The 71,822-nt window shown below is 38.8% G+C and overlaps 4 protein-coding genes and 1 non-coding gene across 11 annotated transcripts in view; 1 reads left to right on the top strand and 4 right to left on the bottom strand.

Annotated features, from left to right (window-relative positions):
• The first annotated feature begins 20,490 nt into the window (after nucleotides 1–20,490).
• Nucleotides 20,491–37,842, top strand: LOC104230420 (E3 ubiquitin-protein ligase RHF2A-like). 7 transcript variants are annotated; one of them, XM_070162571.1, is made up of 11 exons: nucleotides 20,507–20,609; nucleotides 20,744–20,776; nucleotides 20,943–20,968; nucleotides 21,695–21,826; nucleotides 21,915–21,961; nucleotides 31,457–31,519; nucleotides 31,605–31,713; nucleotides 31,840–32,225; nucleotides 32,359–32,466; nucleotides 32,573–32,918; nucleotides 37,543–37,842. In XM_070162571.1, exons 4-10 carry the CDS (start codon nucleotides 21,695–21,697, stop codon nucleotides 32,880–32,882), a joined length of 1,155 nt encoding a protein of 384 aa, XP_070018672.1. In that variant the 5' UTR covers nucleotides 20,507–20,609; nucleotides 20,744–20,776; nucleotides 20,943–20,968; the 3' UTR covers nucleotides 32,883–32,918; nucleotides 37,543–37,842. The 7 variants fall into 7 exon arrangements, with proteins under 7 accessions (XP_070018673.1, XP_009781529.1, XP_070018672.1 ...); XM_009783227.2 differs by lacking the exon at nucleotides 20,943–20,968 and having other exon boundaries at nucleotides 20,495–20,609; nucleotides 32,362–32,466; XM_009783221.2 differs by lacking the exon at nucleotides 20,943–20,968.
• A 798-nt stretch (nucleotides 37,843–38,640) lies between these two features.
• Nucleotides 38,641–42,782, bottom strand: LOC104230419 (DNA-directed RNA polymerase II subunit 4). Its single transcript, XM_009783220.2, has 6 exons — nucleotides 42,603–42,782; nucleotides 41,611–41,719; nucleotides 40,887–40,964; nucleotides 40,043–40,076; nucleotides 39,880–39,948; nucleotides 38,641–39,040 (listed from the first exon to the last, which is right to left on the bottom strand). The coding sequence occupies exons 1-6, from the start codon at nucleotides 42,649–42,651 to the stop codon at nucleotides 38,963–38,965; spliced, it is 417 nt and encodes a 138-aa protein (XP_009781522.1). The 5' UTR covers nucleotides 42,652–42,782; the 3' UTR covers nucleotides 38,641–38,962.
• Nucleotides 42,783–54,812: 12,030 nt separating this feature from the next.
• Nucleotides 54,813–54,892, bottom strand: TRNAL-UAG (transfer RNA leucine (anticodon UAG)). Its single transcript has one exon. It is a non-coding gene; the product is annotated as a tRNA-Leu (tRNA).
• A 1,213-nt stretch (nucleotides 54,893–56,105) lies between these two features.
• Nucleotides 56,106–66,142, bottom strand: LOC104217317 (succinate dehydrogenase subunit 6, mitochondrial-like). The gene is made up of 3 exons (XM_009767532.2): nucleotides 65,791–66,142; nucleotides 58,574–58,676; nucleotides 56,106–56,594 (listed from the first exon to the last, which is right to left on the bottom strand). Exons 1-3 carry the CDS (start codon nucleotides 65,971–65,973, stop codon nucleotides 56,440–56,442), a joined length of 441 nt encoding a protein of 146 aa, XP_009765834.1. The 5' UTR covers nucleotides 65,974–66,142; the 3' UTR covers nucleotides 56,106–56,439.
• Nucleotides 66,143–67,378: 1,236 nt separating this feature from the next.
• The window catches only part of LOC104217316 (protein STRICTOSIDINE SYNTHASE-LIKE 3), a 6,693-nt gene continuing 2,249 nt past the window's right edge, over nucleotides 67,379–71,822 (bottom strand). The window contains exons 2-4 of the mRNA XM_009767531.2: nucleotides 69,635–69,910; nucleotides 68,913–69,080; nucleotides 67,379–68,018 (exon numbers count right to left, since the gene is read on the bottom strand). Coding sequence (XP_009765833.1) covers nucleotides 67,616–68,018; nucleotides 68,913–69,080; nucleotides 69,635–69,910 — 847 coding nt within the window. The 3' untranslated portion in view covers nucleotides 67,379–67,615. The remainder of the gene's footprint in view (nucleotides 68,019–68,912; nucleotides 69,081–69,634; nucleotides 69,911–71,822) is intronic.

The raw sequence follows: 71,822 nt of genomic DNA, 5'->3' as shown, positions 1-71,822 counted from the left end.
TTCGCTGTGTGTCTTAGGAACTTCCCCTTTTTCTCTAGCCTCGACCTTTTTCTTCTTTGAGTCGGGCCTCGACGAGCCCCGAGGGAGGTGACTCGATCGCAACTCCACGTCCTCGGGGTCTCGAGGTATTCTTCCGAAGTGGCTTGATAGCGAGAAATTAGGTCATCTGATTTCGCCACATACAAAAACTATTTTGAATTCTGAGGATGAATTTGAATACTTACAATGTATTTTATAAGTTTGAATTTGGAATTTGAATCTGGTTCAAATCTGGTTTGCGAGAGGCGATATGAGGAGAGACGGGGGTGATCTGGAATTTGAATCTGGTATGCGTGATGCATCTTTTATATGTTTTGGAAGGAGTATAATGGTCATATTATTACGGATTTTTTGTTAGTTGGTTACGAAATCAATACTTTTTAAAAATAGGATATAGGTTAAAAGGTGGCATAAATATAGGGTATGGCTACAAATCGCCCAGCAGTCGAATCCTTAAAAAAAAGATATTTTTATACGGTTGATCGTCTCCTAAGAATTATTTTTAAAAATGGCATCATTCTTTGTTTATTCCATAAATAGCAATTCTTTTTACAGATTAAGCACATAATTAATGAGTAAACATAATACACAAATCATGGGATTGGTTCTTATTCTCATTTATTTTTTCATACTCTTTCTCCTCTTATCCAAATTTCATTTAGCATTCAAATCTCTCTCTGCTCTTATTAGAGGTGAAAATGGACGAACTCATCCTAGTGGTCTTTTGATAAATTAATACCACTGTGCATACAATATATACAATGTATAATAGTATTAATTTATAAGAAATGCATTTACAACATACATGAGTTGTATATTTTTTAAATATATAACATACATATATATAATAAAATATATACAAGATATGTCACATACACGTACACACACACACATATATATATGTGCCGACTTGGTCAACCTATCCATAATGACCCATACTGCATCAAATTTTTTCGAAGTCTGTGGGACCCCAACAACAAAATCCATGGTAATTGTCGCGCCCTCTTTTCTTTCCTCCGCGGAGAAAAGTCTGGGTTTCGACATTCATGGAGGTAATAACTCATTTCCTTTTGGGATTTGGGTATTTGAAGAGTCGTCACCTAACGGATTATGGTGCGTTAGGGCACCTAGAGTGATTAACTCTTAGACTAGTTTGCATTACTAGAGATTAGGATAAGGGCTCGAAATAACCTCGAGGGGAAGGTGTTAGGCACCCCTCTCGGTCCACAATGGTGGGTCCCGACCGAACTTATGTTCACGAATTAGTCCATTAACAAATAAATAGTTGAATCAAATAATTTTCAAGTAAAGCACGTTGGAGTTGTATAACTCAAATAATAAGACAAAGGTTTTGAACAAGTTGTGTACATATAAAACAAAATTTTAAACAGAAGGGATTTGGGAAAGGAGGGGTCCTAAGTTGTTTATCCTACAGGATCACCCCACACAATGTCCTTTAAACACTCCTCAATGAGACGCTACACGTGACATTAGCACGTAGTCATCATATCCCATATCTACTTTTCCCAACCCGTGGTCGTAGCCTAAAGCGTGCTAATAAACTTAACGATGTTTATGCGTGCACTACTTGTCCCTTCCTTGTGGCCTTTCCTCTAAAATTCGCCTTCAAACCAAATGAATCTGACCAAATATAGTTCAAACAATTCAAAATAAGCTTTACAAACAACCCACGAGTGAAAAACATTCAATCTTAGACCAAAACCCAATTACTCACTCACCTTTGAGCCTGATTATTTGATTAGTTTTGAAATCCAACCTCAATTTAAGGTCTAAATCTTAATTTCTCAAAATCCACAATTTCTACCTATATCCCTAATTTCTACCATGAAAAAACATAGATTAAAGGTTAGAGTGTTGATGGAAATAAAAGAAAACGAGTTAAAATCTACTAACCTATGAAGTTAGGATGAAATTTCTCGTTAAAATCGCCTCTAGCCCAAGCTCAAACTTGAAAATGGTGAAAAGTGAAAAAAATCCTGACTTTTGAAAATTTTAAATCACTGGAGTCAGGTCTTCATCGCATTCGCGAAGGAACTGACGTGATAGTAAAGCACTGCAGCCCAATTGGCCTTCGTGTTCACAAGATGTTCTTCGTGTTCGTGATGGAACTTCCTCCCTGGCCTTCGCGTTCGAGACCCTTGGTTCATGTTTGCGTAGAACACCCAACAAACCCCCTCCCAGACCCACTACCCATCACGTTCGCGTGGTCTTGGTTGCGTTCGCGAAGGGTGATCCCACCAGTGCTTCGTGTTGGCAACCTCACCCTCGTATTCACGTAGAAGGAATCCTACCCCAGCCCAAGTTACCCTTTGCGATCGCGGGTGTGGCTTCGGGATCACGAAGAACAACTCACCAGACACCATAAATCACTAAAAACCAGCAATCTCCCAAATCTGAAATGGTTCGTAGATTATCCGAAACTCACCCGAGCCCTTCGGGCTCCAAACCAAACATGCAAACAAGTGTAATAACATCATCGAACTTGCTCGGGCAATCAAAATACCAAAATAACACCTAAAACTATGAATCGGACATCAAAATGTATGAAATTTTCAAAGAAACTTAAGAACTTTCAAATTTACAATCGGACGTCCGAATCACGTCAAATCAACTCCGTTTTACACCAATTTTCAAGACAAATCATAAATAGTGAAATGAATCTATAACAAGTTCCGGAATCGAAATCCAAACCCGGTAGCAAAAAAGTCAACCTACGATCAAACTTAGGAATTCTTTAAACCTTCAAATTACTAGTTTCAAACAAATCACGTTAAATCATGTTAGGGACTTTCGAATTTCATTCCGGGCACACGCCCAAGTTCCAAATTACGATACAGACCCACTGAGACTGTTAAACTATTGATCCACATCTGTTTATTCAAAAATATTGACCGTAGTCAACTCAAATTATTTTTAAGGCTAAAATTCACATTTTCTTCAATTTTCACATAAAATTCTTTTTTGAAAAAAAGACACAGACTGTGCACACAAATCGAGGAACACTAAATGGAGCTACTCAAGATCTCAAAACTCATAAATAAAGACTAAAACACAAAATGAACTATCGGGTCATCACACACAAACCTCCTTTCATGTATCGCCTCATAATACTAACTTCTTTTGCGATTTATGATATTATGCTTACCTCACCTATTTTAAACCCCTTACTAATATATACTTTGTTTAATTAATTTTATAAACATATTTCTATTAAAAGATTTTATTCATAATCACATTTCACAATAATTCTTTCTCGATCAACGTGGTAGGGTAGTAGAAGTGTCTATATATAGTTTGTATACGGCTAAAATCGGAGAGTCTGATTTTGTGGTCATTATGACATTTCGCAACCCGTCTTCAGAAGCCTCGAGGCGCAGCTCGAGGTTTGACCCCGAGAGTTCCCTATGCTCGACCTCGGGGCAGTGCAAATCGGTAGCTATCTTAGACAAGCGGGAAATTCCCAAAAGGCATGTGGTTAAAGCTGACTAAGTCTACAAGAATAGTACATGTCCGCACCGTGACATTAAATAGTTATACCAGCTGCATATCTTTGTAAAAAAAATGCATATGTACTATGTTGGGATTCTCCCTCCTATATAAAGGGGACCCTTGTCATTTTGTAAAGGGACATGATATTCAATACAAGAACAAGAACATTCTCAGCTCTCTAACTTAAACATTCTTCATTGCCTTTCCTTTGATTTATTACTTACATTTATTGTATTTCATTGATTGTTCTTCATTTATTACTCATCATTGATCATAAAGAGCCGTTATTAAGGCCTTTGGACCTGTTATTCCTTCATCGATCATCTCGAGTCAAGCTCATTAGCTCAACCTCGAGGCCTAGCTGAGGCCAGTCCGAGACCCCGGTTTCCAACTGTTCGGTTTGCATAACATACTATCCTTCTTACTCTTACTCTACTTTCCTAGCTCACACTTAGCATCTACTACTTAACAACTAGCATTAAAATAAATCACATATTTTTAGAACTACAAAATTAAATTCAATTGTAATTATCATTTTCAAGATAAATAGTTTGGCGCCCACCGTGGGGCTAAAAATAATAGTGATTGTTTTCGTGATGGTTTATTGAAAACACAAGTTATTCTTCACACTTTTTCTTTCGCAAGAATCTTTGATTTCAGGTCAAAATGTCTAACTCAGTGAATGCACATGAAAATAATGGTCCTGAGGACCATTGAGAGAATGGTATAGCTATTCCAGGGGTCAGTGTACTACTGCGAAACCCTGAGGATGCACCAGAGCCAATCCCCGTGGATATGGTCTCACGCAATGCCCAACACGTCGATATAAGCTCCCACACTAACGGGAGTATACACCAAGAAAACCAACAATAAGCTCAGAGAACCCCAGCTCGGGAGGGACGAGAGGTTATCCTTCACGTCATTTTTGAGATGTTGCAGGCACAACAGCTGATGATTGCTCAACTGCAAAGTCACCAAAAAACTCCAAACACAGCAGCACCAGAAACGGCTCCTCGAGCCGAACAGGTACCGAAAAGATCGAGCAACAACGGGTCAGCAGCCGACCCCGCTATTATAAAGATGCTCAAGGACCTCACAAAGAGGATTGAATCGGGCAAAAAGAAGATAGAAGCTAATGACAAAAAGGTGGAGACCTACAATTCAAGGGTCGATCAGATCCGGGTGCACCCCCGATTCTGAAGGGTGTAGATTCAAAGAAATTCGTATAAAAACCATTCCCATCGAGTGCTGCTCCAAAGCCCATCCCGAAGAAATTCAGAATGCCCGATCTCCCGAAGTACAACGGAACCTCGGACCCCAACGAGCACATCACTGCTTACACTTGTTCTGTAAAGGGAAATGACCTGAAGGACGACGAGATTGAACATGTCCTGTTAAAAAAATTTGGAGAAACACTTTCAAAAGGGGCCATGATGTGGTATCACAACCTATCCCCAAATTCGATAGACTCATTTGCCATGCTGATAGATTCTTTTATAAAGGCACATGCCGGTTCCATCAAGGTTGCTACAAGGAAATTCGATGTCTTCAAAATCAAACAAAGAGAAAATGAGATGCTGCGGGAGTTTGTATCTCGCTTTCAAATGGAGTGAATAGAATTACCACCAGTCTCTGATAATTGTGCAGTGCAGGCCTTCACCCAAGGTTTGAACGGGCGAAGCTCGATAGCTTTGAAGAAGCTAAAGCAGAACTTGGTTGAATATCCCGTCGTGACTTGGGTGGATGTTCACAGCCAGTATCAATCAAATATTAGGGTCGAGGAAGGCCAAGTAGGAGCCCCTTCGGGCTTAGTATATCCTAGTAGGCTCCTGGAAAAGGAACCAAGGCCAAGCAAGGAAAGGTACCAACCGTACACTAAAGATCAAAGAAACACCCATAGGCATAACATACCTCGAAACGACTGAAGGACAGATCAAGGTCAGAATCCTTGGGGACCAATGGAGGCACCCCGATTATGTGAGTACAACTTCAACATTGATGTTTCGGACGTCGTATCAGCCATAGGTAAAATCAAAGACACCAGATGGCCAAAACCAATACTATCAGATCCGTCGCAAAGTAACCCTAACTTGGTGTGCGAATTTCATAGCACACACGGCCATAGGACCAAAGATTGCAGGCAGCTCCAAGAAGAAGTAGCCCGACTAATCAACAAAGGGCACCTCCGAGAGTTCCTCAGCGATCGAGCCAAAAATCAATTTCAGGAAAGAGAGGCGAACATGAAAAATGAAACAGAAGAGCCACAACATGTCATCCACATGGTCGTTAGAGGAATCAACATCCCACAGGAACCCATTGTCAAATGAAAAAAAATATCCATCACTAGGGAAAAGTGAACTTGAGGATACATACCCGAGGACACTCTCACATTTAGCGAAGAAGACATCGAGGCCCTGTCTCAGCCTCATAACGACGCATTAGTAATTTCTTTTCTTGTGAATACATTTCAAATTAAACGTGTGCTGGTGGATCTAGGTAGCTCGGCCAACATTATCAGGTCGAAGGTGGTGCTGCAGCTCGGACTGCTCGACCAGATCATGCCCGCCTCTCGAGTCCTCAACAGATTTAACATGGCGAGCGAGACAATGAAAGGGGAGATCACCCTCCCGGTCAACATGGCCGGCACAACCCAAAATGTCAAATTTCATGTCATCAAAGGAGACATGAGGTACAATGCCTTGATCGGAAGGCCATGGATACACTGCATGAGAGCAGTACTATCAACCCTTCATCAAATAATGAAATTTCCAACAAAGGACGGAATAAAAACGGAATATGGGGAGCAACACGTAGCAAGAGAGATGTTCGCGGTGCACGATGTGGCACCGACATCGACACCTTCAACATAGAAAGAGCCAAAGGATAAGCAAACAACGAAGTAGCAATCACAAGCTACATTCTCGGCTACACCCAAATGAATGAGTAAAGGATCATACCGCGTCCTCGGAGCAAGCAGTTGAAGCATATCGAGGCTCGAAGTGACATCACTACTAAGGTATAACCGTCTCCCTTTTTTATTTACATCTTACACTAACCTGTGTGCAGGTGTCCGGCTAGAAAAATTGTAGCACCTTCCAGCTTGAAGACCTTAGGTTTAAAGCATGCGTTGCACTCTTTTCCTTCGATCGGATTTTATCCCAAGAAGGGTTTTACCGGCAAGGTTTTTAATGAGGCAAAATCTATATGCTACCTAAGGAGAACTTAACAAGTATTCAAGGCTTCTCTTGAATCAACCTCGACTACTGGGGGCCATCCCCCCGGGAGATCACCTCCCCGAAGAAGTCAAGATGAAGCCAAAGAGGGTCTCGATAGAAAAATAATGTATCTGGCCAAATGGTCAAATAAACCGTGTCCGCGTAGAATAATCAAACCCTAAATGACGAAAACATGTATACTTATACCAAATAATCAAAGGAGTATCTTTTACCATCAAAACGCTTCACGCTTTAAAGAAGTTTGTTATTTTTTACAAGAAACGGCCCCAGGGCCAGAAATTTCTCGAACACCTGGAAACTCATATCAAAGACTCGAAGCCGTAAGACCTCTAGGCCTGAAACTTTAAGCTCATAAGCCCTCAATGAGGCAACATCAAGTTTATAAAGAACGACTCCAGAGCCTGAAACTTTCGATGTCTCGGGGATTGTCACCGACTGTCACCTCATTGAGCTATCAAAAACTCGAGGCCATAAGACCCCAAGCGGGCAACCTCGAGCCCGAAAGCCCTCTATGTGGCAATAATAGAAAATGTAAGACCTTCATAAGGCAACCTCGAGCTCATAAGACCTCCATAGGGCAATACCAAATCTGTAAGACCTCAAGCAAGGCATGAATTATACTTGTGCCAAGTAATCTATCTGTAAGACTTCAAGTAAGGCATGTTCAAATTTATAAGACCTTACAAAAGGCATAATCCCGATCTTAAAGTCAAGGCTATATATTTGAACTTGTAAGACCCCTAAAAAGGCATACCCTCGATATAGACACCGAGGCTACCTCACTTGGGGACTAAAAGGCTACAGTCAAACACAATGACTACGGTCATAAGGCTCCAGCCAAACTAACGTGACTCGGGGACGCCCGACCATTGCTATAAAATCACAGGCCTTCAATTACTTCGAAAAGAATCGGTTAATCAGGCTACCCTCGACATAAGCAAAAGAGCTTTGATCATGTTAGCTCTAAACAATAAAAATACTTCGAGACATTCAGCCATCGAACGAAACCTCCCGAAGTGATCATTTATCGTTACATAACGGCTCACAATCGAGGTTCTTATCGAACCATCGAAGAGTCGGACGAACTCAAAAACTTCAAAAAGTCTTTAACGAAGGAAAAATAAAGCCTATGTTAGAGGTCGTACCAACCCAACGCGTAAGAGCCTAAGCGTCATCCTATATTAGAGGTCGTACCGACTCAATACGTAAGAACCTAAGCGCCGTCCTATATTAGAGGTCGTACTAACCCAATGCGAAAGAGCCTAAGGGCCGGCTCAAATACCCTCAGGGCCAATTTTTAAACCTAAAGGTCGATGAACTCAAGTCAAAACTTTACTCGAGAACTAAGCCCCAAACGATCAACTTTCAACCGTTATAAATCGCTCGGCAGTAGCAAGAACCTAAGGGTCTAATCTGAGGTCCAAAATTTTGGACCAATCGTCAACAAACGTCCAAATTCAAAATATGTGAAAGACATACACAAGCAAAGGAAAATTCATGAAAGGGGAAAATCGAAATGCTTCTTTTTATATGTATATGTGAAATAATACAAAGCTTCATTTACAATGTTCTCTGAGAGCATTGTACGCATAATAAAAAAGGAAAATCCTAGTCTACTTTCCCCTCGGGGACTACGGTTCCATCGGCCTCTTCCTCATTATATTCGGCATCGGATAGGAGGAACTTGGCATCGTATTCATCCGCCTTGGCCTGCTCTATCTCTTCCAAGAGATCGAGGCCCCTAGCGTGGATCTCCTCGAGGGTCTCCTTCCGGGGTCTGCACCGAGCATATTCATTGCTTTTGCTCTCCCGATCGAAAACCCATGTCAACTTAGCTCGAGCGTTGGTAGCGTCTTTTAAATAGACGACCATTTTCTTATCAACCTTAGCTCGAATCTCTTCAGCTTCAGCCCGGGCATCCACGACCTCAGTCTTCATCTTCAAAAGGTTAGACTCGAGCCTTACAATCCTACTCGTCTGAACCGAGCATTTTTCACGGTAATTCCGGAGTTGCACCTCGAGGGCAGAAGCCTTGGCCAAAGCATTCTTCTTGGCCGTAACTTAGGCATCTATCTGAGCCCTTGGCTCATTACACTCATACTTGGCCTGACCAACTTTGCCCCAGAAGCATTACAGGTCCTCCGTCTTGCTCTGCAGCTAAAGTATCAAAATATTAATCTCAGAGGGTAGAAGGAGAAACATGCATCCCCCCCGAAACAAAGGTTACTTGTCTCTCGAGGCGGACTTTGTAGTTCAGGCTTCGATTTATCTCGTACCGAAGGTGTGTCAACTCCTTTGCCCTTTTATCACAAAGAAGCCTGAGGGATTTCTCCTCGTCCAAGGCTTTCTGTAACCTGGCTTCACAGCAAAGCAGCTCAGACTTGAGCTTATCAAAGGCCTATGAAAAAGAAGCTCAGTGAGAAAATGAAAATGCAAAACCAAAAAACTGACAAAGCCAACCAAAACTCACCACAGAACAGAGCCACTGAGCCTCCTCAAAAGTTGAGCGTACATCTACTGGCCTGGTCTCATAGGCCCCTGTCAAACTGCCCTCGGTGGGGATATGATTGCTCTAGACCCCGCTTGATTTAGGCGGCCCCTAACCTCGAACATCCCTCAAAGTACCTTCGACGGGAGAAGAAGACGGTGGCAAAAAATCTTTATCCCTTGAAGTACCTTCGATGGGAAAAGAAGAAGGCGACAAAGAAGGAACTATTTTTCCGCAGGCTCAGCTGATACGTCTCCTTTGAGCCTCCGGGCAGGGCTTGACTGGCTATGAGCACCCTCGTCCTTCGAGGATTCCTTCCATTTGTTATTATTCCTCAGCCCCAAAGTCGACGATCCTTCCTCCTCTCCAAGGGGGAATGGTCTTATCTCATAAAAATCTCCAATGCTTGCGGTGATGGAGTTAACACATAAGAGAAAGTACCTTTCAAAGAAAATAAACCACAAAGTACGTACCGTGGTGTTTTGCCTCCCATCTACCCTTCGACAGGTCTCGCTACTTACGCTCATCGTAGGTCGAGCAAGCTACTAGTTTCTGAGTCTAATCTGCCAAATCAGGGACCTCGTGTGGTAGCCACGGGATTGCTGCAGAAAGGGAAAGAAAACACCTTTACGAAGTCTACCTCAACTATGAACAAAAATGACAAAATCACAAGTGTACCGCTTACATGTGAAGTTCATTTCTCAGGGAATGGCAAGAACTCTACGGGGATAATGTCAACAGTCCGCACTCGGATAAATCGGCTCATCCATCATTGCTCCTCGTCTTCTTCATTACTGGCAACAAAAGGCCGGGCTGATCGACGTCGTAGAGTGATCAGGCATCGGTAAAGCAAGGGTCGGTACAATCTAATAAGATGGCTGACGGTAAACTCGAGCCCAGCTTTATCTGCAAAGAACCTTATCATCAACACTATCCTCCAAAATGACGGGTGAACCTATGCCAGGGTAACCCGATATCTTCTACAAAACTCGAGCACGACTCTATCGAGAGGGCCCAATGTAAAGGGGTACGTGTACACGTTCAAAAAACCCTCTACATGAGACATGATGCTCTCTTCCGGGGAAGGTACCTGCAGCACCACTTTTTCTTCCCATCCGCAGTCTCTCCTAACTGCCTCGAGGTGTTCTTCTCCTATGGATGAGATGAACCTCGATGCATGCTCCCAATGGCCCTGAACATTGGTAGGTCTCTCTAACATAAAGTCCCTCCTCGAGACAAAGCATCTCGAGGATAGCTCACCGGACGTCGGTGGTGTACTACTAACCGAACGTGAAGCAGAGGCGGAACTTTCCTCTTCTTGGTGAACGGATTTGGGCAAAGCAACCATAACTATGGTGAAACAAGAGAAGGGAAATGAAAACTTAGGCGAAAGCTTTGAATTAAAATGGTGAAAGAACTGACGCAAGGTAGGAGGGCTCTGTAAAAAGGGTAGTTGTGCAAAATAGTGGAATCCACAAATAAGAAGAAAGCAAACACATATATAGAGCAAGCGGTGACTGTTCGCCAATTTTGAAGGCCAATTAATTCTGACCATGCCATTACCACTGTTGGGGAAGTGTGCCGGTGGGACTACCCCAGTCGCCTCACGGTCATGTCATACGAACGACGCTATCATACAACGTTCGAGGGATCAAGATTCCTGTATCGATCTAGCCTCGAGATGGTGCCCGATCTTGAGGATCCCTGTTATTATAACTATGGGCTCTAAGGCTCCATCAATATCAATCTAGCCTCGAGATGGTGCCTGATCTCGAGGATCCTTGTTACTATAACTATGGGCTCTAAGGAGCCATCAATATCAATCTAGCCTCGAGATGGTGCCCGATCTCGAGGATATGTGTTACTACAAAAATGGGCTCTAAAAGACCTATCAATTTAGCCTCGAGATGGTGCCCGATCTCGAGGATCTCTGTCACTACGAGTATAGGCTCCAAGAGAGCCATCGAGATCCACATATCGATCTAACCTCGGTATGGTGCCCAATCTCGAGGGTCTCTATTATCCCAAGTATGGGCTCTAAAGAGTTGACATCAAAATTCAAGAGATCAGCTTTGCATAAATACTAAAAGATAAAATTTAAAGACTTGAAACAAAAGTGTCTTTTTGCATTCTCAAAAATACATTTGCAGAATGTGTCTTTACAAGCTCCCCCGAGGAGCCCATATGCAAATAGAAAGAAAAACATAAGCAAAGATGACGACACGAGTCTATTCCTTACCCTCACTACTGTCTGAATCACTTCCGGAACCCTCATCCGAAGTAGTTGAAGGTGCTGATACTTCCTCCAAGGCTCTGGCTTTCTCAATCTCAGCAGGGAGATCAACACCTTCGGCGCTTGCTTCCTCGAAGGCCTGCCTCCTATCTTGCAAACGAGCATGAGCAACGGCCCAAGCCAGCTTCTGCTCGGCCTTCTCGAATATCTCTCTAGCGCGTTCATTTGCGGTGGCGGTATCTCTCTTATATGAAGACGCATTTTCTTCAGCCTCAGACTTGGCCATAGAAAATGCAGTGGCCTCCTTCTGAGCATTTCGAAGAAGATCTTGGGTCGAGGCCAACTCTCCCCGCAAAAGGTCTGTCTCCGAGGTCAAGGCCTTATTCTGCCTCTTCAGCTCGAGGATCTCCGTTTCCTTGGTTGCAACCTCTTCCTGAAGTCGCCCCACTAGGGCATCCTTTTGCCCAATCTGCAAAGGCGAATCAAAATAGTGAGCATCAAGTTATAAGGATATAAAAAAATGAACTCATGAATGTCGTGTTACCTGCTCGGCAAAGCTAGTCCGTTCCTGGTGCACTCCCTTCAGACTCGCCTGAAGTTCACTCAACTCCTCTTCCTTTCGGGCAGAGGAAGCCTTTAGCTCCTTTAGCTCTGAGGTGAGCTTCTCGAGCTCCTCCTCACGGCATGAAAGCTCATCTTGAAGCTTAGAAAAGGCTTGGTCATACAATTTCTTGACCTACAGCAAAACAGAGAAGTTAGAAAGGAAAGTGTAAAAATTTGAGACACAAATGATATGTCAAGAGTATCACCTTCTTTTGAAGCCTCTCAGCCTCTTCGAGGGCAATAGGGGTGTCGAGATCTGTGTACTCATCGACACCGACGAAGTAGTCCTTGAATGTATCGTCCTCTCCCTTAGGGGTCCCCACATCGGCAACACCCTTATTTTGGGCATCCCTTAGTTCCCCTGGAGAAAATGAAGGGCCCAATTCGAAGCAGCCCACGACATCAAATTCTATAGGTGTTTCTTCTCAACCCCAAAAAATTTCAGATACAGGCACTCCAAAATCGCTAGCCGAAGATTCACCGGCAGGGACTGTACCATGTCCAACCCAAGGCTCAGGGACTACACCCAAACTCTCCTCGAGGGTCTCTTCAGCACGAGTTTGGTCCACATCGCTCACCCCCGACTCGGCGGCCTTTCGACCAATAGCTTTTGGAGCATCAACACTTCATCTTACCCTTTGTACCAAAGGGTGGTCGCCATCATCATCATCATCTTCACGAAGACTTGCCGCAGCGGTCGACCCCTTACTAATATATACTTTGTTTAATTAATTTTATAAACATATTTCTATTAAAAGATTTTATTCATAATCACATTTCACAATAATTCTTTCTCGATCAACGTGGTAGGGTAGTAGAAGTGTCTATATATAGTTTGTATACGGCTGAAATCGGAGAATCCTATTTTGTGGTCATTATGACATTTCACAGCCCGTCTTTAGAAGCTTCGAGGCACAGCTCAAGGTTTGACCCCGAGGGTTCCCTATGATCGACCTCGGGGTAGTGCAAATCGATGGCTATCTTAGACAAGCGGGAAAATCCCAAAAGGCACGTGGTTAAAGTTGACCAAGTCTACAAGAATAGTACATGTCCGTACCGTGACATTAAATAGTTGTACCAGTTGCATATCTTTGTAAAAAATGCATATGTACTATGTTGGGATTCCCCCTCCTATATAAAGGGGACCCTTGTCATTTTGTAAAGGGACATGATATTCAATACAAGAACAAGAACATTCTCAACTCTCTAACTTAAACATTCTTCATTGTCTTTCCTTTGATTTATTGCTTACATTTATTGTATTTCATTGATTGTTCTTCATTTATTACTCATCATTAATCATAAAGAGCCATTATTAAGGCCTTTGGACCTGTTAGTCCTTCGTTGATCATCCCGAGTCAAGCTCATTAGCTCAACCTCGAGGCCCAGCTGAGACCAGTCCGAGACCCCGGTTTTCGGCTGTTCGGTTTGCATAACATACTATCATTATTACTCTTACTCTACTTTCCTAGCTCACACTTAGCATCTACTGCTTATCAACTAGCATTAAACTAAATCACATATTTTTAGAACCACAAAATCAAATTCAATTGTAATTACCATTTTCAAGGTAAACATGGTTCATGATAGATATTAGAGTTATCTTCTAAACTTACAATTTCATTCATGAATTCTCTCCATGGAAGTTTTAATTTGGAATTGAAGCGATTATGTGATTAAGTATCATTGGAAGAAGGATATTGATCCTGATCATCATTGTAGTCAACATTTAAATCATGATTGTTCGATGAATCTTGAATCTCCTAAAGGGCTCTTTGCTTTGTTTGACACTCCTTAATTCTTCACGTATAAAAATTTAGGCACGATTAACGTTAACTCATATAGTTTAGATAAATTTTTTCTTTTTCACTTGTTTGCTGTTATGATTCGTCTTTCCTTCTAGACTTTTATCTTTCTTTCTAACCGCTTATTCTCCATATTTGATTCTTGATTTTGTTGCTTTCAATTTCTGGTTATACTTATTCTGAAGGAATTTAAAAATGCTAATAAAATCAATTTAACAAAAGAGTAAATTAATTAAATTATAATTTTTATATTTTTTGTTAAAAAGTTAGGATAAATGTTACAAAAAAATAAAATAGGTGAGATAACCGTAATATCGTTAACCACAAGAGAAGCTAGCTTTATGAGATGAAACATAGAGGAAGGTTCATGAAATTAACCTTTTTATTAAGCAAATTAGGATAGTCACGCCACTTTGAGGCTTAAAATGGCATCTTCCAACCACTTTTACATTTATGTTAGCTTTAGAAAGATGATTTTTGTGTTGCAAAAAATGAAAAATATCTTTTTTGTTAAAAAACTTAACTTGAATGACCACCGATGAAGCCAAATTCATTGTTTACTTTTAGTGTGTATATACAGATTATACACTAATTATATAATATAATATACAAATATATACATAAATTATATATATTATGCATCTGCCGGCTATTTTTAATTTAAGCAGGTTGTGTGACAGCTATTTAGATTAATTTTTTTCTTTTTTTATATATAAAATTAAGAGAAAGGGATTATGAAATTTCTTTATTTACAAACCGGTAGAAAATCACATCTCAATGAAATTAATCTCCATAAAAATAAGATTTATTTTTTCCTAATCTTTGTTAACAACGGTAATGGAGGTGAAATCAGGCAGATTTAATCTAGGGTTTGAAAGTAAGAGAGAAGGAGCTTTTGATATTATTCATGAACTGAAAGAATGAAAATATGATCCGTCACTTTACAAATGAGAAGTCCAAATAATATATACCTGACTCGACTTCCCCTCTAACCCATCTCGATTAATATAATTATAAAGAAGGAAAAAAGGGTTTAACCCAATACAAATAATAACAAAACAAAAAATAGGCCTAACACTAATCAGGAGTGGTGGTATATTTCTAACACCCCCCACCCTCCGGTTGGAGGGTGACAAACCCCCAATTTGGAAAGGAAACCATGATGAGCACCACCACCTAGAGTCTTAGTGAAAATATCAGCCAGTTGAGAAGAAGAAGAGGTATGTAGCAGATGAATAAGACCTTCAGCAAGCTTGGCCCACACCAAATGGCAGTCAAGTTCAATATGCTCCGTTCGTTCATGAAAAACTGGGGTTTTAGTAATGTGGATAACATCCTGAGAATCACAAAACAAAGGAATAGGTGAAGTAGAATGCAAACTCAAATCAGATAACAAACGAGATAGCCAGGCCAGCTCAGCCACAACTTTGCTCATAGCCCTGTATTCAGCTTCAGTAGAAAACATAGAAATAATAGGCTGCTTTTTAGATTTCCAAACCACAAGACTGTCACCCAAAATACACAATAACCACTCACATACCACCTAGTGTCAAGATATGAATCCCAATCACTATAACAATAAGCAATGAGAAACAAATCAGAGGAGTTGTTGAAGAAAATCACACAATCAGAGGTACCCTTCAGGTATCTTAACACATGGAGGGCAACTTGTATATGGGGAAGGCAAGGGGATTTGCATGAACTGACTAACGTGTTGAACAAGAAAACAAATATCAGGCGAGTGTGAGTAAGAAAATTCTTCCCAATAAGAGACCTGTAGACATCGGGCTTGGGTAAGGGATCACCCTCATGAGCTTTAAGCTTGGCAGACAACTCAAGAGGACAAAGGACAAGAGAGACATCTTAGCAGTGAAAGTCAGCCAAAACCAAGAATAAACTTCCTTTGATGAAGGAAAACCCCAGAATCTGAATAATAAACCTCAATGCCCAAAAAATAGTTAAGGCACCCCAAATCCTTAATCTTGAACTAAGCATGAAGAAAGGACTTAACAATAGAAATTTCAGAAGAACCAACCCCAATGATCACAATGTCATCCACATAAATGACCAATATCACAAGAGAAGTACCAGAACCCTTAATGAAGAGGGAGTAGTCATTGAGAGAAGAAGAATAGCATCTATATGTGAGGGCTTGAGAAAGCTTAACATACCACTGCCTTGAAGCTTGTCTTAGGCCATAAAGGGACTTTTGAAGCTTGCACACCAATTGATCAGAACCAGATGAAGAGGGAACAAAATAACCAGGAGAAAGCTTCATGAAAACTTCCTCATCCCATTCCCCATGCAAGAATGCATTATTGACATCAAGCTGAAACATGGGCCACTGTCTTTTAACAGCAAGAGCAACAGAAGTTTTAATGGTGGACATCTTGACAATAGGAGAGAAAGTCTCTTGGAAATCAACACCATCTACCTGAGTGTCCCCCTAACCACTAATCTACCTTTAAACCACTCAAAACTGTCATCAGCCTTATACTTAATCTTGTAAACCCACTTACACCTAATAGGTTTCTTGCCAAGAGGCAAAGGCATGACAGACCATGTGCCATTGGCTTCCAAAGCCTCAAATTCCTGCCTCATAACTTTCTACCATTTAGGGATAGGGGCAGCTTGGGAGTAAGACTGAGGTTCAAAGATATAAAGAGCACTAGTAGCTGATAAGGAAGCAGTAGGCCTAGAACAAGTTGGGAAAGAACAAACATAGTTCTGGAGGTAGCTGGGGAGATTGTGAGGTCTGGAGGACCTCCTGGCAAGGGGGGGGGGGAGAAATGGAGGGAGTAGGAGAAGAAGAGGGCAAAGCAGCAGAAGAGGGAGAAGAGGAAGAAGGAGAAATATCACCAGGATGAGGTAAAGGTGAAGGAGAAGATGAGGGAAAAACCTCATCACTTGTCTCACTAGAAGAAGGGAAGGAAGGAGTTGCAGAAGGAAAAACATCAACAGGAGAGGACTGGGAAGGAAAAATAGTAGAAGGAGTGGAGGACGGCTGGGCAAAAGAAAATATGGTCTCATGAAAAATAACATCTCTGGATACAAATGAAGATTTGGAAGCAAGATTATACAACTTATAGCTTTTTTTAGCAAGGGGGTAGCCTAAAAAAACCCATGGGACAGACCTATCCCCAAATTTATCTCTATGGACCTTAGGAACAGTGGCATAACATAGACATCCAAAAGATCTCAGATGGCTATAGGAAAGAGGCTTCCCATAGAGGAGTTCAAAGGGGCTATTGTGATGGAGAAGTGGTGAAGGGAACCTATTGATAAGATAAGTGGCAGTGAGAATGCAATCATCCCAGAAAGAAGTAGGCAAGCTGGATTGAAAAAGCAAAGCTCTTGCAGTGTCAAGCAAGTGTCTATGTTTCCTTTCAACTACACCATTTTATTGAGGAGTGTGTGGACAAGAAGTCTGGTGGATGATGCCTTTCTCATCAAAGAATTTGGAACCAGAAGTAGAGGAGCCTAACTCTAAAGCATTGTCACTCCTAACAGTTTGAACCTAAAAGAAAAATGGGTATCTACCATGGCTATGAAAGCCTTAAGGAGGTCAAAAGCATTGCTTTTGGAACCATGAAGATGGGTCCAAGTAGCCCTAGTGTAGTCATCAATTATAGTGAGGAAGTACCTGACACAACCTGATATGAGGGAATGGTAAGGACCCCAAGTATCAACATGAATTAGTTGAAATGGGGAGGAAGCTTGAATGGAACTATCAGGGAAAGGTAACCTAGTTTGCCTAGCCAAGGGACATATAGAACAAGGGAAGGATTGCTTAGGAGAAAGGCAAGAGCTAATATCAAAAATATGTTTCATCTTAGAAAATGGTACATGGCCTAGTCTAAAATGCCAAAGAACATCCATTTATTAATAGTGGAATGAGATGAATTACAAACAGGATCAACAGGAAAAACAGAATCAAGTGAACACACATCAATAATAGGAAAAGAAACAACAGAATGAGATGAACATGGCATGAATGTTGACTGAGAAATGTCTAGCTTGTATAACCCTTTGTCCAGTTTACCAAGAACCAGTGGCTTCTTCAGAGAAGGACCCTGTAAGACACACACAGCCTTAGAAAACTAAGCAATGCCATCAATTGTGCAACTAGCTGATAAACAGAAATAAGGTTATACTCGAAAGTTGGAACATAGAGGACATTGTGAAGAGTGAAATTGGAAAACAAAGTTAAAGATCCAGTAAGTGTTACCTTAACTTTATATCCATTAGGAAGAGATATAAGGCAAGGAATAGTAAGAGATTGTAGATTAAAGAGAAGAGACTTTTGAGAAGTCATATAATCAGATTCCCCAGAGTCAAGAATCCAAGCTGAACTATCTACTTGTGAAAATAAAGTAGGTTTAAGTAACACACTGTGAGTAGCAATCCTACCAGTAAAATGAGCACAAGCCATAAGAGAATGAGAAGGATCTGGCTAATATGAGATTGTTGTAGAAGCAATATCAGTTGAGAATATTGTTCCTTGGCAGCCCTGGCACTCCAGAGTGCTGATCAGATGCATCATTTGCAAGTACAGTACTAGGACTAGGGCTAGAAGAGACTGAGGCAGAGGAGGTCTCAATAGCAGCATTGGCAGATGCTCTTCGGGGTGCTGCATTTTTGGTGAATTTGAAATTGGGTGGAAAATCATGGAGCTTGCAGCACTTTTCAATGCTATTAGTCTAGATTTTTTGCAATATTTGCAAATAAGAGACTTTGATGATTCAAAATTCACCCAAGGTGCATAAGCAGGTTTAGAAGTACCAGCATTAAGAGAAGTAGATTCTAAGGTAAACTGAGAGGTAGATGACACTTGTCTCTGTTTCTCATCACTTATGAGAATGTTGTACACAGTATCAATAGAGGGGGGGGGGGATTTAGCATAATGATGTTGTTACGCACCTGAACATATGCATCATTCAGCACCATCAAAAACTGGTAAACACATTGCTCCTATGCCTTAACACTACCACGGCACCACCACAAGTACACTTACTCTCATAAATAGAAGCCAACTCATCCTAGAGTTGCTTTATTTTGTTGAAGTATGAGGCAATGTCAAAAGCACCTTGAGAAATGTGAGCTAATTCCTTCTTTAGTTCAAAAACTCTAGCCCCATCAGCCTGCCCATACCTAGTCTCTAATTCCCTCCAAATATCCTTGGCATATTCAGAATACATGACTGTGCGATGGATTTGCTTAGTGATAGAGTTGGAAAGCCATGCAACAACTAAATTATTGCATCTCTGCCACTGTCGCATGAGAGGAGATCCCTCAGGAGGTTTCTCAACAGTCCCATGGATGAAATCCAATTTATTTCTAACGGAAAGCGCAACCAATACGGATTATCGCCAACTCCCATAACAAGTCACATCAAATGGCTCAAAGACTAAAGAGCTCCCCAAAAAATCAGAAGGGTGAACATATAGAGGATGGCAAGGGTGAGTATAATCATCAGGATGGAAAGGAAGACGGGTGTGTGTTGGTGTAGTATCACTTGTAGTGTCAGAAATTGAAAGCGAATATGCAACAGTTATCGCCATTAAAACAAAAAAAATGCTAAAAACAGTAATCCTATTGAAGAATCATAAGACAATAGGAGAAAATGAAAAAGAATACCAACTCTTCTCGCAGTCGGAGAAGGTACGACCTTGAAATCAAAAAAAATCACCAACAAAACCTAACACATGTTGTTTGGACCTTGATGTGCAAAGTTGAAGCAATAATCAGTGAAGAAGCGTTAGTCATTGTGTTGTGCAGAAGAAAAGACCCCAATATGGCTCGACCAGTAAAAAAATCCATTGATTTCGTCAGTTTCGTCGGAGATCGTGACGGTGATGAAATCCGACGAGGGTAACCTCAGAAGGAAGAGGAACACCGGATCTATGAGATTCCGGGCTCTGATACCATGTTAACAACAATAATGGAGGTGAAATCAGGCAGATTTAATCTAGGGTTTTAGAGTAAGAGAGAATGAGCTTTTGATATTATTCATGAACTGAAAGAATAAAAATATGATCTATCACTTTACAAATGAGAAGCCCAAACAATATGTATACCTGACCCGGCTTCCTCTCTAACCCAACTTGGTTAATATAATTACAAAGAAGGAAAAATGGGCTTAGCCCAATACAAATAATAATAATAATAAAAAAATGGGCCTAATACTAATGAGGAGTGGGTGGTATATTTCTAACAATCTTAATATTTAGAGATAATTCCAATGACCTCCCTCCACATTTAGTTTGGTAACATTAATCTTTCTTGTTGTTAACATATTAAGCTACTTTTTTTTTATTTTAATTATTCTAGCAGTTATTTTAACATATTTATATTAATAAAAAAGATTACTGTTCGCCTAATTTTCCCTTTTTTTTAAAAAAAAAGGAGCTCTTCTACTTAATTACTTTTAGAACAAATTATTGTGAAAAATCTTTTTTTTTTTTTTTTTTTTTTTGCGAAAATCACTTCAAAGAGTTATCCAATGATTAAAAAGAGAAAAGAATCAAAAATTAATGGCACGTGTAGAAAGTGAATGGCATGGAAGACCGAGCAAGTGTTATTTCCTCTCTGCAAAGCTGTTTTAGGGTGGGCTCAGTCATCTCCTCACCGCCAAAAAGGTATAGAAGAAAAAAAAGAAAAAAACTTAAGAAAAACAAAGAAGAAACCAACAAAAGGCAAGTCCAAATTCTTCGTTGCCCTCTTCAAACTTCTATCCTCTCCTTTCATTTTATTCTCGTCGAAATTTCACTCTTTTCATCACCTCTCAAATTCCACAAAGTTGTTCTAATCAAATCTTCCTTCTTTGCAGCTTTGATCTGCCCAATTAGTTGAAGTTTTTGAGGTAAAGTATGTGACTTTGATCGATTTGGGCAATTGGGTGTTTGAAATAGAGCTTATATTGCTAATTTGGGAACTGGGTATTTGCTCTCTTGGCCTTTTTCCTCTTTATTTTAAAGCTTCATGAGTGTTATAGTGTTGATATCTGATGTGGGGTTGTACTTGTTTAGGTGTACACTGGTTCTTGGTAAAAGGGGTAAGTTTTTGTGAAGAAGATTTGATTTTTTTTGTCTTCTTTTCTCTTCAGATTTTGTTAATATTGATTTTAGATTGTTGTGGAATATGGAGGATTTGGAATCTTTATACTGTAGTTTGTGTACTTCTACACTGGTTTTTGGTAAAAAGGATAACATTTTGTGAAAAAGATTTGATTTTTACATCTGGTTTCTTTCAGATGTTGTTAATACTGATTTGGATTGTTGTGTAGTGTGGAGGGTTTGGAATGTTTATACTGTAGTTTGTGTATCTCAATAGAAGTATTGGCGTTTATGCCGTAGTTTGTGTATCTCAATATAAGTATTGGCGTTTAACTGTAGTTTGTGTATCTCAATATAAGTATTGGAGTTTAAGCATGGATCCCCTTATTGTCCGAGCTGCTGTAGGAAGTGTACTGATCATTCTATTGTATCTCACTCACAATGAATTCATCATATATTTGAGCTTTTTCTTCTGTTGTTTCCCCCCTTCCTATGCTAACGACAATGGTTTCCAGTTGCCACGCCTAAGTAATGTGATATACTCTGCTGTTTGGACTTTTTATGTGTTTTATTAGCTTTGAACATGAATTTAGAGATCAGAAGTGTTCTTTAACTATTTATCGAAAAAAGGGGTTTGGGAGGGGGGTGGGTCATGTGGCTGTTTACTTTCTATTACTTTGTTCAATGATGAAGTGGAGTTTCAGTGAGGTTTTATGTTTTGGCAGATGGAGGAGGGCAAGATGTCCGAGAATCATTTGACTTCAGCGGCAGCATTTGTGGAGGGCGGTATTCAGGATGCTTGTGAAGATACTTGCAGCATATGCCTCGAAGCATTTTGTGAAAGTGATCCCTCAACAGTAGGTTTTGTTTCATACTGTCCCCTGTCACTGTGGAATGCACTGAGATGAACTTCATTCCAAATAATCTAATCCTTTTTATGTGTAGGTGACTGGTTGCAAGCATGAGTTTCATCTTCAATGTATTCTTGAATGGTATGATATATTTTGTACTGTTTGATTAATGCTTATGTTTGAACTACTTTGTTTTTAGTCGAATGCGGAATCACATTCTGTAGAAGATAATCAGATCTGGAGACGGGTAGCTGCCTTAGGTTTTTTTTCTTTCTAATCTAATTGCTGGAAAGCTAACGTTGCAGCTCTTTATTAGGACTTTACTGCAACATGTTTCTCTTTACATCCTAATTCAGTTAAATAGCGCAGTGACGAAGAGTACAAAGTTTGAATGGGTTGCCATGTTTGAGTATATCAGATGTACTAATAACAGTTTGGAGATAATGAAAAGCGGGTAAATGTATCATTTTAGTATATTTTCAAAGTAGCTATATAATAATCTGAAACAGTAGAGTTTGAAATTTTTTGTGCAAGTAACAGGGGCCCACTCCTCAGAGTTGGTTGATACTTGAATGTACATCGAACAAAATGGGATAGCGTATCAGTAGGTTGCTGAAGTCCTATGATCAGGAACTATACCAAAAACATGTGGAACTTGTAGGACATATTAAAAGACCCTTTTTTCTATCTACTTGCATTGTTGGTGTTAAGAGAGGGCTTGTTAGATAAATAGTCAAAATCTTCTTTGGCCTGTACACCACCACTTTTTATAAATTTAACATTGTCTCAATGTGTTATGCGTGAAATAAAATTCTTCAAGTTATTTATGAAAAGAGGATGTAGTATTCTAGGAGCAAGTAAAAATGTTATTGAGCTTTCAAAGTGTTGCATTCTTTAATTTTTATTTTTATTTAATTTGTTGATGTCGCCGGTGTCCGGGCCAGGTTGCTCGCACCTCGACTAATCCACCAAGCAGCCTGTCTAGTGCACAAACACATGTTGTCAAGGTAATCCTGCTCACCAAGCATAGAGTAGATGAGCTCATATCTAGTGTTGTAGTTGGGATTTGAATCTGGAATCTCCAGGTTGTTACACTCATATCTTAATACTAGGCCACCCCTAAGTTACTGCTTTATCGTAACTCTTGATGAGTTGAGGCGTGCCCAATTTTGCCAAGATTAGAGAGGACCAATGGACCCCGCAATTATTGAGCCTAACATCCTCATCCAACCACTAGTGAATAAAAGACTTGGCTGTCAACTATGCCTTGGTGAATTTTAGCTTAAAGTCCAAAAGAAAGGTTCATTAGTTTATAAAACTCGGATTGTGATGTTCTTTTTTGATGAAGTAAGTAAATTTATTAATGGGAGATTTCCCCCTGCTAGTATACCAAAAAGTAGAGAACCTATAATAAAATATGACTTTTCATAGAGTACACCCAATCTCCAATACAAATTAGGACTTCATGAGTGTACTTTGAAAAAAAAAACTAGAAACCATAAGCTATTGCTCATATGTAAAAAATCTATATATAAACTGTGAAAGTGCTCCTATTCATGTCCTACTATAGGACCCATATTAGAGCTAGTATAGAAACGCATACCTTGCATCTTCTCTTCCTTCTCCATAGGTTCAGCTGTAGGCTTTTTTCGCTTTGTTCGGTATTGTTCGTGTTCGTTGTACTCCATGCCAGGTATCATCCATTGTGTTCTAAACCAATTCAACTCTACCCATCGCAACTGGGTGGCTACCTTGTAATGTAATAGCAGGTGGTTAACAGCTTCACGTGAGCAATTGCACATGAAATACCAGCTCATATAACTGCAGTATTTTCAACGTGGCTTCTTCAATACTGATTTTTTTCAAACTTGCTTTGTTTTTCTCTTTCAGCCCAGGGTCTATCAGAAACAACCTCTCTACCTCACACGAGGTAGGGTTAAAGTCTGCGTACACACTACTTTCCCAGACCTCACTTGTGGGATTATACTGGATATGTTGTTGTTGCATACCAGCTAATATAAGTAAACCTCTTCTTTCTCATGTTCGTGGCATAAGAATACACCTTAGGTTGCCAAAATTGCTTCCCTTGCTGCAACCTGCCACCCAAGCAAAGAAATACCAATTGGCGATCTAGATACCCGACCACTAAGTGTGGAAAGACCAATTCTTCCCTTGTGGGCAGCATATGATAGTAAGACTTAACCAAGAAGAATCATCTTTTCTTCCCCGCCTCTCCTCGTTCCATCCATGAGTCCTAACTATTTTAGTTAAACTGTCTTGTAAAGAATCACTAATAGGCTTTGGTATTTTGTCATCTTCTAATCTTGCAAATTCCTCCTAATTTCAAGATATAGAAAACTTCCCCTTCTTATGTTCCCTGTATTTGTTGTAATGTATCTCTCTGGATTGATAAATAATCTTAGGGAAGGTGAATGTTAAGGCATTATTTCCAAAACCACCAATTAGATCAAGAGCCCGTTTGGATTGGCTTGTTTTAAGTGCTTTTAAGACAAAATAGCTTTTAAGTCATTTTGTAGTGTTTGACTGTTTGTATAAAGTAAAAAAGTGCTTTTAAGCACTTCTTTTTAAGCTAAAATGACAAAAACAAGCCAAAAGCAAAAAGCTAGAATTCCTAACTTATGGCTTAAAAGCTATTTTAGCTTAAAGTCACTTAAAATAAGCCCATCCAAACGGGGCCTAATTCTTTTGTTACCCCTAATTTTGAATGCAATATTGCTGATGAAATTCTCCTGCTCCTTCATGATTCTCCTCCATAAGCTACATTCAAATGACAAAAGTGATAGTTCTAGTCTTTCACCCCTGTCCACAATTCCATACTTTAAGCTATCACCTTCCCCAATTAGGTCTTCTCCTCAGTTTCAAATCTTCACAATCATTTTTACAATGAGTCTTGTTGAACACTCTGAGATCCCCCTTATCAGAAACACTCTATGATCCTCTTACCCCAAGTCCTTACTTTTTTCGGGAAGTAACGATCTCCTGGTTGACTAGATGGTGCCTCTTGGTCCTATCTACTGCATTCTATAGAAAATTCCTCTAGAGTCTCAAGTTTTCCGGAATCATTAGTCGGTGCTTGCATCATTGGCATGTAGTATATGGGCCTACTGAATAATGTGCTCTTAATTGATATTTCCTTTCCTCCTCCTTGATCTCCTTCTCCTCTCCTTTTTTTTCTCGTCCCTCTAGCACCCTCACATCTTTCCCTCTCTCAATCTACCCAATTGTCGTTCATGATTTCCTTATCTTCACTTCTACCCTCCCAAAAAGCTCCTATTCGACACCCTTATGTTCCCTTTTAGCATTTTGAGCTTCTTGACTAGTGAAAATGAGGTCCTCTTGTGACTATAATAGCTCGACCAGTTCGACACTCTATCTTCAATGTTTGCCACTTTTAGTCATAGTTTCTCAAATCTGATATGGGTTTTTTTGTCTTTTCTTCTGCTTTCATCCAGCATGATGGATAAGTGGTCCACGATCAACTTTGGCAATGGAACTTGCAACAAATGGCCATTCCTTTATGTGGTCGACACCAAGTATTTGTAAAACCTTGACTTGTATGTTGGCTTCTCTTACCTTATTCATGTAAACTTAGCCCCTGTCAAACGAAGACCAATAAATGGTGTTATTAATGAATTCCGAGAACATTTTAATTGTTCATACATTATTCTGCATTCTACCGTTTCCTTTGAAAACCTAATTGTATCAAAGTCCAGTCACCAACACTTAGAGTGTCTCTCATACCACCAAAGTGGTCGATAACTCATTTCAAAGTCTGTCCTTAGAACCCTCCCTTGGCCTTACCAACCCAAACTTTCTCCCAAAATTCGACTCTAGCGTACTCACTTGATTTATGATGCAGGGCAACTAGCCCTTCTTTCCTTACTTCCACGACCTCTAACTTCCTCACGTCCAATAAGAGTAATATGTCTCCCGCTCTCTAATTAGTCGGGTAGCGTCATGCTTAACCCACCTTCCTTCCTACAGACTTTTTGCCAATGTGTTCGCCATGGACTCCACTTCGTCTCCAAAAGCACACTAAAGCTCTCCTATTCCTCTCCCCCCAAACTATCCACATGAGAGCTAACGGGGCGAACTTCCACGCCTTTTGCTTTCTTCTTCTACGGAGACCGGCCTAGCTATATAGCGTTTCCTTTACAGTTCTTGGCATCATCCATTGAACACCAAAAAGGTTCAGGATCGCCCTTCACAAAGCCGAGGACACAAGGCAATGCAACAAAAGATGATCAACTTCTTCCCCTGAGCTTTTACACATATAGCACCAACTAGTGTAATTCCCCTCTTTCGCAGATTCTCAACAGTCAAAATCACTCCCCTCGCCGCTAGCCTTGCAAAAAAATACACCTTCGTGGGCACCTTAGGAATCCAGATCGAGGAGTATGGAAAAGAGGCCTCCTCTCTCACCAACATACTCTGGTAAAAGGACTTTACGGTGAACAGACCATCACCACGCAAACCCCATCTCCAAGAATCACAATTTGGCTGAGGCCTGTCTTGCCCATACAGAAGTGTCAATAAATCTTGGAGCTCCGCAATTTGCCAATCTTGCATGTTCCTTCTAAATGAGAGGTCCTATACTACTCCCCCTTCATGCTTCTTATGAATCTGTTGGACCATCAATTGCTTCTGGTTTGAGACTCTGAAGACGTGGGTGAAGGGGACCCTCAGAGTATCCTCTCCACACCACCTATGATTCCAAAAACTGATTCTCCTTCCATCTCCCACCCTATAAGAGATGTTGCCACTGAAGGATTCCCAATTTTTCATGATGCTCCTCCACATGCCACACCCGAAAGGTGTTGTGATTGCCTTGGTCCTCCAACCCTCTCTCGTGAAATCGTACTTTTCTACTATGACCTCCCTCCATAGAGCATGCTCTTCTACCCCGAATCTTCACAGCTATTTCCCCAACAAAGCTCTGTTGAATACCCTAAGATCTTTTACACCAAGTCCACCCCATTCTTTGGGGAAGTGACTGTCTGCCAATTCACTAGATGATACTTTCTAGTTCCATCCATTGCATCCCAAAGAAAATTCCTTTGAAGCCGCTCCAGTTTTTCTGTGATGCTCACATGAGCTTGCAATAGGGACAAGTAATAGGTGGGCATACTCGATAAAGTGCTTTTAATGAGCACTTCCTTTCCGCCTTTTAACAAGTACCGTTTCTGCCAGCCTGCTAATCTTTTTTCAACCCTTTCGATCACTGGATTCCAAACCGTAGTATCCTTATGCGAAGTGCCCAATGGGAGACCCAGGTAAGTAGTGGGAAGGGAGCCCACCTTACATCTGATAACATAAGACAAAGCATCAATGTTAGCAACTTCACCCACCGGGAAAATCTCACACTTGCCGAGGTTGATTTTGAGACCTGATACTATCTGAAACCATTGCAGGACCTGCTTCAGGTAGGTCAACTGATCCATATCGGCATCACATAAAACCAGGGTGTCATCCGCAAAAAGCAAATGAGAGACTCTTCGGGCACTAGGCATCTCCATTGGAGATGAGAATCCTCTCAAGAAGCCTCCGCCCGCTGCATGATCCATCATTTTACTCAAAGCATCCATCACTAGAATGAATAGCATGGGGGATAGGGGGTCTCCTTGCCTGAGACCCCTGGAGCTGCCAAAAAAACCACACAGGCTACCATTAACCAGGATAGAGAATCTGACCGAGGAAATGCAGAACTTGATCTATCCCCTCCATCTTGCCCCAAACCTCATCCGCATCATAATGAAATCCAGGAACTCCCAATTGACATGGTCGAAAGCCTTCTCAAGGTCCAACTTGCATAGTAAGCCGGGATCTCTATTTTTCCTTTTGGAGTCTACAAGTTCATTTGCCACCAAAGCGGCATCCAGGATCTGCCTACCTTTCACAAACACATTTTGGGAGGACGAAACAAACACGTCAAGAACCTTCTTGAGTCTATTGGAAAGCACTTTAGAAATAATCTTGTAAATGCTCCCCACGAGACTAATAGGCTTGTAGTCACTAATACAAGATGCACCTTCTTTCTTAGACACAATAGTAATAAAAGAAGCATTGATACTTCTCTCGAAAACACCATTCACATAGAAGTATTCAATGGCTTCCATCGACTCCCCCTTGATGGTGTCCCAACAGAACTGGAAGAAGGCCAAGGAGAAACCATCAGGGCCGGGGGCCTTATCACCAGCACAACTCGACACAGCCTCTTGCACCTCCTCCTCCTCGAAAACCCTTTCTAGCCACTTACTGTCTCCCTCCCCTATGTGGTTGAACTCTATTCCCCCCAAAGTCAGCCTTCAACTAACTTCCTCTTTGTATAAGTTCTCATAAAACCCCACTATCGCCCCTTTTACCTCCTCCTCTCCCTCAATCCTCACCCCATCCACAACTAAGGACTCTATGAAGTTTCTCCTTCGATTTGCAACCGTCACCCTTTGGAAAAATTTGGTATTCGAATCCCCTTCCTTTAACCATAACACCCTCGATTTTTGCCGCCAACTAGTCTCCTGAGCTATTGCTAACTCGACTATTTCCCTCTTAACCTCCCCCAATTCATGCATAAACTCCCTTATTTTAACCTTTACCCTCCCAAAAACCTCCTTATTCCACCTAATAATATCTCCGTTGAGCAATTTGAATTTCTTTGAAAGACGGAATGAAGGTGTCCCTAATACCCCGTAGCTTGTCCACCATTCTTTCACCTTGTCACCAAATCCTGGCACCTTCAACCACATGTTCTCGAATCGGAAGGGAGCATGCACCCCCCCTCCCTCTGCATCCATCTAGCAAGATAGGCAAATGATCCGAAGTCAGTCTAGGTAAAGGAATCTTCAGCACGTTCTGCACCAGCTCCTCCTAGGAGGGCGATATCAGAAATCTATCAAGTCTAGACCTTGAGTTGGAATCCTCCGCCCTGGCCCAAGTAAACCTTTCCCCCGACAGAGGAAGATCAATGAGAAAGTGATCATTGATGAAGTCAGAAAACTCCTCCATGGCCCTCGAAATCATACTACACCCTAATCTCTCATACGGGAATCTAATAGTGTTAAAGTCTCCCCCAGAACCATGGAATGTCCCATTCCCCATCATATTGGCCAGTTCCTCCCAGAAAAACACCTTGGACCCTTCTCCTACCGGTTCGTACACTCCCCCCAAATCCCCACTCCACCCCACTCACTCTATCTTTGACAAGAGCTGCTGAAGAAAAAACTCCCTTCTTAATACTCATACTCCCACCTTAATGATGACCCTTTTGTTTGAAATATTCATCTCCAAGATATGATCTTAACATCCATGGATCACTATTTTTCCTTTACCTCTATGTAACACTCCACTGACCGCTGGCGATTGAACTTGGAAGGGAGTTTGCTATGAAGCTTGTCTTAGGCGAATCTTGCTTCTGAATGAGATGGGAAAGTTAGGGGCCATATGAGGACAAGTTTAGGATTCAACTAGTGAGGCGTCTTTTGGGGTTAAAGCACAAAGGAGGCTAATCGTGAGGCCCAAAAGCCTTGAGGTGGCATAGAGGTTTTATGCCAAATCAAACAATACCTTGGTAGTTGTGCCTGAGACTGTGATAGGCGGTATCAGAGTCGGTACCTCCCTTATGGGGGTGGAGCAAACCGCAGCGAGGATGTTGAATCCCTTAATGGAGTGTAACAGCTCACGGATCGGTTGTTGAACTTCAAAGGAGGTTCGTTGTGAAGCTTGCCTTAAGCAAAATTCACATTAGAAGGGGAGGGGAAAGTTAGGGGTCATATAAGGGCGAGTTTAGGATTCAATAATTGAGGCGCCTTTTGGGTTGTTTTCTCAAGGGGACAAACCATGAGGCCTAAAAGCCTTCCAGCTGCCTAGAGGGGTGGAGTCAAAGTGGATATTATAGTTGGGCCTGGATGATGACACTCTATCTTCCTCCTTCATCCCACCCTCCCCTTACCTCCAGATCTCATCTCATACACCATTATTGTTCCCCTGTCCTTTTGTAACCACCCTCCTATCGCTCTCCACCTTTCTGCCAACCCATCTTAGCCCCTTTGCCTCTTGTTCAATTTCAATCAACAATTCAATTACCTTGTCGTCTTTCCCTAAGAAGAAAATACATAACAATTCCCCCACCCAATTGGACAATTTCCTCCTGCCTTCAAATATGGCAATGGTCGGGCATTCTCATCTATATCTGCTATTTTCTCGCCCTTTCAGATCATCGACTATTCTCCTTCTCCTTCTCCATTTCAACCCCTCCCCCTTCTGAGAGCAACTGTAAATTCCCCCGGGGACATCACACTCTTAGGTGTATATCTCCCACACCATCTACACAACTCTCTCCATGATTTCCAGAAATTTATTCGTTTCTGCCAGCACACTACCCCCACCCCCCTTTATATACCCACCCAATTTATCTCCGTTTAACTGCATTTGCATAAGTTTTTGTTGAGTTTGCAGCTACTAGAACCATCTCATCGACACAGGGATAATCTGGTGGAATGTTTCATATATCGCGCCGGTATTTAGTTAAAACTACAACATGCTTTTGTTGACGTGCTGCATAATGACATTTTTCTAGAGGATATATGATACCAGAGTCTTTTCCATGGTTTATCATGATTTCACCCCTCCTTAGTTTCATAACATCTTGCTTTAGAAAAGGAGACCTAGAAAGAAGGCGAGACAGTTTTTCAACCAAGTTATTTCCTCACCGTTTCAGTCCTAAAATAACATCTTGCTTTAGAAAAGGAGACCTAGAAAGAAGGAGAGAGTTTTCCAACCATGCTATTTCCTCACCGTTTCCATCCTAAACAATGAGGTGATTTCAAGGTGAGTGAAGGTCGGTACATTAGAGTATTTGGATGTAGATGAAAGTTGTATTGTTGCTAGTATGTGCTAACTTTTGGGGTAAGACACTAGTATAGATGCATGGGCTCTTATATGGGTACGAAGGCCTTTACTCCTCATTATACTAGTTTGCAGTCCAACAAAGAAAGTAATATCACGCTCTGTAATAATATCTATGAATGAAGCAGATTGGAAGTTTTAGCTCTCAAATCAACCCTTGTTATCTCCAAATCTGTTAAATCACCTAATCATATCCATAATAATCTCCAACAGAGTTTTTTCTTATAATGAGGAAAAGAGTTTCTTAATATTGATCAAGAGTACAGAGGAGGAGGAAAGCAGGCCCTGAATTGCTAAAATAGAAGATATGAAATATAAGAAACCTCTAAATAGGAAGAGCTTACCACTTCATAAGTCAGTTAAAGCTACTCCAGAAAATAAACCTTTTACCTTATAGAGAAGTGTGTCCACTCAAACCTGTCAAAAAACGGGGGAAAGAAGTGTACCAACTGTCGACGATAATGATGACTGTGTCCTTCTCTGTATTCATGCAACTTTAAGGTGGTGCTTTTGATGGGTATAGCACGTGCAGATCTTGTTTAATTTGCCTACCAGCTTTCTTTTTGTATTCATATGCATATGCTCCTATTAATGTGTTCCTAGAGGACATTTTCAATGGCAGTCACGAATATACATCTGTTTCTATCAAACAATTGAAATTATAGACTATACTACAAGTAGAAAGTTAAAAGCACGACACTTTATGTTTCTCAGGTGTCAGAGAAGTTCTCAATGCCCCATGTGTTGGCAGGCCCTCTCCTTAAAAGATCCCAACAGGTTGCTTATATGTTACATCTCTCGCTCATTTATCTCTTGTATAGTCTTGTTTCCGAAGAAGTGACCATTGTTCTTGTATTTGCAGCCAAGAATTGCTGGATGCAGTTGAGCACGAGAGAAATATCAGGATGAATCCTCCTCGAAATACCACTATCTTTCACCATCCAACTTTGGGAGATTTTGAATTACAGCATGTTAGCATTCTCCTCTGTCCATGACTTCAACTTCATGGTGGTGTTTACCATCAGTTGGAGACAGAAGATATCATTTCTTTTCTTCTTATTCCTTTTTATTATAATTCATATTTTTAATTTTTACAGTTACCAGTGAGTGCAACTGATTCAGAACTAGAAGAACGTATTATTCAGCACCTAGCTGCTGCTGCTGCTATGGGAAGGGCCCGCCACCTTGCCAGGAGGGACGGTCAGAGGGGGAGGTCTTCAGCTCAAGGTCGTCCACAGTTTCTGGTATTCTCCACTCACCCAAATTCACCGCCTGCTGGCCCCGCTTCCTCTCCAACTCTGATGACTGGTGGTGAATCCGCTTCTCCCGCATCGGTTTCTGCTTCGAGTTCTCCAATTGTTTCAGTTGGAGAAGGTGCTACACAGATATTTACTACGCCTCATGTTCAAGCCGATCAGGTTTCTGCATCTGGATCAGGATCAAGTGCTGTTATTAATCATCTTGGAACTTCTTCAAACAATAGGTGATTAGGATTCTCAAGTTTGGCTTTACAACTGCATTGTATTTTATTTTTATATTTGGTTCCCAGCGTAGTAAATTATTTGTATTCAATGAGTTGTGTTTTTTTTGCCTATTCTGAATTGCTCGTCTTGTAGAAGGTCTCCTTCACAGTCTTCACCGAATAATCAAGAGAGAGCTGGACCGTCAGATCTTCAATCTCTTTCAGAATCAATTAAATCTCGATTTGCTGCAATGTCGCTGAGGTAGTAAGATACATTATATATAGTTCTGTATGAATCCTTTGATATCTCCTTTACCAGTGTGGACCCTAGTCTTGTTTGTTTGATTGTTTCCTCTGCAATTATTAAGGTATAAAGAGTCTATAACTAAGAGCACAAGAGGTTGGAAGGAGAGATTTTTCTCCCGCAACAGTTCAACATCAGACCATGGTGCTGAAGCTCGGCATGAGGTTAGTACTGGGACTGCTGTCATACCACATGTGGTGGAACATTCGGAAACTACAGAGGGTAGCAGAAATGATTCTCCCGAATCAAACAGATCTGAAGGCAGTTTACCAGCTCAGCATGCTGACCAGCGGATATCAGAGACGGGTCGTGATTGTTCTTTGACCGAGGGTAATGGGCAATCCTTATGTGCTGCTAGTTCTGGTTCAAACTAAGTTTGGATGAAGCATTCTTAAGAAGCCATGGTAAAGGTAAGTTTTGTCTTAGTTCCTTATGTCTTATTTATCCCATACTTCTGTTTAGAAATTTTCCAAAAAACATTGGTTCTGAACTTGTCTTTGACCTTCTCTTTTGCTCTATATGCTAATATATGTGTGTGAGCGTGGTCTCCTTATCGGGACTATGTGTAGAATGTGCATGCGAGATATCGTATACCATTTAAGATCAACAATAACTGGCATAAAGTAGTTTAGTAGTGCTCCAAAACCAACAAAACATCCGTCCTTCCCATGATTGATGACTGATGAGTGGCTCCGAGGCTCTTACATATATGATTTACTCTTGGGAGTCTGAACGTGATGATACTTCAATGTCATGGATATATTTAGTAGATTCTTATTGCAAAAAGTAATATGACAACATTGTTTCATGGGAATGGAGTCATTCCATTAATACTATCATGGAGAGCTAGAGCGACTGATTTGGGGCTAAAGATACAATGTTTCACAGCTTACAATCTTTAACATTTTTAAAGTTGTGCCACATTGAGATTATAATGGCTCTAGATGGATTATTGAATTTCTACGTATTTGCTATAAAAACAATACAAATTGCACATTGAGCCTTCTACGCATAAGGGGCGTGGACTAAAGGCAATGGTTCTCCATACTTTTTGTGTTCTTGTATTTGTTAATCTCTCATAGTTGAAGTTATTTTCCTACTCCAATTTCTCCTTCTTTTTAAAAAGAAGATATTTTGTATTCTTTACTTATTAAAAAAAAAAGATATTTTGTATGCTTTATGTATATTATAGATCCATTTCCTGCAAGTTGTTTCTAGGTAATCATTCAACTCTGCAAGTTGTCTCTAGTGGCTGATATTGATTTGTCACTACCAGTTTTTTTAATTTCTATGTAAACACTAGATGATTTACATTTTGATTATATAGCTTCACAGAAGAAATCGTCTTTGAAATGTGTTATGAGTGGCAGAGGTATTAAGCACCTTGACTAAATTAAATCGGGATATATTGCTATTTATAGTCAAAGATTCTTAATATAGCCTAGTTGCGTACAACATAGAAATTCCAGAACAAGATAAATATTGATGAGAGAAACTTAGGTCCTAATTTTCTGCTGTAGTATGTCTGTTATCATTCATAAGCTTAAACTATATCGATAATTTGTTCCTCCTTGGACACAGCATTTAATGGTTTAATTAGTAAAGAATGTTAGAGTTTAGTGATCTGTTATAAATGTCAAACCTTTTCCAAAGATCTGGTAGCACAATGCTAGTTGCACGAGGTTTTTGTTTTGTTATTTATCAGGGAAAATTTTTTAGGTTTCTGTTTTTCTTGTGACATAGCAATATGCAACAGTATAGAATTGAATTGACCATGTTGTTTCTTATATAATCCTTTACTTTGGGTTTAGAAAGGAGAAAGTGAGAGAGACTCTACTTGTAGTGATTAGACTTTGGATTGTGCACGAATGATATGTTAGAGCTTCTGATATAACTCTGTTTGTCCTCATGTTGTGTTATGCTTTGCTAATTGTCCACTGATACAATCTTGAATATATGTTTATATACATTTAACAAGTTATGTATGGGGTCCTTATGATACATATTTAACACACATACTATCTGCGTTAGTGGGGGCTTGGAGGAGTAGTGGGGACACAAGTGTTATGGGGACCACGACTGCGCAGTGCATTAGGGAAGCCGCGAGAGAGGTATTAGGGGTCTCAAAGGGTTACTCTGGTGGTCACAAGGGAGACTGGTGGTGGAATGGAGAGGTGCAAGGAAAAGTGAAAACCAAGAAAGCAGTGTATCTGAAGCTAGTGGAAAGTGTAGACGAGGAGGAGAAGAGGGCGAATAGGGAGCGCGAATAGGGAGCATTATAAGTTGGCTAAGAAAGAGGCAAAGCTAGCAGTTACGGCGGCCAAGACTGCAGCTTTTAGTCGTTTGTTCGAGGAACTCGAGGGCCGAGGTGGGGATAAGAGGTTGTTCAGGTTAGCCAAGGCGCGAGAAGGAAGGCGCGTGACTTGGACTAAGTGAAGTGCATCAAGGCCGAAAAAGGTAGAGTTTTGTTGGATGAGGGCTTATCCGTCGGAGATGGCAGACCTACTTCCATAGTCTCTTGAACGAGGAGGGGACATGAGCATTGTACTGGGTTATTTGGAACACTCCGGGAGTCGCTGTGACTTTGGGTATTGTAGGCAGATTAGAGTTGATGAAGTTGAGGGGGTTATGTGTAAGATGAGCAGAGGCAAATTGACCCGGCCGGATGAAATCCTAGTGGAGTTTTGGAAGAGTGCGGGCAAGGCAGGCTTGGAGTGGCTCACTAGGTTATTTAATGTCATTTTTAGAACGAAGAAGATGCGAGTGGAGGTGGAGCACGATGGTTCCTGTATACAAGAACAAGGGTGATATCCAAAATTGCATTAACTATCGGGGTATCAAGCTGCTCAGCCATACTATGAAAGTCTGGAAGAGAGTGGTAGAGCTAAAGGTGAGAAAGAGTGTGTCTATTTTCGAGAACCAGTTTGGGTTTATGCCGGGGCGTTCGACTACAGAAGCCATCCACCTTGTTAAGAGATTGATGGAGCAATATAGGGAGAGAAAGAAGGACTTGCATATGGTGTTCATCGACTTAGAAAAGGTGTACGATAAAGTTCTGAGGGAGGTTTTGTGGCGATGTTTAGAGGCTAGAGGTGTACTTGTTGCTTACGTTAGGTTGATTAAGGACATGTATGATGGAGTAAAGACCCGAGTGAGGACGGTGGATGGGGTCTCAGACTATTTTTCGGTTATGATGGGGGTTGCATCAGGGGTCGGCACTCAACCCTTTTCTTGTTTGCTCTGGTGATGGATGTACTGACGCGCCACATCCAAGGGGAGGTGCCGTGGTGTATGCTATTTGCAGATGATATTGTTTTGATCGACGAGACGCGAGACGGTGTGAACGCGCAGTTAGAGGTATGGAGGCAGACCCTGGAATCTAAAGGTTTCAAGTTGAGCAGGACCAAAATAGAATACTTGGAGTGTAAGTTTGGTGGCGAGACTCAAGGAGGGAAAGGGGAGGTGAGGCTGGACTCGCAGGTCTTCCCTAGGAGAGGGAGTTTTAAGTACCTTGGGTCTATTATTCAGGGGATGAGGAGATTGATGAAGATGCCACACATCGTATTGGGGCGTGATGGATAAAATGAAGACTCGCTTCCGGTGTTTTATGTGATAAGAAGGTGCCACCGAAACTTAAGGATAAGTCCTACAGAGTGGTGGTCAGACCAACGATATTGTATGGTGCTGAGTATTGGCTAGTCAAGATCGCTCATGTTCAGAAGATGAAGGTAGCAGAGATGAGGATGTTGAGATGTGTGGGCACACCAGGTTAGATAAGATTAGAAATGAGGTTATTCGCAACAAGGTGGGTGTGGCCCCTATTGAGGGCAATATGCGGGAAGCGCGGCCTAGGTGGTTTGGTCATTTGGGAGGAGGAGCACAGACGTCCTGGTGAGGAGGTGTGAGAGGTTGACATTGGAGGGCCTACGAAGAGGTAGAGGTAAGCCTAAGAAGAGGTGGCGAGAGGTAATTAGGCAACGCATGGCGCAGCTTCAGCTGACCAAGGACATGACCCTTGATAGGAAGGTATGGAGGTCGAGGATTATGGTAGTAGAGTAGGTAGTCTAGAGTGTTCATAACAGTAGTATTGACGCACAGTCTCGCTTTCTGTTGGTAGTAGGTTTTTATGACTAACCGTTGTTTTCCTTAATTGTTGATTACCTTACTGTCTTATTGTTTTTATTCTGCTTTTATATGGTTTTTTGGTACTGTCGCTTCTTGTCTATATTTTCATTATTTTGTTACTTCTGCTTTCCTGAGCCGAGGGTCTATTGGAAACAACCTCTCTATCCTCACAAGGTAGGGGTAAGGTCTACGTACACACTATACTCCCCAGACCCCACGGTGTGGGATAATATTGAGTATGTTGTTGTTGTTACTATCTATGTGTATGTATCTTGTCTACTGGTACAACATTTTTTGATAGGTCGACTATTCATTGATTCGCCAGTTAGCTTTTGAAAGATGTGTTTCGAAAAATAGGCTGCTTTTAAAGTCGGAATAAATTGTACTATATTAATACAGAGCAGATGGCTGTTTGTTGGCACTTTGTCAGGATTGACTAAGTGATTTTAGCTTGCTTTTGATAGCCTGCTAGTTCTATCATAAGTTGATAGAAAGGCGAAAACAATGATTTTAGGTAATTTCCAGGTCAGAGTTTCAAAACTCGGTTATTTGATGATTACGTAGAATCTCTACAAGGCTTCTCATGAAAGGATATGCTGCCATAAACTAATAGTCATTGAGAACAGCAGCACTCTTCCACCTTAGGATATTAGGTACTTATGCCGAAAAACCTAGTTCGTAAGGTCTAGAAGGTATAAACATGAAGCTTTTGGGCCTTGGTTTGTTATAGACATCCTCCAAAGAAATACACCAGAATTCCCATATATCAGTTGGCAAGTGTTGCCAGAGCTCTTCCTAAATATCTTTTATCTGTCCATGTCGTTCTTAATTATAATAAGAAATTCATTGAGCAATTGTTTGTTAACCTGTATATCAGTTTGATCTTTACTAAAGATTTTGTGCTTGCAGATGGATAACCCTTGTCAACATCAGCACTGCTGTGATAGTTTGCATCGCATTGCCTCTATGGAAAAGATCATCAGAAACTGTAGTTTGCTGCAAAAGAATAAGAGGGATGGACATCTTTATTTGGATCAGACGGGTGTATATGATTATATATATATGTAAATTGGTCTAAATTTGAAAATTATTTACAAATGTCTTCTCTCTTTCATGTTAGGTTAGCTACTATGTAACATTTTTTTTTTCTGTTGGCAGAATCAGTTAGACATTTTGTTGAGTCTATTTTAACATCGAGTAGCTTTTGCACATTGTTGCCATGTGACCAGGAGGTCATGAGTTTGAGCTGTGGAAACAGCCTCTTGCAGAAATGCAGGGTAAGACTGCGTACAATAGACCCTTGTGGTCCGACCCTTCTCCGGACCCCGCACATAGCGGGAGCTTAGTGCTCTGGGCTGCCCTAGCTTTTGCACATTCATACTGCATGGGAATCGACGTTTAGCTTGTTAGTTTGAAAATCATATTATCATCTTGGTGCCTTGCTTGAATGGTTTTTTGCTGTGTGATTCCCGATTACATTTTAGATGTTTTTCAGTTGTTGGCGAGTTCATAATACATCATCTATAGTTAAACTAGAGCGAGGGAGGTTTTTTTTTTTGGGCATGCTTTTGTGAGTTCAATTCATGTTTGCTCATTTTGTTCCTTCGTGTTGTTACTGATGGCATATGGGAGTGGCACCCTCCATTTCTCTTATTCACTGGTTGGTCAATTGACAGGTTTAGCATATTTCCTCAAATGAGTGTTGGTCATCTGATAACATTGCAACTGGGTAGGCAATATGGTTATCCATGTAATTGACATTTGTGCAAGGCTACATATAGTTGGTGGAAATTTTACCTTAGTAAGTGTTTGTTCTTTCTTTCCTTTCCTTTTTTCCGTAGGTAGTAATCAACGTGAAAACTTGCCATTTTGAATGTCACTTCAAATACCCATCTTTCCTCATCAGTCTTTGAAATGTTTAGAGATTTTGTCAATAAACTTCACTTTAATGACGTCAAGCTTTTACTTTCATTATGCATAAAAACGTTTAGCTATTTTTCACCAATATTAAGGACAAACAAAGACCGCAACATTACAAAAAAGCATTACACAGCGTTGTTCAGTCACGGTTGAAATCCAAACATGCATACAAAAATATAGAATTAACAAAGCTATGACTTACTAATTTCATAACGCAAGATATACTCCAGCAATTTTTTTACCAATGTAGAAATTTGGTTGAGAAAGAAGCAGGTCCACATACTCTTCTCTTCTTCAGTAGTTATATTCTGCCACCAACAACATTGAGTCCTGAAAACTTGGCAGCAGTACTTGTACAAGTCGCAGAAATATTTACAGACATCAAACGCAGATATAAATCTAAATGACACTACTCAAACTTCTTTATCAGGGAGAGATCATTCAGCATTTTCTCGATTGCCTCCTCATCAAGCATGCGACCTCTATTCTGCAACCAATGAAGGAAGTTCATCAGCCCAAGTCTACTGAGATAATACAAGTATTGAACAAACGATACCAGCTTATAAACACACAATCAAAGGAAAAGAACTGTACTGTACTGGACTGAACTCCAGGAAGTTACATATGAACTATTTAAAACGAGACATCTGCATGGCAGGTACTGCAGACTCTAGAGGATATTTAACAGAGACCAATAATGTACTCCAATAACGGATCTGATCCAATGCAGCAACATTTCACTTCCACCAGACCCATGGTGGATAATATTCCCTTTTTGGGGGGCTTGGGGTGGGGGAAGAGATTTTATGAAGATTCATGGATAATACATAATATCCCCCTGTACTTGACCCGTCTTTTCAGATGTACACTTAAACTTTGCAAGGTACCTTCACTACCATGTAATAAGAATTGAAACTTGAAGTAGAGTCAACTTTAACATCTCAAAAGAAATGCTCAAAAAATTAGAGAATACTTGGTTCATTTGGTTGATAAGTTTTAACCAAAGTCGATATGTACTCTTGTTTTGAGTCGTTCGTTATATCACAGAGTCAATTTATAAAGTTGTAATCTGACAACTTGACGAAAATTCAAAGCATTTCTCAAGGGACTCAGTGAAGTTAGAAACTCGAGTAAATTTTATACACAATACTCTCCTCGCCAATGGATCAAATGTAAAGCACAAAGATAAGAAAACATAGGGTTTAATGTGTAAACAATTTAAGGAGAGATGACCAGCAAGAATACACAGTTGACTGAAGGAAATCCATATGTCTTGTTTCTGCAATTGACCATGAATACCAACAATATTGAGGGCAAATTAGGTACCTTTATAGATGGGACCATGGCAATAGCTTCCTCAACAGTTTCTGGACAAAGATTCCCCAGGACACACAGCTGCCAATGTACAACATTTAATAATTGCAGCTCCCATAAAGGTATAATAATAAAGAACGAAAGATGTATAAATAAAATGTAGACAAATGCTAACCTCGAATTCAGCAAGTTGATATCTGCTAAGGATTCTAAAAGCAAGTTAAGATCCACATTTTATAAGAAAGTTGTGTCCATTGTTTTTAAAACGAAAAGCACAAAAGAGCGACAGGGTTCATGAAACCTTGAAACGAAAAGCGAGCAGTGAAGCACAAAATTTAAAAATACCAAAAAATATATTAATTTTTTTGTACTATAATAATCAAATTGTAATTAAGATAATTAATCTCAGCATTCAATAAACAATAATGACACTATGAATCCAATTCCTCAAAGTTGAGATCTAAAGAACCAGCCATTTTTTGTTATCTATGAAGCGATAACCCCTCGCTTCACATCGCTTTAATAACAGTGGTGGTATTTGAAAATCCCAATGATATCCTTTTACCAGGGAATGATACCCTGGCATTTCAAAATGTCAAACCATAAAAAGCTCCGCATGAAAGGATTTGATAGAAAAATCTGATTTCTTAGGGTCGAGGATCTATAGAAATGGTCTCCTTGGCTTGACCAGTCCAAGTATATTCAAGTTTTATGTGCTTCCTTGCCTTAATTCTTCTTTCCTTTACTCTCTCTTACTTTTGATAAATTCAAGAACGTCACTTTTTGTTATATATTCTTCATATGCACCCACTGAAAATATGTTAATCTACATCTCCTGGTATAATTAGAGAGAGAGTATGATGCATATACTTCTTAGTCACTAATTATTTTCCCAAACTTTTCATATACTAAAACACTCATATCATTTGACACCAGAAAGTGTGCTATATACACGCAGTGTCTGCAGCATATGTAAAAGGAAACACATATAATTTCTTTGTATATTATTTGGAGGATACTCTCGAACTTGTCTAACGGCATCAGGATTCTTGTACCGGCTGAAACGCTTCACATACTGCAGTGACTTCTCAAACACTCTGAAAGACAAATAATTTTAGCGAGTACACTTCAAAACCAAGCACCCATTACAAACACAACCAAAACATTTGAAGGTCAAAAAAAGGATATAGCTGACTTTCAAAGAGAAGAAAAATGAACATAGCACACCACAGCAATCAGCATGAAATAGGTTTTCTAAAATAGGAGAAAAAATACTTCCTTTTTTGTAAATCTGTGTTCATACATATATTTATCCTAAAAATGTATATATTTACATAAGAAAAACTTGGGCAAGCTGTAAAAGGGGCTCTCTTGAAAAAAAGAAGTGAGAAAAAAACAAATGCTAGTAGATCTTCCCTTTTTTGTTTGTCTGCGATGTTTTACCTATTTCTCATAGTTGCCAACTTATTCCACCATTTCCTCAAATTCAGACTATTAGGACAGCCAGCCCAGATTAAACGAACAACTCTTTTAACTATGTAACATGAGAAAAACGTCAACTGAACAATGTTTTACCATTTAAAAGTTCTTTAACAGCTGCAATTTCTAAAAAAAAAAATCAAAACTAAAAAGATGATGGAACTTATAGAATAGAGCAAAAGATCCAAAACAAAGTATTATTCAGTGGGCAAGCTCAAAGATCCACGAGAAAAGGGAAATGATATGTTGAGTTCAGATTCTTACTGTGAAACTTGATTGCTCGGATCATCAGACATCTGCTGAATCTGCTCATACTTGTGTTCAAGAATCAAAGAAACTTCGGAGTTCATTAGACACTTGGCCTTCAAAAACTCTGAAACCAAAGTAACCATAAAACATTAAGCTCCACCTACTTATAGCATATAAGCATCAACAGGACAAGAAGGAAAGAACCTATCACTTCAAATAAACACCAGCTAACCCAAATACCAGAGACAACAAACTGGGGAGTGACTAGTAATTTTCAATTTTTGTTTTGTAAAATAAAGAATACCCATAAATCATTTACTTCCCTTCAATTTTGGCAGTGAACAAGACCTTACACACGGCACACACGCACAAAAAATATCTGTGTGTATCTATATATTTTGAACAGTGTGTGTGTGTGTACACATGGAGTTTGTGTGCTCACACACACATACCCTTTTGCAACTAGAGGCGAAGCCTAGGTTTGAAGTTTGGGGGTTCTAAACTTGCGATTGAACCCATAGCTCGTCTTAGTTACTGGGTTCGCAATTAAATATTTACCGATATTTAATGGACTTCCTCATACGAATACAGGGTCTACACAAAAGCTACTAGGTTCCTCCGAACCCGTAGCGGATACTCTAGCTCCGCGCGACCAAGTAAAACCTAAAAGGGGAGAGGGGAATTCTTTTTATTTTCCTAAAATTTGGATTGCATTAACAAAATAGTTCCATGGTTTGGCAACTATCTTCATGTCACTTCTCCAAATCAACACTTCTGCAAACTCCATCAAACTCCATTAGATAGCAAAAGCATAACATTTTTTTCCACTTCCTTGCACTAAAATTAAACAATTTAAAGACAAAATCAGTCTAATTTTCTCATCAAATTCAGTTATTTAGGAATCTACTGGCCCAAGGATTACAAAGTAACAAATAAAATTCGAGGGTTTGGGAAAAAGTAAAGAAAGTCAAAAGGTTGAACAGAAAAGGAAATTTAATAAGAATTACCGTCGCCAATTTTGAGTTCGGCTGCATTTTCTTCTTCTTCCAAAGACATGTTGAGAGTACGACGACACAATTACACAAAAACCTCGCAGCAAATGTGAAACCCTTTAAAGGCAAGAGCCAGAGGTTTTAGGGAAAAAGAGTTTTTGAATATTGTGTTAAATAGAGCTGGCATAGTGAATCGAATTTTTTTGGTATTACTGTACCATATATATAATGCTGTATTTTGGCCCGGGCCCGGGCCTTAGTGGGCCTAACAGGCCGGGCCTCGTAGTCCCGGGCTTCGTGGTCCCGGGCTTCGTGGTCCCGGGCTCTGGCGGTCCCGATCTTCGTGGGCTCAATGGGTGGAACCGGCCCGTGACGGGCCTAAGCCCACATGGTCCTGTGCTTAACGGGCCGGGCTCGTGGGCTTCGCGGGCCTAGCGGGCTTTTTTTTAAAGGCAATTTCTTGTAGTATCATGGCTATATTAAAAATATATATGTAGTATATATGTATATCTAATTATTAAAGTGCTTGACGAAAAAGAAAATAACAAAACAATAGTAAAACACTAAATTGTCATGCATAATATATTTTCTTGTAGTATATTATATTGTATCTTATGTATATATATTCTCTTATATATTTTCTTGTAGTATATATATTGTATCTTATGTATATATATTCGCATAATATATTGTATCTTATGTATATATGTTCGCATAATATATTTTCTTGTAGTATATATATTGTATATTATGTATATATTTTCGCATAATATATTTTCTTGTAGTATATTATATTGTATCTTATGTATATATATTCTCTTATATATTTTCTTGTAGTATATATATTGTATATTATGTATATATTGTAGCTTATAAATAATTCTAAGTATAGACAAAGAAATATTGCGAAAAGAAGCTCATGGGTAGAAGCAATAAATTTTATTACCAAAAAATGGCATATCTTTCTTAGTCATCCTTCCCCCAATGGAATGAGCACAACAAGGTACTAATACCACCATTAGAAGGAAAAAAACTAAGGAAGATGTGCCAAAATACAAGTTACATATTATTCTATGTATTATCTCTAACAAATCTCATAAATCCTTCAAGGTTCGGAGGAGGTTGCGTTGGTGGTGGTGGAAAAGAAGCTTGTTCATCACCACTTCCGGGCGAAGCCGAATCCTCCGCAAGTTCCGCTATCATTTCTTCATAAGCTTCATCTATCGCCGGTTGTGCTTCTGCAATTCCAAAGTTTCTTCTTTCCGAGCGGATCCAATCTCTAAACAATACTGATTTTTCCAAGCTATCCCTCATAGACGCTCTATGATCACCTATTTGCAGTCTTGCTTGACTGAAAGCGCTCTCTGATGCAACAGTTGAAGCTTGAATTGATAAAATATCCCGAGCCATCCTTGCAAGAACAGGAAAATGTTTTTCCCTTGCCTTCCACCATTCCAAAAGATCAAAAGAGCCGTCTGGATTCTCCTTTTCAAGTCCCTGAGACAAATAAACTTGAAGCTCATTTAGATGTGAAGTTTCATCATAATTTTCACCTTGAGACCCCCTGAACTCCGTCCAAGATTTAAGAGCTTTTAAGCCCGCAACTCTTTTAGAGGATTGTGAGCTAGACGAAGTAGGGGTTGGAATAGTTGGCCTAGCATGCTCTAAGGCAAGTTGATAAGCATTATAAACTGTTTGAGCGTTAATCTTAATTGAAGCTTTTGCATCTGCAAGTGTCGCAATTTCCTCATTTGAAAGATCTAAAGCCTTATAAATATTTGAATACCAAAAATGAGGACCTCCCAATTTCATTGTAGGATTTAGCATTGCAGCAAGACCATAAATAGGAGGGATAGGAAAAAAATATTTTTTAAACTTTTGTTTCATTTCATTTATAGCAAGTTCATAAATATCCCCACCCTCACTAAATTCAACAAACAAATCAGATAGTGCTGCAATATAAACTAAACAGTTTGAAATAGTAGGATAATATTGCCCAGAAAATGCATTTGTAGCAATTTGAAAATGTTCTAAAAAATCTAAAAGAATTTTAACATTAGTCCAATCTTGAGTGGTAAGCATTTCATCATCATCCTCACCACCTACCCGAGAATTAAACGTTGCATTAATTGGGTTTCTATATTCATATGCTACTACTAAACTTTCGTACATACAATTCCATCTAGTCGGGCAAGGTTTAGGAACCTTTCTTTCTCTAAGGCCATATTCATCACATTTTTTAAAATACTCTCTAAGTCTACTTCTACGGTTTGAATAAAAAAGCCAATTAAGAGCCATTCTAACCTTTTCAATTTCTATGTTTAATATTCGCATACCATCACCGACAATTAAATGATAAATATGACAAATACATCTAACATGGAAAATATTAGTAAATGCAGGATTTAGTGTTGTTGTAAGCATGCCTATAGCACTGGTGTTACTAGAAGCATTATCCATTGAAATTGCCATTATTTTATCGCTAAAGCAAAAATATCTACAAATATCTGCAACAGTGTTAGCTATAAACTTACCTGTGTGACGCGAATTAATTATTCTATATGCAATTATGCGTTTTTGCATTATCCATTCCTCATCTATCCAATGACTTGTAACAGTTAGATAATCACAATCATTACCACTTCTACCAATATCAGTAGTAATAGAAATCCGATTAGGTATATGAGTAAATAAATACCGCAAATATTGTTCATATTCATGTTTGAATTTATAAATATCACTCTTAACTGTTGCGCGAGGCCAACCTTTATAAGTAGGATTAAAAACTCTTCTAATATAATGAACCCAATTAGGATTAGATGCAAAAGTATAAGGTAAGCACATAACAGTAATCATCTTTGCTAATTCTTCACGATCTCTATTTGGATCGTAATATAAAATACCTCCGGTGACAGTGTTAATTCCTGGTTGAACTAGATTTGAACCTGTACTAGGGTTAACCGCAGAATCTACACTTGTCCCCTCTAGTTGCGCTTTCATTTGAAAAAATCTAGCCTTATCTCTAGGGTGTGTTTTTATGTGCCTAGTCAAACTACCCGTGCCGCTACGGTCTCCAGTATATTTATGCACCATTAATTTCCCACAAGTTTTACACTTAGCCTTATTTTGTTCTCTTACTTGAGTAAAAAAATTCCAAACTAATGATGTTTCTAGGCGTTTAGCAGGTTCTCTATTAAAAGTAGGAGTTTCTACAGGTGGGTCGACCGGTGCATCAGTTGGGTTATTAAGAGGACTAGTAGGTGTATCATCTAAATCCGGTGCTTGGGTTTCATCATCATCCTCATTTTCCTCATTATTTTCTAAGATGGTTTCATTAGGATAAAGAGCATTCATAATTTCATCATCTAATCTATCACCTGGTGCAACATTATGATAAAATTCACTATCGGTAAATTGAAAACAAGGGTGATCACTATCAAGAATTACGGAAGGAGGAGGACGTCTAGGTTGGCGACTACTTTCAACTTGCTTATCTTTTCTAGGTCGGGGAGCCGGGGGAAGGGTAGTTGGTTGGCCACTACTTTCACCGGTTTTATCTTTTCCTTTACCAAACATTTTTTTCAAAGTAAATGCCATATTAATTATAATTATGCAAACTAAACCACACAAAAATATATTCTAAAAACGTAAGAGTTGAAACGAGTTTACCGGATTGCCGAACAACTTCTTGAAAATTGAAAATCGTTGAACACTTGAAAACTTCAATTCAACAACTTCACAATTTTTCACGAAATTTCAACAATAAATTAAGTAATTGTAGTAGAGAGATTGAGAGAGATTGAGAGATATTGAGAGATATTGATGAATTGGTGAATAAAAATGAAAGAATGAGGGGGTATTTATAGTTGAGAAATGGGGAAAAGTGTAATTATATAAAGTTTGGGGTTAAAATAAAGTTTGGGGGCCAAATGGCCATTTTTTAAACTTAAAAACGGTCATATTTTCAGCCCAAACGGCTAGATTTTAAATATGGCCGTTGGAGAATTTTAAATTTTTAAAAAAAAAAAAAAAAATAGCCGTTGGGGCCGCCAGGAACGGCCCAGACCCGCCTGACGGTCCCGGGCTCGTGGGCTCAAACTTGAAGACCGGCCCGTGACGGGCTCAGGAGGACCACCAAGACCGACCCACCCAGGACCGGCCCACCAGGCCCGTTAGGACCGCGGGCCCGGTCCAGTCCGGTTCAGGCCCGGCCCACCGAGCAGCCCTACATATATTTATATATGGGGTTTGTTTTGCTAACCTACTACGTAATTTTAGTAGGTTAGCATCGTACACATATTTAGTTTACCTAAATTACCCTCAATAGTCATTTAAGAACACATTAGTGAGAGGGGCTTTTTGGTCTTTCTGTCAACAAAACTAAACCCTTCTCTTGGACTGCTTATCGGGCGGATTGGGCGGTTATTTAATCTTAACGGTTTGGCTTATCGGTTATCGGCTTTTAAACGTATTAATTCGCTAGTCACCTGATAAGATATCGGGCGGATTGGTATCGGTTTAGCTCTTATCGGACGGTTATCGGGCGATTTATCGGCCCAATTCAATCTATATTGCGTGCATTACATCCCAAAGTAGACTACATTAATGCCTACTGTTAACGCCTAACATATGCCCACTGTTAATGCCTATACATCAGCGTTAGAGTCTTAGAGACACAGATGGATTCTAATTTAATCCTAGAAAATGCAATACATGAAAGACAAGTTGAAGTAGCTTCATAGTGCTTACTTAGGGGTCGTTTGGTATGAGGTATAGAAGGTATAAGGGTGGTATAACAATTTAATACCACCTTAATATTCTGTTTGGTTAGCAAACCAGGTATAAGTTATCCTGGTGTTAATTTTAACACTGGGATAACTTATACCTTATAGAAGGTGGGGTAATTAGCATCGGTATAACTTATACCTTCTTTTTAGAAATTATGCAATTGTCATTCTTAATACAACATACCAAACAATGAATAAACAACAATCTCAGCATAACTAATCAAAGCATAACTTATCCCAATATAACTTATACCGATATGAATCGTATTCCAACCAAACGACCCCTTAAGAAGTTAGCACTTGTTGATTGTCAAAAGTCCCACATCGGTGGGTGACAATTTGGGTTTGGGAATTTTTCCCTATAAAAGGAGGCCTAATGTTTAGAATTTAAATACACCTCTCATTTGTCTTCTTATTTTCTTAAGGCATTTGTATCTTCTCTCTTTAGTATTATTTCACTTGTATTTTTGGAGTGGAATAAAATATTGGTTGTGTCCGAGGAAGTAGGCAAAATTGGTCGAACCTCGTAAATTCTGGTGTTCCTTTTATTGTTGCTTTATTGTCTTATTTATTATTTAGTAGCTGCCATAATTTTTGATATAATAGTTGTGACTCATTCACACTATATACATTTGGCTTCCGCAACAATTGGTATCAGAGCCAAAGTATTGTCTAAGTATGCTCTGTGGTTACCGCATAGTCTGATCTTCCACATCAGAAAAGATTTATCTTGGTAACTGAGTCAAGTTCTGCCTGAGTATGCTATGTGGTTGCAGCTTAGTCTGATCTTCCACACCAGAAAGGAAATAATCTTGATTTGTGTCGTTAGCTACTAAATAATATTTGTGTCAAAGATGGGAGACAATAAACAAGAAGAATATACATCAAGTGTTAACAATACGTCATCATTGGCATCTTCGCTTATGATAAGAATTGTGTCAAATACGAAATTTGCGGTAGAAATTTTTGACGGGTCAGGATATTTTGGGATGTGGCAAGGCGAGGTTCTAGATGTCCTTTTTCAACAAGGGCTGGATCTTGCTATTGAAGAAAAGAGACCAGATGTTATTGGAGAAGAAGATTGGAGAATTATCAATCGTGTTGTTTGCGGTACCATTCGATCCTACCTTGCTAGAGAGCAGAAATATCCATACACAAAGGAAACTTCTGCAAGTAAATTATGGAAAGTACTGGAGGATAAATTTTTGAAGAAAAACAGTCAAAATAAATTGTACATGAAAAAGAGACTGTTTCGCTTCACCTATGTTCCTGGTACCACGATGAATGAACATATCACCAGTTTCAATAAGTTGGTCACATATTTGCAAAATATGGATGCAACTTTTGATGATGGTGACTTGTCATTGATGTTGTTGGGGTCACTTCCTGATAAGTACGAGCACCTTGAAACTACTCTACTCCATGGGAATGATGAAATTTCTCTCAGAGAAGTTTGTTCAGCTTTGTATAGCTATGAACAAAGAAAAGGAGAAAAACAGAAGGGCGGAGAAGGAGAAGCACTGGTTGTGAGGGGTCGTCCTCAAAATCAAACGAGGACAAAGAAAGGAAGATCCAAGTCAAGATCTAGACCCAGCAAAGATGAATGCGCCTTTTGTCGAGAAAAGGGGCACTAGAAGAAAGACTGTCCGAAGTTGAAGAATAAGGCCAAACATAACAATGGAAAGGCCATTATGGATTCAAATGTAGCTGATGGTGATGATTCAGACTTCTCATTAGTTACAACAGATCCATCAACATCATCTGACATATGGTTGATGGACTCGGCTTGTAGCTATCATATGTGTCCCAACAGGGACTGGTTCATGGATTTTCAAAAAGGAGAATATGGAGTCGTCCACACAGCGGATAACGGTCCTCTTACCTCATATGGCATTGGTTCAATACGATTAAGGAACCATGATGGAATGATCAGAACATTAACAAATGTTCGATATGTACCGGGTTTGAAGAATAATCTCATCTCTGTGGGAGCCCTAGAATCAAAAGGGTTCAAAATCATTCCAGAAAATGGAGTGATGAGAGTATGCTCCGGTGCACTAGTGGTAATGAAGGCTAATCGGAAGAACAATAATATGTACCGCTATCGTGGCAGTACAGTTATTGGGACAACGACAGTGGCATCCAGTGACGACAAAGAGGCAGAAGCAACCAAGCTATGGCACATGCGCTTGGGACATGCTGGAGGAAAATCCTTGAAAACTCTATCAGATCAAGGATTGTTAAAAGGAGTAAAGACTTGCAACTTGGAGTTTTGTGAGCATTGTGTCAAAGGGAAACAGACAAGGGTTAAATTTGGTACAGCGATCCATAATACTAAAGGCATTTTGGATTATGTACACTCTGATGTTTGGGGTCCTTCCAAAACACCTTCATTGGGTGGGAAGCACTATTTTGTAACCTTTGTTGATGATTTTTCCCGAAGAGTATGGGTGTATACAATGAAAAACAAAGATGAAGTGCTGGGAATTTTTCTCAAATGGAAGACGATGGTGGAGAATCAAACAGGCAGGAGGATCAAGTGTATTCGCACAGACAATGGAGGTGAATACAAAAATGATCATTTCAATAAGGTCTGTGAAAATGATGGCATCGTCCGACACTTCACTGTTAGACATACACCACAACAGAATGGAGTGGCAGAACGTATGAACCGGACCTTGCTGGAGAAGGTACGGTGTATGTTGTCCAATGCTGGCTTGGGCAAAGAATTTTGGGCTGAGGCAATTACATATGCATGCCACCTCATTAATCGTCTACCATCTGCTGCTATTGATGGCAAGACACCATTTGAAAAATGGTATGGAAAACCTGCTGTAGATTATAACTCTTTGCACGTGTTTGGCTCAACTGCATATTATCATGTGACGGAGTCAAAATTGGATCCAAGGGCAAAGAAGGCTATTTTTATGGGAATTACTTCTGGAGTCAAAGGATATCGCTTATGGTGTCCTATGACAAAGAAAGTAATATTCAGCAGGGATGTTACCTTTGATGAATCTGCTATGGTAAATAAGGTAACAGAAGATACCAAACAAAATGAAGGTGCTTCTAAGCAGGTGGAGTTTGAGAGAAAATTTATTTTTCCTACACGAGAAGCAGAGGAGGAAACAAATGAAGATCATCCTCTGGAAGAAGAGCCAGTAGAGAGGGAGATTCCAACTCAGGAACCTCAATAACAACTTGAATCAATTGCAACTAGCAGGCCAAAAAGGACAATAACAAAACATGTTCGTCTTATAGAGACGGTTGCTTGTGCTACCTCAATTGTAGCTGATGATGTTCCTACCACTTATAAAGACGCAGTCCAAAGTTCAGAAGAAGATAAGTGGAGGATTGCCATGAATGATTAAATACAATCCCTTCATCAGAATCATACATGGAGATTGGCCAATCTCCCAAAGGGAAAGAAAGCAATTGGGTGCAAATGGGTATCTGCAAAAAAGAAGGATTTCATAACCAAGAAGATGTTCGCTACAAAGCAAGATTAGTGGCCAAAAGATATGCTCAAAAGGAGGGAATTGATTACAATGAAGTGTTTTCTCCAGTTGTAAAACATTCCTCCATTAGAATTATGTTGGCTTTGGTAGCACAATTGGATTTGGAACTAGTTCAGATGGATGTAAAAACTGCATTTTTACATGGAAACTTGGAGGAGGAAATCTACATGACTCAGCCAGAAGGATTCAAAGTTGCTGGAAAAGAAAATATGGTGTGCAAACTTGAAAAATCATTGTACGGATTGAAACAATCTTCTAGACAATGGTACAAGCGATTTGACGAGTTTATGTTGCGGCAAGGGTACAAGAGAAGCAAATACGATCATTGTGTGTATTTGCACAAGCTTAAAGATGGTTCCTTTGTATATCTTCTCCTATATGTTGATGATATGTTGATAGCTTCCAAGAATTCGGAAGAAATTGATAAGTTGAAGATTCAACTGAAGAAGGAGTTCGAGATGAAGGATTTGGGTGAGGCAAAGAAAATTCTTGGCATGGAGATAATAAGAGATAGACGTTCAAAGAAACTCTGTTTATCTCAGAAAGAATATTTGAAAAGAGTACTACAACGTTTTGGCATAGATGACAAGACTAAGCCAGTTAGTACTCCACTTGCTCCCCATTTTAAGCTAAGTACTAATATGTCGCCAATGGATGAAGCTGAACGAGAGTATATGTCAAAGGTACCATACGCAAATGTTGTTGGTAGCTTGATGTATGCAATGGTTTGCACAAGGCCTGACATTTCACAAGCTGTTGGAGTTATTAGCAGATATATGCACAATCCAGGGAAGGAGCATTGGCAAGCTGTGAAGTGGATTCTACGGTATATTCATAATACTGTAGATGTCGGGTTAGTTTTTGAGCAGGAAGACAATCAGTCTGTAGTTGGATATTGTGACTCAGATTTTGCGGGTGATCTGGACAAACGAAGATCAACTACTGGTTATGTGTTTACTTTTGCAAAGGCACCAGTTAGTTGGAAGTCTACTTTGCAGTCAACAGTTGCTTTGTCTACAACAGAGGCAGAGTACATGGCTATTACAGAGGCTGTGAAAGAGGCAATTTGGCTTCAAGGATTGCTAAAGGAGCTTGGTGTTGAACAAAAAGGTATCACAATTTTTTGTGATAGTCAAAGTGCTATTCAATTAGCGAAGAACCAAGTTTATCATGCAAGGACGAAGCACATTGATGTTCGGTATCATTTCGTACGAGAAATCATAGAAGAAGGTGGAGTCACGGTGAAGAAAATTCATACTACAGAGAATCCTGCTGATATGCTGACAAAGGTGGTGACTGCGGTCAAGTTTCAACATTGTTTGGATTTGATCAACATTGTTGAACACTGAAGATTGAAGATGAAGACACAACCAAAATTTGTTATTGAGAGAGAATTGAAAATGTGGAATTTTGCCAAGGTGGAGATTTGTTGAAGTTTGGCAAAATGCCAAAGTCCCACATTTGGGTTTGGGAATTTTTCCCTATAAAAGGAGGCCTAATGTTTAGAATTTAAATACACCTCTCATTTGTCTTCTTATCTTCTTAAGGCATTTGTATCTTCTCTCTTTAGTATTATTTCACTTGTATTTTTGGAGTGGAATAAAATATTGGTTGTGTCCGAGGAAGTAGGCAAAATTGGCCGAACCTCGTAAATTCTGGTGTTCCTTTTATTGTTGCTTTATTGTCTTATTTATTATGTAGTGACTGCCATAATTTTTGGTATAGTAGTTGTGACTCATTCACACTATATACATTTGGCTTCCGTAACTAATCACAACATAACTTATCCCAATATAACTTATATCGGCATAACTTATACCAATATAAATCGTATTCCAACCAAACGACCCCTTAAGAAGTTAGCACTAATATACATTTTCATTGTTGTGCATTTTAACACAAAATCCAGTTAGACTTAATAGGAAATAAGCAAATACACCAGAAGTCATACCAAGTATGGGGATTCTGAATGTCACCAATGATTTGTGATGGTTAGTTCATAGCTCTAGACTTTAATCTAGGATCATCAAAGAGATTAAATTTGGCAGAATATATATATATATATATTCTTAACGGGTTAACAGATTATCCGTTAAGAAAATTGAATAATCCGCCACCAAATCGATAAGCCGTTAATAAAAAAAAATTAATCTATTCTCCGTCCGTTAAACCAACACCAATAAGCCATTAAGTTTCGGTTTCGGTTCGGTTTTGAACACGCCTGCCTCTCTTGTTCCTCTGTTGTCCATCTATCGTCTCTCACGCTCTCTCCGTGTGTTAATATCTTCTTCTCTCCCACCTGTAAAGCACTGATGCTTCCAGTTCAGTAAGATAGCAAAAGCTTCAAAATAGCTTTGGCTAATTTTATGTGTATTAATCTCTTCTTCTCTCTATTTGGGTTATCTCAAAAATATGAGAAATGAAATAAAGTTTCTTTTTAAAGTGACGATTAATCGAAGTTGCCGAAGCTTTCAATGAATCGAAGACTGTGTTCTTACGCATATTTTCGTGAATCAAGAAACATTCTTGCTTCTTTTTTGATTTACTATTAAGCTCTTTCTCTCCCGTTTCTACAACTTAATTTGGAGTCCTTAAAAATTAAATTTTAAAGGAGCTTCGTTCATGGAGCTTAACCCTCACAGAGGATATGTTTTAAAGATAAGCCCTTTTTCCCCTTTTCTTAAATTTAATCTTCAACAAGTAACTTTTGGGTTATGATAAATGGGTTCCTTATCTTTCCAAGATCAACTCAAAATTTTGAAGAGTATTCTTCATTCATGGTGTTCGAGAGCTTAGATTTGTGAGAAATCAAAGAATTGGAATGTCTTGAAATTCTTGAATCTGATTCATGGTGCTGGCAGCGAAGGAAGAGAGAGGCCCATGATGATTGTGGGTTTTAAATAAAAAGACAAAATAGCCTAAGCTATTAGTAAGGTAACAAAGATTGGTAGGGGTAATTTAGGTAAATCAAATGTGTATACAATCAAAACCCATATATATATAATAGTGTAAAAAATTTAAAATTTTATTTTCCTTTATTCTCTAAGTTCAGTAGTTAACTCTAAGCAAGTATAAAAATTTTGTCAACAAACATTTTTATTTTTGTAGTTTTTAGTACTTTATTGAGAATATAACAATCTATGGCTCTATGCACTAGTTAGTATTCAAACTAAACAAATAAAAGTTACCTAACTTAATAAATCAAAATCAAAAGGAGAAAAATCGAACCACATCGATTTAAATTAGGTACGATATTGGTATAATATTTTAAAAAATCGAATATAGAAAATACCGAACCGAAATATCTATCCGTATCGTATTGACCGACGAAAACCCCAAGTTTGAAATGTAATAAAAAAGAAGGGGAAGGTTTTCTTACAAATTAATGAAATAGGAAAATGAAAAGAATAATCTTACTATAAGAAATAAACATATACTACATCTATCTTCTTTTTCGTCTTTTTTTTACAGTGTTCGGGTCAGTTTACACCCACCTCGGATAGCTGCTTCCTCCGATCAACACTAGCACTAAAAAATTCTGTTCACATCAAATAAATCACATAGTATTTTTTTGTTTTGCTGCAATTTCTAAATATTACTCTATCCATATAAGGAGTGAAGTATGAACAGACTGTTTTTAACTATAATATTAGTAAATATTTTAAATTATAAGAGAACTGATCCATAGTACTTTTATATTATTTTAAATAAATTTCTTTTAAAAAGAAAACTATATAAATTAATATTAAAGAAAAAGAAAATTACGAATGGTAGAAAAAGTTTGTATAAAATTTTATGCGCGAAAAACTCGTAGTCCCACGAATAAAATTTTGTAGTGTGTATAAAATTCGTAATTTTCTTTTTCTTTGAAAGGACTGGTCGTTGTTGTTGTTCTTGCAAACCGGAGGAAAAAGACAAATTGACGGCTGTGGGATTTGAACCCACGCCCTTTCGGACCAGAGCCTAAATCTGGCGCCTTAGACCACTCGGCCAAACCGTCGGATTTTTAGTTGTTTGCTACTTTTTCTATAACATGACGTCAATATTAAGAAATCACAAAGAAATATCAACTAAGGGTGTGTTTGGTAGAAAGGAAAATATTTTCCAATTTTCCTATGTTTGGTTGACTTAAATATTTTGGAAAACATTTTCCTCGTCAACTCATTTTACTCCAATTGGATTTCAACCTTCTCCACCCTATTCCCCATACAAAAAAATATCTACAACTTCGGCCACAAAACAGAACCACAACTTAATGTAGCTAGGTAGGCAAGTTTTGAAGCATAACGAACTTACATTCCTAGTGCATTATATTGAACCCATCTCATTCTTCTATAATTTTCCAGAATTTAACGACTATAAATAGTTATTACTTTGACGATAAAGAATATTTCCAGTTAGTACTTTATTTACATCCTAAATGGTCCTCATGTTACAACCGAATACTTATGTTTGCAAATACTACATATTAAATTCCATCCGTATATTCACTTTAATTAATATATCATCAACAAACCAACCTTCTCTCAAATTATATTTTTAACCATGCTTTTAGTTCGTATGTAAAAAGACGGAAGTAGCAAGGCTTAAAATCAACCTAATCCCGAAAATCACACCATCTATCTGGCAATACCATTGATCTTATTAATGGAATCATTTACAAAAGCAGTAAAAATAGCACAGTATAGCCAGTTTTCGGACTGGTCATTCAAAAATAGTCAGCATTTACGAAGTCAATGAAAAATAGCCACTATTTTGCTGCAACAGAGACCGGTCCAGTATAATATACTGGAGTTCGGTGCACCTGTGTATGAACTCCAGCATATTATGTTGGACCGATATACTTTGCTGACTCCAGTATAATATACTAGACAATTATACTTGCTGAAACTCCAGTATATTATGTTGGAGTTCTAGTGTACTTATGCTGGAACTCCAGCATACTTATCCTGGAACTCCAGTATAATATGCTAGAGTTCAAGCATACTTATGCTGGAACTCAAGTATAATATACTGACATATTTTCCGGGTTTTGAACAGTGTTTTCACTGAGATTTATCTTTACATGAAAAGTAGCTAAATTTCGATTACTTTTGAAACTGGGCTATTTTTAAACGACCAATTGTAAATCTGACTATTTTTGAATTTCTCCCACAAAAGCATGGAGGGTTGAATATCAAGATTATCTCAAGTGAACCACATTACACAATCAGTAAAAATTCAAATTCCACTATTCACCATAAAAAATTTCCTCATCAACTATTTTCTAAAACAACGCCAAACTGCAAACTTATTAAAGAACTGGTGATTCCCCACCTTTTAACTTTATTAAAGAAAACTGCCAGAAATTGCATTCCTATCATAGCCACTCGGTAGGTAAAACAAACAGCCAAGCTCATGGTCAAAAACTACCCTGGTAACAAAATTCCAAGTCGGCAGGACACCATTTGAACACTGCCACAGATTTTTATTGCACATTACAAATGTTCATTCGCATTAACAGCAAAGCCAACTTGAGTGTCTTCAGTCTTCTAAAGTTAGCCAAAGTTAAGATTGTCCTTCAACCTTGTTCTGCCACCATTCCATGAACTTAACCTGTGAAGCCATGGTATCGAGCCTGTATAGCTGCAGCCAGTGGTTCGCGACTTCCTGTCCAAATGTCCAGCCAAAAACAGCAGCGGCTCCAAAAGACAATGCAGTACCTAACAAATGCAATGACATTAAGCAACCAAATCAACTACCTCAATGCTTCAAGGCTCCTGCCAAAGTTTTGGTTCTAAGCACAAATTTAACATGCTATATCCCTTTCTCTTTGCATGCTCAAAATAGATTGGGGAAACATAACAGGACAGACATCTTCATACATGATTAATTGAGATACCATTGAATTAGGTTTTTTACTCTGAACAAGGATGTAGCTGAACAAGGCTTTGGTCCAGAACGTAAATTTTATAAGCTTACTGAGCCGGACTATACAAGACAATGCAAGAGTGAAGCATTTTAAGGAGTTCCGCTCTAACCAAAGACCCAATTGACTGCTGAAAAGGGAAAATGGGAGGTCAGCCAATACTGAAGCACTTCATACTTAGTTTAGCTGTATGACCATAAGCACCAAATGACTAATTAGACAAGGCAAAATACATAAGTTGGCACCCGAACAATGGACCAAATCCCTGTTACACACTTTCTGTGGACACAAATAATATTACACACTCAACCTTTTAAAAGTGTGTCTAATACACCCCACTTTTTTCTTGACCACTTTACCTAAATATGGGTAATGTCACGCACCAATAAGGTCGTGACACGTGTCATTAACATAAATAAATAAAACAAAAAATATAAAATTACACATGTACCCTCATCTTCTCCAATCCCATCTCTTCCACCTCCATCTCCTTCTCCACGGACCACCCAAAAAATTAGAACACACAATTCAACCCAAAAATTAGGAGCCCAAGTGATTTAATCCCAGAAAGAAATAAAAGCATCAAAAGCCAATAAGCCATGGCTCACACCACCGTATCATCACCACAACAAGGCCATTGTTAAAAAAAATGCAACAATGGCAAAGGTAGATCGAAAATTACAACTGCTTGGGTACCATATCTATTGAAGCTTATCTACATCAACAAAGACATAAACGGACTATTTTCATTTATAGCTCTCTTCCAAAATTTTGTTTGTCATTTCCATGGCTGTCATCGCCACCACCAACTTTCAGAATAAAAAATTCAGCCTCCTCTTCAAAATAGATTGGAAGCTTGAGATTAATGCAAAATATGTATATTTAAGAGAAAATCAGAAAGAAAAAGAAAAAGAAGGGATTTGGTGGGGGGGGGGGTGTTGGCTGGCGGAAGAGAGAGATAGAGGAAGGGTGGGGAAGATGAGGAGATTGCAAACACATGGCATAAAATAAATAATTAGACAGTATTTTTATTAGTAGACGCGCTTCTATCGTGGTGTTTTACACATGCTGAGTCCTGGTCAAAAGCGGTGTGTATTAGACACACTTTTAAAAGGTTAAGTGTGTAATATTATTTGTGTCCACAGAAAGTGTGTAACAGGGATTTGGTCCATTGTTCGGGTGCCAACTTATGTATTTTGCCATTAGACAAAGGATGAACCTTCTGTGCACTTATAATTCTATGAACGAGAAAGAGTGAATAATTCTTGTTTGTAACAGGAGATAATTTCATGTCTCTTATAAGCAAGGAGGATTTTCTATTTCAGATTAAGAAAAAGAAGCGTGAAAATGAATATGTAAGATAATTTATACAAATACACATCTGAAAGGAGGTGCAACTATTGATCATTAAGGCCAGTTTGGAGTAGGTCTGATAACAATTGGATATCTGACTTTCCAAAGATTTGATGTCCAGAGGGAGTATTTAACAATCAGTCAATATAAGGTCTGCTGATATAATTTCATTTCTGATCCTGTGGCACAAATATGTGTATATAAACAATAAGGGACGTCCAATCTTCCAAAGTCCAAATCATCCAAGCATGGAAATAGATGAGACAAAATCAGCTAACAAAGTAAGTGGATGTTTGAACAGTGTATTCAGCTGTAGTGTTCTCAAGGTGTAAATTGGAAAAGCGCAGCAGTACCCTTTTTTTCTTGGGGAGGGGAGGAGAGGAGTGGAAGGAGAGGACCATCGTCAAAAACCTAACATACCATGCAGACTCCTTGAGTACTTCCAAGCAACGCCTGCAGTTGAAACAGCTCCAATTAGGGCTCCTACAGCACCAAATTTTGCTGCTTCCCTAGCAGTCTTCAGCTGGAAAAAAGTATTTAAAAACTCATCAGCTCCACAGCACAAAAAGGAAAAATTAGGGGATCATTTATTATGGTTCCAGGGGAAACTGAAAGGAAAACAAAGCACCTATGCAACTTCTTAGCGTTTGATGTAAGCAATTATGCATGCCCTTGCGTGCAGTCAGGAGACAAACAGAGAGACAAACAAATAATTCACTATGCCCAAATAAAGATAGAGAACAGAATAGTTAAATTATCCTTTTAGAATTTAGCGGAAAAAGTCGATGGCAGCACGAAGACAATGCGCCATTAACTATGAACAGAAACCATTGAGCGGAAGGAACAAAAATGAGGCACATAAGCTGATGTTGTGGATGAAAATATTCTTCCTTCAGCATGAGGCAGGGTATAAATAAAACTTGAGGGAATCCTCAGAAATACGGTAACAGATATCAAGAAACATCCTTTCTTCTATTTAATTAATTATTTTGATAGAGCAGAAGAGACATCTTTCTTCGAATGGTAATTAGCCTTCTATTTTATTAATTATCTTCTATATAGAATAGAAGAAGCAAATCAATATAATAATGTCAAGTGTCACAACAAAAATTTAACAAGTGCCAAATTTTAGGACAAACTTAGTTAGGTTAGTTAATAATTAGTTACTCTTTTGAATTTGAATTTAAAATAGAACAATATTTTTTTAGGATACTGTTATAAAAAAGGAAAAAAATATAAATATATAACTTTAATGTAGAGATATATAAAATAATAAGACTAATTTATTTTTTAAGATGAGAAAGTTTTTGAACAATAATTCATATGGTCATGCTATATGGATAAGATAAAACTAAAGGCAAAAACATAATTTTTTTTGAGTTAAAGTTATACTATTCTATTGATACTCAAAATTATGTACAGTTTAGTCCGAGGAGTAGCTTTGACAGACTGCTCCCAAATATACATCACAATCTGTTACTAACAAATTTGTGTCTATCTATCCTACACTATTCTTCAATACCGACACATGTTTAAAACCAACTACAACAAGGATTTCTACGTCTAATTCAATTTATGGAATCCAATCCAGCTGCTGCAATGCTTCTTTCCACTTGACTATGTTCTTCCCTCTAGTATGTATGTGTAATACTATCTCTCTGCAGATTTAGAGATCATCAAACTTAGCTTGGTCAAATCTGATTCTGTTCCTATCCCTCCAAATCAGTGCAACAGTCATGGCAAACACACAGCTAGTAATAGCATTTGTTCCACTTCTGCTCTTGGCTTTCTTGCCTACCCATTCCAACTCTGTTTACCAATCTCCAATGCTCCTCTTATATCCCAGCCATGAACATAGCCTGGACCACAGTTGCTTTGTGATGGTGCATTCAAAGAACAAGTGGCTAAAGGATTCCAGGCTATATCCACACAATACACAGGCTGCAGGGACTTGAATACCAATCTTCAGAAGTCTTTTCACTGTAGCTAGCCTTTATTGTGCTGCAAGCCATATGTTGAATCTATATCTTAGATGTATATTTGTGTGCAACATCAAGCTTTTCTATTCAGCTCTGGGGTATACTGGTATCAGTTCAAAGTACGTCTGCTTAATCTGGAACTTTGTATCAATGCACATTGTCTGTAGTCTGTTATGAATGTTTCCTTGGAGTTGTTGATGCTCCATAATCAAACTTCTGCTTTCTAGTATCTTCCTCACCACCCAAGAACCAGCCTTAGGTGTGGCCATTGTTTCCAGGTTCCTTTTCTTTATATAGAAACTATGCACCCACATTATCCATAAGCAGTCCTTCTTCCTTGTTATATCCCATAGATGTTTTATAATTGCTGCTTTGTTCCACAGTTTTATGTCTAGTATATTGTGTCCTCCACCCGCTGTTGGCCTGCACACCTTTTCCCAAGCCACCAGTGCTTTTTTTGAGATAGTAGCAGTACCAGTCCATAGGAAAGTTATGCATATTGCGTCAATTGCTTTCATCACCTTCTTTGGAAGAACAAAAATCTTCGCCCAATAGGTTTGAATGCCAAAGATAACAGCCTTGATCAATTGACATCTACCAGCATAAGATAGAAGTTTTGCTGACTGGCATGTGACCCTTGCAGTTATCTTCTCAATAAGAGGTAAATATTGATGGACTGCTGGCTTCTTGGAATCTAAAGGGATCCCCAAGTATTTGAAAGGAAGCTTTCCTTCAGTGAACCCCAATGTTGCAAGGATTTCCTGTTTTTCAATTTGAGAGATTCCAGCCATGTATATAGCATTTTTGTCTACATTTGCCTGCAAGCCAGAAACAACTGAGAACCTGTGGAAGGCAGCATTTAGGATCTTGATAGACTCAAAATCAGCTCTGCAATACATCAAGAGGTCATCAGCAAAACATATATGTGTAGTGTTTAACTTCTTACACCTAGGATGAAAGTTGAAATTTCCATTCTTATGCAATTGTCCCAGTTCTCTTCCCAGATACTCCATTGCAATAACAAATAAGTATGGAGACATTAGGTCTTCTTGTCTAATCCCCTTTTTTTCCTTTGAAAGGCTTGGTCAGTCCTCCATTTAGTACCAAGAAATATGACACTGTAATAACACATGTCATTATCCATTGCACAAACTGTAAACCAAAGTCAATAAGCATTCTTCGGAGGAAACCCCATTCCAAAGTATCATAGGCTTTCCTCAGATCCACCTTCAGCACACATCTAGGAGAGATACCTTTTCTGGAGTATCATTTAAACAGTTCATGACTTAGTAGTATATTATCAGTAATACACCTCCCTTCAATTAATGTTGATTGAGAGTGACCAATCAATCCATCAAGAACATATTTGATTCTTTTTGTAATGACTTTGGATATAATCTTGTACAATTTGGTATAACATGCAATAGGCCTATAGTCTTTGACTGTTGAAGGTGCTGGAACTTTAGGTACTAATGTGATGGCTATAGTGTTGATCATTCCAGGCAGGTTACTGGTAGAAAAGAAGTTCTTCACAGTTGCAAAGATGTCCTTCACTATATCCCAGCTCCTAGTAAAGAATTCCACAGGAAAACCATCAACCTTGGTGCTTTGTCTTTAGGCATCTCCCATACTGCAGCAGTGATCTCCTCATTTGTAACATCCTGGATTAAATCTCTTTGTTGTGATATAGTTAAGCATGGTCCTTTCTTGATTATAGCTGTATTTACACAAGGCATTTCAGTAGCACAATCTCCCATCAAGGATTGAAACAATCTGATGAATTGTTGCTCAACCAATTTGGGATCTGTTATCTTTATTCCTGTATCAGTGTATATGGATGTTATACTATTCTGACTGGATCTAATCTTCCATTGAGCATGAAATACTTTGTATTGGCATCACCACATTCAATCCGGCAAGCCTTGGACTTCTGTCTCATCACTTGTTCCTCAATATTGCTCCATTTCTCAATGTCAGCTAGTGTGTCTTTCTCTAAATCAAATAGGTTTTGTGCCAAAGGATCCTGCTGAATTTGGTTCTGAATAATATCCAATTTTTCTCTTGCCTGCTCAAGTTTTTGTTTGTATGAGGCCATATAGGCATTAGAGTCTCTCAGTTGTGTCTTCATAGCCTTCAGCTTGCACCAGATTTGTTGCACAGGTGTGCCATCATAATTCTGACTCGAAGCATGCTTAATAATATTCTGGAATTGTGGAAGCTCCATGACATTTGTGTATAGTCTAAATGGTTTAGGATGTAATAACTTCTGTCGACCACATTTGATTAGGATAGGGGAATGATTAGAGACTTGATGGATTAAAAAAATCTGCTTCTACATGCCCATATTGTTGTATCCACTGGTAGTTTCCCAAAGCCTAATCTATCTTGCTATATATTCTTAAGCCAGTCCCTTGTTTGTTTGTCCAAGTGTAATGTCATCCTTTAGCTCTACGAGGGGTAAGCTGTAGAGAATCAATCACATCTTTGAATCCTTGTGTTTCAGTAGTAGTTACAGGGGACCCTATTCTATCCTCAGAGGATAGCACATTGTTAAAATCTCCACTAAGTAGCCATGTCTCCTGAGCCTGCATATTTAGCTGTTTAAGGTCCCTCCATAGATTCTCCCTTTGTTGGCCATCATTCTGAGCATAAATGATACTGAGATGTGTTGTAATTTGAGTGCTGGTATCCTCCACTAAGCAATGGATGAATTGATCTATAGTGTGGATAATCTGTAGTTGTATATGTGCTCTCCACAGTATCGCATAAGGATAATTGCAGTAAACATTCCACCCCTGAGCATTCTTTTTTTGTATTTTCTTAGCCTTATGCTCTTTAACTCTGGTTTCAATACACCCCATTACATCTACCTTATTTTTAGCCAGAAAGGTTTTGACCTCTTTCTGTTTATGGGCCTAATTTAGGCCCCTAATGTTCCAAGTAACAATGATCATAGTGAGTTGGAAATTAAAGGGCATGATGGACCTGGGTCCTCCTGTTGTCCTTTTCTCCCAACATCCTTTATCTCAGCAGTTTCCTTCCCTTTATCATTGCAATCTTCATTCACAAGATTGCAACATATGTTATCCTGTATGTTAATCCCATCTTTTGTCTGACATGGCATAGAAACATTCTGTTGTACAGGCTCTATACTCACTCTACCCATCTCAATGCATTCAATCTCATGGGTAGGGTCTGCTTGTAGGACTACTTCCCTCTGTGGTTCTGGTTCTGTTTCAGCACTCACTTCTGGCTTCTTCACCAGCCATGCTTGCTTGACAGTCTTAGTTTGCATCTTTGCTCTTTTCCTCTGTCTTCTTTGTGTTGTGCCAACCGTCACTAGAATCATGACAAAATTTCAGACAACCATTACAAAATACAGGTTTCCAATCATATTCAATAGTCTGCACCATTTGGCCAAAAGGTAATTCTATTTCTATATGGTCTGGAAGAGGATATGCTGCATCTACCTCCACAAGAACCCTAGGATAGGATATCTTCTCATAATGAGCAGTGAATTTATCAGTGTATAGGGGTTTGCCCACCACACTGGCCATTTTAAGAGCCTCAGTCGACCAATAACCTACCAGTAACCCAGGAAATCTCACCCAAACTGGTACTGTGCTCAGAATATCTCTGTTGAATGAGAAATCAATTTCCCATAGCCTTAGCACCATTGGTTTGTTCCTGTATGTGTATGGTCTTGACTAAAGAACTTGATCCCTATCAGCTATGGTGTGAAATTTGAAAATGCAATATCTCTCAGAATGAATCAGAATCTGAGGTATAGTAACAAAATCCCACACATTCATAACAAAATTCTCCATAGCTTTTTCATAAGGTTTTTCCCCTATTATGTACCCAATTAGAGAGGTTTTCCAATAATCTGCCTGAGATTGTAGATCCTCCTCGCTCAATTTAACAGTTCTCTTACCATCTCTATCAATTGGAGGAACAAAGGATAAGGGTTTACCCATTTGTGAGTTGCGATTCCCTCGTACAATGTCAGTTGTTGTAGGAGTTGGCTTCTCCAATCCACTTGCTTCAGAGTACTGTAATCGCCGAGTTGCTTGTGTCATATAGCATGACCATATGAATTATGTTTTTGTGTTCTGACCCAATAGCGAAAAACCGAAGTAAAACGGCGCACATTAACCGTTGCTCTCGGCGCATGATAGCAAGGATTGCGATTGTGATCGGAAACATTGGCTCGTCGCCGGAAGAATACTTTAAAAAAAATTCAAGCAATAGCGTAAAAATATATATACTAATTAAATTTCTCATGTAGGAAATTTTAGTTAATAAATAGAACTCATAATTTCATAATAAAAAATATAAAAATATAAAGATATTGTTAGGATATTATCATAAGATAAGTATACTATATATATAACATAAATTAAAAATTATTAAAAATATTGGTAGCTTTTTTATAAAAAAAATAAAATAAAAGGCTTATCTCTTTATACTATATGATGTGTATCCTTTGATTTTGTATAGATTGTATTATATTTCTACACACTATATTAAATAATAAAATAACAACTAAGATTTATAAAAGTAATATGATATATTAGGATCATAATTTTATAAGATTAATATTTTGTCAAATTATCCGTGCATCGCGCGGGTTCTAACACTAGTTTTGATAAAGCAAAAGAAAACAAAGTTTGCATAGTGAATTTTCAGAGATTGAGATTGCAGCAGAGCCAAGTTAATCTCCAGGAAACTACTCGATTCTAGAACAGTCATGAAAACATTACTTAATCATAGGAAAAATGCATTTTAAATATTCAGGAAATACGCAACACACTAAGTACAAATTTCCACATAATGGACAAAACAATTCCAGAGAATGGAAAAGAAATACTTCTGCTACTGAAGTATTTAAGAGAAAATCCAAGTAAACACCAAAGACCCAACCACGCAGAATCCAATAACTAAGCACCCAAAGAAGCAGCTAAAAGCAATGGAGGCACCCATGCAAGACAGCATCCAAACACGTTTTTCACTTTTTCCCAGATGAAATTACAGCCCTCAGTTTCTCTCCTAAAATTTAGCTAAACAGACAAATAGTTCGAAGGATCAATGACTACAGAACTCCATTTTCTCCAAAACTTACCCCCTCTACCCAAAAAAAGATATTAATAACAATAGTAGATCGACAAAAATAGAGAATTATATTGCCATATACCCAAGAATTGTGCACAAAGTATAGATTCATATCCAAAATCTGTTGGGATAAGCCAGTCCAAAGATACTATTAAAATATTGGGCTAAGTCAGCCTAAACATACTCTTAAAATGGTGTGCTGTTGTGAGTCATGCCTACGGATTTTCCCAAAAGGTTAGCATTAAGAACATCCCTACACCTTATATGTAACTTCATTTTCTTATTAGCTAACAATGTAGGACTTTGTTCCTTTACTAATAAAAAATGTGGGACATACAATCTACCAATCAAACAAACCAACCAAGTATAACCCAAATCAAAAATCAAAACACACACACACAAAGCTAAAAAGTATAAAGAAGCATATAGATCAAACAAATGAAAACCCAGACAGAGAAAACGCCCAAATAGCTGTAGATGCACATGAAAAATTCAGCAAAAAAACAAAGGGAAAATGGGAAAATAAGTGGGGGGCGGAATACATACAGTGGGTCCATGAAGAGGGTCAGAAGCAATGAATTCGTCGACATCAGTTTCAGACCAAGAAGGTAATGGCTTGTCGCGCTGGATGAAGGGTGAGTAGTTGTCCAAGAAGGAGAATCTCTCTCCCCAGAATGCCTTATATCCTTCCCAGTGTCTCCTCACGAATGATGAGTCTTCTTCAGCCATTGTTCTTTTTGGCGTAATTGAATGTTTGTTCTTCGATTGCCTAAGTTGGGAAATTTATAGTGATTGTTTGTGTTGGTCGCTTCCACACCTGAGCCTAGTCTCTGCTGCAAGGGCTAAAATGGTACTTAGCACAATGTTTACTTTGGATAACTAATATGCAAGCTAATCTATACGATTTCTATTCTTATTGATATTTATTGATACAGGTCAAGGACATAAAAGTAATTTTGTATCAAACAAATTTTTTTGTAACTCTAATTTCGACTTGAATTATATATTCAAAAAGGTTAGCTCTTGGCCATTACACATGCTGCGTAGCATAGACTTGATTATCTGAAACCCTCAACTAACGAGAGGGTAAACAAGTTAGGGTTTTTTTCCACTTTTAACCCGTGCCAGAAACTATTAACATTCAATAGTCGAAAAAGTATATTATAATTTTTGTATATAACATACATAATGTATATATATACAAAAAATATACAAAAATATATATATATTTTCGATTATTATTTTGAAACGGTTATACAATGACATTTTCCCTAAGTTATGGACCGCTTCCCTCCCTAGACACCCATATTATGCGTTGGAAAATTTTTATTTTGTGCCTCACACAGCTGACGCTAGTTGTGTGAGGCTTTTTTTGGTCTCACAACTGTGTGGTCCCAGAATTTTGTGAACCCAAATATATAAGATATGGATCTACACATATGGGTCCACATATGTATTGTGAAAAGTGAGCCTTCTTGAAATGGACTAGTTTTTTTTAACGGAGTGATTTTATGGTGTGCCTAACACAACATTTCAAGAAGGCTCACTTTTCACAATACATATGCTGAAGTTTGGATGAAAACTATACCATTTTGGGAATTTTCTCAGTTACAAATTTCCTTCTTTCCATAAGCCAATTGCACTAATAATCACCCAACATTTCTAAAAAGAAATAATTTACAACTAATTAAGTATGTTTTCAAATAACGAGTTTATCCACCTCAAGTTTCAGTAAGTGCAATTACTTATGGGGCGGACCCACGTGGAGTCAAGTGGGTTCATATGAACCTGCTTCATCGAAAAATAACACTGTATATATAGGTATATTTTTGTTGTTTTCAGACAAGTAAAGGTATAAATATAATTTTGAACCCACTTAAAACAAGTAAAATGCCTAGCTTGTTGGTAAAGAGGGTTCAAATTTTCCACATGGTCATGAGTTCAAAACCAACTAGTCACATATGACCTCTAATGTTTTTTTTTTTGAACCCGCTTGATAAAACTCCTGGGTCCGCCACTGTCTTATACCCGAAAGTAATCAATAACTTGCTGCTTATAGGAGTGAACTCAAAATATATTGAAGTGAGATGAAGCAGCATGCAATTAGAACGTTTTAATTTTTAAAATCTCAGAATTATGCAAAATGATTTGGCTTGATTTAAGAAAGCCTCCTCTTAAGAATATTTCTCATAAAATAAGGGGTTACATATATGTTCCTCAGATAGACTTGCTTATAATAATGCTTATTTAAATAGATGCTACATACAAAGAAGTAAAAATGAGTCTTGCGCAATACTAGTCTTCTGGCAAACTAAATGAGAAGTGATTGATAATGGAAGTATGAAAGAAAGCAAAGCAAAAGCTCCTGAGCTCATTCTAGTTGGTAAACTGAGATGAAAGACATCAGAACACTCCCCATCCAAAGCTTCCCTTCCCTCTCCTCTACCTCGCTGACAGCTTTAACGACTTTACCTTGTCGATCTTCCAATATCTGTAAAAGCTTTCCTTCGGGGCTGTACTTCACAACGACTGCATGGAGCCGGCCACCAATATGCATGAGGTATTGGAGCTTTGCAGGGACGGGAAGCTTCAGCAAGAATTGACGAAGTGGTGGGTATATGGCATTTATGTAACTGTAAATGGTGCGCCGACAGTGGATTGCTACCCAGAATTCATTTCTTTCATTTGCTCTCACATTGTCAGGATATCCTGGGAGGATTGCTATTACTTCTGAGGTACCGGCTTTCTCACCTTTCAGCCAGTATTTTCGTAATCTACAAAGAAATAAAATACTAATTAGCCACAGGCTTAGTCCCCCCATAGTTCTTCTTACAGGTGATAATATCAGCAAGAAATAATGCCATCACTATCTATTGAATGTCAACGCCAATGATTTTAAGGGAATTCCACATAAAGGAGATGCCTCAATAAAAGGAATAGAGAAATAAAGTCAGATATGTCAGAATATGGATTATAAAAGCTGAAATTCCACACTTCTATGTCTATCACTGTCCATACAATGCATAGTATCTTTGTATGTATGTCTGATGCATATAGTAAATGCATAAGAAGAGAGGTTATCAAAGAATGAAAGGAATATCTTCGACCTGGCTCTTGTTCCCTGTAGGTCTATAGCATGCTAGGCTAGCTACAAAAGGTACTCTATCTTTCTCCTTTTGTTGATCAGCTAGATAGAGTTGTTTAGAATCCTCTCATGCATACACAAGTAACAGCTTTTGAGGTGAACCATCACCACTTTATCTCAAGAATATCCCACAAATAGGTGCGAAAAAAGCATATAACTAACAACTTTTGAGGTGAAGCATCAGCCTTTCACCCCAAGAATTTCCTCAAAATAGGTGGGAAAAGATATAGAAAAAAGGCATGTTTTTTCGAAGCAGTAAAAAAGTCAAATCGCTTGAGAATATGGAAGCATTTCCATGGTGCATAATTGCTCTATACATAACATAAATATGTTCTGCATGTGTGTGAAATTTTTTACTAATCATATCAATAGAAAAACAACAATCACAGACAAGAAAAGGTAATCCAAGGAATTTTCCCCTATAGATCTCAAACAGACAATCTTCTCACGATGTGTTAAATAATATGTAAAGTGCAAATATTAACACTGTAAACATCTTGATTGCAAAAGGCAAGAACCTCACCTGCCCTTGGAACCTTCACAAAATATAAAGAAGGAACCATCCTTGCTAAGTGAAAGACCATTTGGAAATTGAAGGTTGTGGATAAGAACAGTGGTTTCTTTTGTCCTAGGATTGTATTTGAGAACCCTCCCACTATCTTCTGCTGAGAAAACCAGCTGCATAAAGTTCCTGGAAAAGAAAAGGTGAGAGTTGTAAAATTTTAACCAAATGAAGCACATATTCTGCATTTAACCAGGATCAAAATATAATCATGGTATATGGGTGAAACAGACATGCTTGGAGCAGGGAAAGAGCAGGAAGATTGTCAGTGATGTGGAATTGCTGGGCTCTACCTTTTCTGGTGGATATGCTGCTATGCGCCAACACAATCAGTGCCATGCAGATCATAGCAATCTAATATTTTGCGTTGACATTTTCTGGAAAACTTTTAAGACTCAATTCATTCATGTAGACATGTAGAGAGAGAGATAAAAGTGGCTGGGACCACAGGTAATTGTCGGAAGTTTTAATTTGATTTGATTTATCACAGCGTAAGAATGACAATGCTAAAAGTTAGTCAATTCTAGGATGTAATTCGCATATATTTTGTGTCCTTATCGTACAAGATCACCACTTTGAATGCTACAGCCTCAAAATTCAGTTTATAAAAGAACATCAGGATCGAAACGCATTCTAGTTAAGAAATCTTTAGCACTAAAAGAAAGGGCACATTCATAATATACCTGCGTTGGTACTTCGTGCTGCTATCTGTAAAATAAACATTCCCTTCGTTATCAACATCCAAGTCATTTGTGAATCCTAGAGGCACTCCTTCAGCCTCAGTTGTCAAAGATTCTGCTAATCCACCTTCAGGGCCTACCTTCACTAACCCAAAATATGCATCTGCAATATATAAGTCACCTGTTCTTTTGTCAAACCTTAACCCCAAAGGCCTACCACAGATGTGCTCATTCTTCAAATAGCTCATAGGAGATGGTTTTGGGTCACATAAGCCTGACCTGAAAATTCAGAAAACAGAATATGGACTTAAATCTACATTTAGGGGAATAGCAGTCCAAAAAACATGTAAAACTGGCTTATATATTGCAAATTTGCAATTATTAAGATTTCTAACAGTATGCAAGACAAGTTGAACTTCTATTGTATTTGGTATGATGATGACATGAGTTTGAGCTTAAATGGAGAAGTGAGTATTCATATAGCTGACCCCAACTTGATGTGGACAGAGGCGCAGTGTTCTTGTTGTATGCAATGCAAGTTGAAATTTGGGCTGTGCGGATTTGATTGTCCAACATATGAAATAATTTTACAAAAAAATATAATAAAGAAAAAGATGGAGCAAGAAAATTTGAGATAAGGAAAATTTTAAGTACAATTAAAATAATGAAACAATAGCAAATGCACAAGTAAACTAATGAAAAACCATTATGGCTTGGGTTATAGGTCTAAACACTAAATACCTGCTGCAAGCAGGAAGTTATCATCATTAATCTTTTGTTTTTCCTCTTTTTTAAAAGGATAATCATCTGTAACTTTCCTAAAGGACTTAAAAATAAAGAAGGAAAAATTATGTGACTTGCAGCTTTTCTTCCCAGTGGAACATTGTATTTAACTAGAATCTGAAGAGAATTCTTGAAACGTGCTTTAATCTTGTGCCATCTAGAACCCAGTGTTCAATAATCCTAGCATAACCATAGACATCACATTGAATGGTTTAAGACTATTAATTAGGTAGAAAATAAGTATGAACGTTAAATCAGATAATGCAATCTTCCAAGGTGATGCTGGAGAACCCCGCCGGCCAGCAGGTTTCCGTAATTGTGTATTGGTGGAAAATAAACTCTCCACGTGGATCAATGATATGCTGACAGGTGGCATAGGAATCAAAGCAATAAAGGAGAATGAAGAACGGAAAATGCATAAGTTACACCCATGGGATCGTTTACGAGGATACCGTGCCTATTAATTGGAAAATAGGAAACATGTACGGAGTGGATAACTAAGGATACCAAAAGCCACGAAGATGGAAGGTTCATTAATAGCCACGAATAGGAAATAAATCAACATATCCCTGATTATGCGCGATTGATTGTTATTACCTTAATCGTTAGAAATCACCCAAGTAACGAATAACCAATGTAATAAATGTTAGTAACGGGTAGGAATTAAATAGGGCGAAGCAGATATGAATTGTATCCTTATATAAATTCCCTTACCATATCTTGAATCCCCATCTAGAAAATCAAAAAGTAACATTATCAATTGTCAATATAATTACTATTTTCTGCTATTGGAAGAACTTATTATTACCTATTGGAAGGGAGCTGCAACTATCAATAAGATTTCTTTTTCCTTATTCTCTCAATCTTGCTTTCCATCATTTTTTACTCTTTTATATTAGGAAAAGTGGAGTAAAATTGGTTATTAGAAACCCGAATTATTCTTTTATTTGCTTTGACCACAAAAACTATTTTTTGGTTAAACAAATTGAGCCACATGTCTAGAGCTAGAAACATAGTATTGCTGCCAACGTTTGCAGTGGGTCTAATTGTTCTAGTTGCAAATATAATTCCGCTACTGTTTTGTTGACAAGAATTAGTTCTTTTCTGTCATATCTTGCGATTTGTTCAAAGATAGAAATCAATCAAAAGAGGACAGTTTGCATGGTTATATCCAGATGGCTCAAAATCACTGTTGAATCCAAATTGAAAGTTTGCAATAACCATCAACAGAAAAAGCTCTAGGTTAATCCTCTTTTTTTCTAGACTATAGTTTGTCCTCCACCCCTCCCACCGAATGGCCTAGCATTTTGAAGATATCAGATTACTGAAACATGGTTAAAATCTCCCTCAGTCACTGCAGGACAAAGAAAGAAGGCTTCAACTTCATACGCTTCTACGAGAAACCATT

The sequence above is a fragment of the Nicotiana sylvestris genome, chromosome 11, assembly GCF_000393655.2.
Source record: "Nicotiana sylvestris chromosome 11, ASM39365v2, whole genome shotgun sequence".
NCBI lineage: Eukaryota > Viridiplantae > Streptophyta > Magnoliopsida > Solanales > Solanaceae > Nicotiana > Nicotiana sylvestris.
Note: the sequence above shows the minus strand (reverse complement) of the source record. Positions and strands in the feature narration are given on the sequence as shown.

Bases quoted from the DNA above. Each gene is read 5' to 3' on its own strand.
- LOC104230419 (XM_009783220.2), bottom strand. From the start codon at position 42,651: ATGTCTTTGGAAGAAGAAGAAAATGCAGCCGAACTCAAAATTGGCGAC. The intron at 41,720-42,602 runs GTAATTCTTATT...CTTTGGTTTCAG, and splicing joins CGAACTCAAAATTGGCGACG to AGTTTTTGAAGGCCAAGTGT. The intron at 39,041-39,879 runs GTACCTAATTTG...CATTGGTTGCAG, and splicing joins CCATGGTCCCATCTATAAAG to AATAGAGGTCGCATGCTTGA.
- LOC104217317 (XM_009767532.2), bottom strand. From the start codon at position 65,973: ATGGCTGAAGAAGACTCATCATTCGTGAGGAGACACTGGGAAGGATAT. The intron at 58,677-65,790 runs GTATGTATTCCG...ACTTTTTTCCAG, and splicing joins ACCCTCTTCATGGACCCACT to CTGAAGACTGCTAGGGAAGC. The intron at 56,595-58,573 runs GTATGTTAGGTT...TGCATTTGTTAG, and splicing joins GTACTCAAGGAGTCTGCATG to GTACTGCATTGTCTTTTGGA.
- LOC104230420 (XM_070162572.1), top strand. From the start codon at position 21,683: ATGTTTTGGCAGATGGAGGAGGGCAAGATGTCCGAGAATCATTTGACT. The intron at 21,962-31,456 runs GTATGATATATT...TATGTTTCTCAG, and splicing joins CTTCAATGTATTCTTGAATG to GTGTCAGAGAAGTTCTCAAT. The intron at 32,467-32,572 runs GTAGTAAGATAC...GCAATTATTAAG, and splicing joins TTTGCTGCAATGTCGCTGAG to GTATAAAGAGTCTATAACTA.